The 70,620-nt window shown below is 36.2% G+C and overlaps 7 protein-coding genes and 1 long non-coding RNA gene across 9 annotated transcripts in view; all 8 read right to left on the bottom strand.

The window, feature by feature from the left end:
- LOC112796489 (cationic amino acid transporter 5-like) overlaps positions 1-1,115 on the bottom strand; it is a 2,017-nt gene extending 902 nt beyond the window's left edge. Inside the window, exon 1 of the mRNA XM_072235334.1 lies at positions 1-1,115. This exon is cut by the window's left edge and continues 902 nt beyond it. Coding sequence (XP_072091435.1) covers positions 1-966 — 966 coding nt within the window. The 5' untranslated portion in view covers positions 967-1,115.
- Positions 1,116-1,468: 353 nt separating this feature from the next.
- LOC112796490 (uncharacterized) lies at positions 1,469-3,773 on the bottom strand. Its single transcript, XM_025838954.3, has 8 exons — positions 3,325-3,773; positions 3,093-3,242; positions 2,759-2,935; positions 2,538-2,629; positions 2,382-2,446; positions 2,164-2,266; positions 1,855-1,965; positions 1,469-1,743 (listed from the first exon to the last, which is right to left on the bottom strand). Exons 1-8 carry the CDS (start codon positions 3,422-3,424, stop codon positions 1,624-1,626), a joined length of 918 nt encoding a protein of 305 aa, XP_025694739.1. The 5' UTR covers positions 3,425-3,773; the 3' UTR covers positions 1,469-1,623.
- A 4,244-nt stretch (positions 3,774-8,017) lies between these two features.
- On the bottom strand, positions 8,018-9,001 carry LOC140184071 (uncharacterized). Its single transcript, XM_072234356.1, has 2 exons — positions 8,660-9,001; positions 8,018-8,344 (listed from the first exon to the last, which is right to left on the bottom strand). The coding sequence occupies exons 1-2, from the start codon at positions 8,999-9,001 to the stop codon at positions 8,018-8,020; spliced, it is 669 nt and encodes a 222-aa protein (XP_072090457.1).
- Positions 9,002-10,781: 1,780 nt separating this feature from the next.
- Positions 10,782-12,602, bottom strand: LOC112794742 (uncharacterized). The gene has a single exon (XM_025836726.1). The coding sequence runs from the start codon at positions 12,600-12,602 to the stop codon at positions 10,782-10,784; it is 1,821 nt and encodes a 606-aa protein (XP_025692511.1).
- Positions 12,603-30,729: 18,127 nt separating this feature from the next.
- Positions 30,730-34,496, bottom strand: LOC112796486 (uncharacterized). Its single transcript, XM_025838952.3, has 8 exons — positions 34,014-34,496; positions 33,772-33,921; positions 33,040-33,216; positions 32,447-32,535; positions 32,300-32,364; positions 32,061-32,163; positions 31,305-31,415; positions 30,730-31,096 (listed from the first exon to the last, which is right to left on the bottom strand). Exons 1-8 carry the CDS (start codon positions 34,177-34,179, stop codon positions 30,965-30,967), a joined length of 993 nt encoding a protein of 330 aa, XP_025694737.1. The 5' UTR covers positions 34,180-34,496; the 3' UTR covers positions 30,730-30,964.
- Positions 34,497-39,562: 5,066 nt separating this feature from the next.
- On the bottom strand, positions 39,563-41,713 carry LOC112796485 (uncharacterized). The gene is made up of 5 exons (XR_003199216.2): positions 41,535-41,713; positions 41,241-41,326; positions 40,992-41,086; positions 40,584-40,809; positions 39,563-40,105 (listed from the first exon to the last, which is right to left on the bottom strand). It is a non-coding gene; the product is annotated as an uncharacterized lncRNA (long non-coding RNA).
- A 2,010-nt stretch (positions 41,714-43,723) lies between these two features.
- LOC112796484 (protein PLASTID TRANSCRIPTIONALLY ACTIVE 14) lies at positions 43,724-49,357 on the bottom strand. 2 transcript variants are annotated; one of them, XM_025838949.2, is made up of 13 exons: positions 49,182-49,357; positions 48,951-49,106; positions 47,801-47,938; positions 47,512-47,637; positions 47,217-47,345; positions 46,716-46,805; positions 46,468-46,618; positions 46,031-46,140; positions 45,499-45,570; positions 45,140-45,245; positions 44,843-45,043; positions 44,212-44,254; positions 43,724-44,098 (listed from the first exon to the last, which is right to left on the bottom strand). In XM_025838949.2, exons 1-13 carry the CDS (start codon positions 49,233-49,235, stop codon positions 44,020-44,022), a joined length of 1,455 nt encoding a protein of 484 aa, XP_025694734.1. In that variant the 5' UTR covers positions 49,236-49,357; the 3' UTR covers positions 43,724-44,019. The 2 variants fall into 2 exon arrangements, with proteins under 2 accessions (XP_025694734.1, XP_025694735.1); XM_025838950.2 differs by having other exon boundaries at positions 44,843-45,040.
- Positions 49,358-55,303: 5,946 nt separating this feature from the next.
- LOC112796483 (transcription factor bHLH10) lies at positions 55,304-58,716 on the bottom strand. Its single transcript, XM_025838948.3, has 5 exons — positions 58,565-58,716; positions 57,146-58,123; positions 56,227-56,532; positions 56,025-56,108; positions 55,304-55,668 (listed from the first exon to the last, which is right to left on the bottom strand). The coding sequence occupies exons 2-5, from the start codon at positions 58,109-58,111 to the stop codon at positions 55,561-55,563; spliced, it is 1,464 nt and encodes a 487-aa protein (XP_025694733.1). The 5' UTR covers positions 58,112-58,123; positions 58,565-58,716; the 3' UTR covers positions 55,304-55,560.
- Positions 58,717-70,620: the final 11,904 nt, after the last annotated feature.

Raw genomic sequence — 70,620 nt, 5'->3', positions numbered from 1 at the left:
TTTGTAATTCTGCATCATGCTGAGTGTAAGAGCCATTAGGCAATATATCACTATGATAATCGACATTGATCCAATAAGCCCTATTGGTATATCGGTTGAAGGGTTCTTAGTTTCTTCAGCCATTGTTGCAACGCTATCAAACCCTGCATATGTAAAATAAACAATTGCAGCAGCTTGGAATATCCCCTTAGCACCAAAAGGCAGAAAAGGTGTCAAATTTGATGTATCTGCAATGAAAATTCCAGAAAAAATGACAAATATAATAACTAAAGTGTGGACTGCAGATGCTATCCAATTGAAGTATGAGGTCTTCCTTGTGCTGCTGATTGCAATTGCTGAAGTAATTGCTAAGACCACAACAACAATAGGATCAAGCAAGTTGTAACCGTCTTTGAGACCAGTCTTGATCCGCAGGGAGTTTTCTGGTTTATTCAAAAGGCTTGTGAAGTAAGAAGTCCAAGATCTCGAAACCGCGGCAGTTCCAACAATGCTTTCAAGAAGAATGTTCCCTGCAGCTATGAAGGCAGCAAAATCTCCCAACTCAATTCTCAGGTAAGCAAAAGAGCCGCCGGCTACCGGAACTTCGACCGCGAACTCTGTGTAGCAGAATACTGATAACATTGCTGAGAATCCTGAAACACCATAGGACAACACAATAGCTGGCCCAACAGTATCATGAGCTTCTTCTCCGGTTAGTACAAAGATTCCAGCACCAACCACAGTTCCAAAACCGAACCAGATTAGGTCCCACCAAGTGAGACAACGCTTCATGTCATTCTCACTTTGCCTCCTGAGTTCTGTAGTCTCAGCAGCAGCATCTGATCTGCTCATGAGGCGGTCCTTGAACCTGCACCATGTTTGTGACAGAGCAGAAGCATAGTTGTTCCAGCTTTGGAAGGACTCTTCTGGCAAGAAATCTTGCTTGCTCCATCTCCAATAGCTCTTTTGCGATAAAGGGTCAGCCATGCCCCTCGTGGAAGCTATTGAAAGAAATTGTTAATTTCAATTGCATGAAACTTTAGAGTGGCTTCACTATGAGGCCACCATTACATGATATGTAAGCAGCGAAAAGGATGGCTTGTGTGACAAGGAATCTGCATTTTTTTTCTATTCTTCACACGCTTTCTCCTGATTTGTTATGCAACTGAATTTTGTTGTTGTCCAATACAATTTTAAGACATCATTTTCACAGAATATGTCAAAATATTTTTGAACCATCTTGCACTTCTCTGTTATATTTTACTTTTGTTGTGAGAAGCCACACAATTTAAAAGATCTTTCGCCATACAAGAATAGGTGCAAGCGAAGTTATCCAAAGATCTTTCTTGAGCGAAGAGGACTGGCAAAGGAATGATTAATCAATCAATGAGATTATGTTGTAATAAGCTTTTTTGTTAAGAAAAAATTTAATGTTAAATGATAATAATACCTGTACCCACTCACTAGATAAATTAAGAGATTTCTCAAGTGGAAAAAAATGGACACAATTACCTTTTGCATATTATTTTAATAAAAATTCACTATAGTTATAGATGCATTATTACAACTATGTAAAGCAAAGTTCAGCAACTTGGTGGTTTCTCTTATTTTCACGATAGAAATAATGGAGATTCCACTAGAGTCTCAAGCAATAGCTTCACTGAAATGATTGACCTTGTCAAAGACATAAATAGGATCCCCCAATTTGATGACATTTCCAGAATGATCCTCCTGAATCCAAGTTAAAAACTGGCCAAAGTATACCTGCAGAAGCATTTAATAACATATCAATACCACTCATTCATTATAATACATAATAAGAGAGGACTAGGTTCATTAATAAGCTTCGTTAATATAATTTGATCAATGCCTCACCCTTTGTGCATGTGTTCCTTGTGGCCTCAAGAGTTTCCCAGACCTAATTTTCCTCAGGGTCTGAGCTGGTTCTTCTCCAACTTCCCCTGTATCTTGATTCACTTGAGGTATCTGAACCATCACAAACAGCATCAATACATTACTATAATCAGGTTTCTGAATAACAAACATGTGAATTATTATCTTATTTGACATCAAGATTGATATGTCTAACAAAATAAAAGATCAGAGACCGATTTGGCGAATAAATTTTGTTGAGGATTAAAGTATTCGACTAAAAATTCATTGGGAACTAATTCGAGGTATTACCTTACAACGATAGCACAACCTCACACTCTGAAACGAGTGCTTTCCTATCTTGATCTTTGTCCATAAATCCTCATCAAATGGTTCACAACCTTCAACAAAGATACTGCACCATTCATCAACACAAATCTTAGTTATTAAGAGATTAAACAATCCAGTTAGACCAAGCAGCAACAAATTTCAGGAGTTAAACTAGAAAAAGGCATGTTAAAAATCAGTACTTGGCTCTAAAACGATTTATAGGTATGGGTTCTGAAGCATGCTGGTTTACTACATCCAATGATCCCTGAAAGTTACATGTGACACAAAAACATTGATTAAAAGTTTCAATTGGAAATTGAATTTAGACTTCATTGAATTTGAAAACACTAGCTAACCTGAGATGCAATTAAGTATTGATAACCATCAGTAAAAAGGACCTTTTGTTCATTATGATAGTATTCCGGATCTGCGAGTCTAGCTTGTGACTCTGCATTAATTAAGTTGGAAAGTTATGGATAGGTTCATTATAATTTTGTTCCATAACAAACACATTTAGTTTGTTTATCTGTTTCTATTACCAAATAGGGCTTAAAGATACACAAACTCAATGGCCTACCGATATCGAAGCGAATCAAAGCACTGGTTTTTCCTAAATAATCTGAGAACCACTTTGCTGCTTCTGGTCCCTCATGCCAGGCAGATCCACTCCAATCCCATAGAGAAACACCATCTGCTACTTCATGTTCTTTACACAAACTAATTTTGAGAGGTTGCATCCCAGGTGCTTTCAACACTAACAAGTAACAATCGTATCCAAGACAGTAACACTTGATAATAAGTCATAATCAACATTTTAATTCAGCAATTCTTCATTCAAGTTAGAACTAATCACAGTAATTAAAACTTAAAAGGCCTAATTTCAAGAAACTGTAATTATTCTTAATTGTTACCAATAAAAGAATCCTTTGTAGGCTCCCAGCCTTCATCAAATGCCTCAGTTGGCATTTCAACTTCAACCAAAGCAAGCCTTGGCTCAACCCTTTGAGTGTATCCTCTCCCTCTTTCATTCACCACCAACCAATTTCGATCCCATCTAAATCCTATCAAATAATGTTACAATGTCATTATTGCTATATAGACTAGTACTTACTAGTACATATAACACGCATGTATTGGTTTTACCATAAGGACTAAGAGCAGCATGAGAAACTGAAACTCCACGGCATGATTTGACAGGGTACACGAAAATGGAAGTAACTTTAGCTGCTGATTCTGATGACATAGTTGTTCTTGTTCTTGTGCTTGTTTCTGTGTTCTTCTGAATGAAACTCCTTGATTGTGATAGATGCTAATTATATGCATCTCTAATGAGCTAACTATATCATTTATATAACTTAGCTTGCATTGGACTAGTATTTAATTTACTAATTCATATAAATAGGAGTTGAAATTTGAATTTTATTTTGTATATATACTATTATTAAAAATAACTAAATTTTAAATGAAATTTTAATTTATAATAAATTAATTTTTGGCTAGTTGAAAAATACCATAAAAAACTTAAAAACTACATTTATATTTTCGAAAAAGAAAAACAAAGTCTTTTAGTGAAAAATAATTTTATATGTTATACTCCTTTTTCATAAGAATCGTTAATTTATATGTTACACTCCTTCATTTAAGGTTAGGTTCATCGAGAATTTAATGTTAAAATATAATTTTAAGTCCAAATACATAAAATTATCAGTCAACCTAAAAAGAGTAGTAAAGGAAAATTATTTCAAGGAGCGTGTAATATACTACGTAGTTAATTTAGATAGAGAAAACTGTGATAAAGGTACGGTCAAGAAATGTGGATGCAGCCATGCAGGTACATTGCACTTGCACCACGTTTCATATGTCTAGAAATGTAAATTGACACTAGATAGAAGAAGATATTATGAAATGATGCCAAAGAATGGCAGAAAATGAGGAAGTAGGAGACAAATATTTCTAAATAGCAGCAGATAAATCGGACGGTGATTGTGACCTCACTGACCTGTGACAATCACAGATCAGACTGTATGTATTTCCAACGAAGTGAGATTCTTTTTCTCTTGTTTTTGCTATAAGGAAATCTTGGGCTTAATAAACATTTTTGTTTAGATTTTATCTTGTATTTGAATTCAGACTAATTTTTTTATTTTTTATTAAAAATATTGATCCACTTATATTGTCTGTTAAATAAATTAGTGTTTGATTGTGCGGTTACCGGACGGTTCGGGTGGAATATGTAGAACTGGGGACGCTTCGATCACGATCGCGTTTGGATCCGGTCTGTCGAGCTGCCGAGCTCTCGCTGTGGAAGGAGGGGGTGTCACCTGCAAAGACACTCCGACGCTCTAATCAGTTAGTGTGCAGGTGAGAAATGGGTTAGGTAGAATCTGTGACGTACCTTGGGGGAGGGATAGGACCCTCCCCTTATATACTATGTTAGATGTGGGTCCCACGAGGGCAAAACCCACCTTCTTCAAAGCTTCCCTGTACAGCTGTGGTGGCCAGCTGTCCCGGACGCGTGTGCGGGTCTAATATGGGCACATTGTCCGACCGTTCAGGTCGGGTGGTAGGTGGGTCGGGTCGGCCCAAGTCCCTTTTTGGGCCAGGCCGTAACAGTGCCCCCAACGCGCCAGCAATAGTCGCGTAGGCTGTTGGTGGCGTGTTATTTCTGTCTCCATGTGTTCTCGCTAGGTCGGCCGCCCGTGGAGGGGACGTGCCTTTTGTGCGTGTGCCTGTTTGTTGCTGGTGCTATCATTTATCGCATCGTTATTCGCATCGAGCATTAAATGCTCATAATGGGTTTAAAATCCTTCGTAGAAAGACTAATATGCCCTTCGACTTTCGCGCTCCTTTTGGTGGTGGTTTTAAACAGTTTGTGATGCTTCTGGTGTTCATTTGGTTTCTATCCCTTCGCTTTCGATTCAATCATTCCCATCTTCTCCCTCTGCAGTTCCAGGGCGGCGTTGTTGTCTTTCTTCCGAATTTTTGCTATCAGGACAGGTAATTTCTTTTGCCTTCTTTTTGCTTCTGCCATTACTTCCTTTTTGTGCATGCTGTATGTTTATCTTGCATGATGGCTGATCTTAGGTCCTAAGTAGGTGTGTTAGGGGGGGTTGCCATTCTAGAGTAACTTTGCTTGGGTCTTATCATTTTTAACCGTGTTTAGCCTTAGTTGCGGAATAGACTGAGTGTAGCTTCTGTATTCGCTCCGAGCACCCGACCTCTTAGACTGACTGAATGGTCCCCCCGTGTAGGTATGGCTCGCACCGCCTCCCGGGCTTCCCCTTCTCCCGCGGCGTACGACCCCTACGCCTGGGTTGTTTCTGATGTAAGGGACTCTCCCAATCAAATGGGCGAGGAGGAGCTTACCGAGTTCCGTCAAAACGAGTATCTATGCGGAGGAACCGACGAGGAGTCCAACTACGACGTCTTCGTCCCGGCTCCTCACGAGCGCTTGTACGAGCTCAACTTCCACGCTCCCCGAGTTGCCGATTGGATTAGGTTCTACAAATCCATGTTTACTCAAGGTGGGGTTTGCATTCCATTTTCCGCTTTCCAAATGGCGCTTCTTGGCCGGGTTTCTGTGGCACCGTCACAGCTGCATCCGAACAGTTAGGCTTCAATCCGCTGTTTCGAGATGGTTTGTGAATATCTCGAGCTGCCGGTGTCCGTAGATGTTTTTCTTTTCTTTTTCAACCTTACAAACCCTTCGAAGGAAGGGAAGCATAAGAAGGGGTTCATGTCCTTCCGGTCTGTCCAGGGTCGGAGGATTTTTGGCTTGTTTGAGGACTCCTATCACGGATTCAAAGATAAATATTTCAAGGTCCGCCCTGTCAAAGGTCGTCATCCTTTTTTGTTGTCGTTGGAGGGGGCACGCCTCATCCCGACCTATTGGAGCTTCGGGGCGGGGTCCAATGCCTTCGTTAAAGTATCCTACAAGGGCATGTCTGCGGTGGATAGGAAGATTGCTAATGTGTTACTGGCAATCTTCGGGAGGAATCACGTGAATCCTTACCTCCTCATGGGTGACCGAGAAGCCGGTCGGAGCTATATTTGTGAGAAGTCTTTACTTGCTTTGTCTTTAGTTTCTTGCTTTTCCCATTATTTCATTGTGACTAAAGGATTTCCTTTCCTCATTACAGTGGGAATGTCTGCCGAGATAACGGGTCTCCCCAACTTGTTCCAAACCTTCTTATGTGCAAGTGACGACGAGGCGGGCAATGAGAAGTTGGCTGCTCCCCCTGAGGACAAGAGCAAGGCCACTTCTGAGCAAGGGGCTGTGGCCGATGAGACCGGTACCTCGGCCCCGGGTGCCTTGGCTCAAAGTGACAGGGAAGTGCGCGTTTCCCCTTCCGCGAAGTGGTCGGCACTGGGGGTTCGACGTCCAACCCCGCTGCCGATGATGAGGTGGAGGAAGTACCCAGCCTCAAAAGGAAGAGGACGTCCAGCAGTCCCGAGGGGGTTCTCACTGTGATGGAGAAAAATTTTGACGCGGGAAATTTTATAGATTCTCAATTGATCCCCGGGACTGAGGAGCACTTCCATGAGTCATCTCTTGCCGGGCAAGCGAGGTGGATGTATCGTACCCTCTTGCACGGCGCGGTGATAGCTCGAAAAGCCGAGTTCGAGTTATCTGGGATGGAATCTCTTCGCAGGAGATTGGAGTCTGCTGGAAAGGCCAATAATGAGCTCAAACGTGAAGTTAAAACTCTCCGGGAGCAGCTGACCCAATCTAATGAAAAGCTTGACGCTGCCGAGAAGAAAGCATCTGCTGCTGAGAAGAAGGCCTCTACTGCTGAGAAGAAATTGGAAGAGTCGGACGCCACGGTTTCCCGTCTTGTTGAGCGGGAGATGACTTTGGAGAGTCAGGTTGGCGTGGCCCAAGGGCGGGCGGCCGCGTTGTAGAAGGAAAACCAAGCTGTCGAAGCTGAGCTCGCAGCGTTGAAAACCAAGTATAAAGACGTCGCCAAGCAGGGGAAGGGCGTGATCCTGGCAATCGAGGAGGCCCTTAAAGCTCAGGTCAAAATTGTTGCTCCTGATTTTGACACGTCGGCAATTGGAGTCTTCAAGGTGATCAAGGACGGAAAGATTGTTGACGTTCCTAAAAAATGATTCTTCTTGTTCTGTATAAAACTTTTGGTTGGCCGTTTTGTTTTGGCTTTGCTGAACAGTTGTTTTATTGGGTTGTTTGCTCGTTTTATCATAATTAATACTTTTTTATTCGTCTGGTTGTGTTGTCGTTCATATTCACCGTTATTGGCTTGTAGTTGCCGTTCGTGGAGCCAAGCTGTGGCTTTGTAGTGTAGCCATTTTCTATTGTGGTGATTGATGGGCTACCGGGATGATCAGTCCCGAGCCGCGCATCGTTGTCGAGTTGTGAGGAATTTGCTTGCGTACTGGGTTGTCCAGAAAAAGCGAGCAAAACAAAAGAAACAAAATTTACACAAGTATATCTTATTCGGTAATTGCATAAAAGGCCCGTAGGCCATAACGAAAAGTACAATTCCGTGAATTAAATACTTAGCTCGATTAGTCGGCATGTCGCCACATGTGCTAGGAGTAGAATCTCCTCAAGTTGTTCGCGTTCCACGTTCTTGGAACTTTTTTGCCATCGAGCCTTTCTAACTTGAAAACGCCTTTACCCATCACTTCTTTGATTCTATAACGGTCTTCCCAGTTTGCCGCCAGCTTGCCCACTCCTAGGGTCGGCAAGCCGATGTCGTTACGCCTTAGGACGAGATCGTTCGGTTCAAACTCTCTTTTGAGCACTTTGGTGTTGTAGCGTAAGGCCATTCTTTGCTTCAGCGCTGTTTCCGTCAAGTGGGCCATTTCTCTGGCTTCATCTATCAGGTCCTTCTCCACGGCTTCCCCCCACTCCTTTCAAAAGTAGTCGCGGGCTCGGTTCCCCGATTTCCACGGGTATTACCGCATCTAACCCATATGTCAGTCGGAAAGGGGTCTCCTTGGTGGAGGACTGTTCGGTTGTTCGGTAAGACCAGAGGACCGAGGCAAGCTCGTCAGCCCAAGCACCTTTTTTATTATCCAGTCGCTTCTTAAGTCCTAACAAGATAATCTTGTTCGCGGACTCCACCTGTCCGTTTGTTTGGGAGTGCTCTACCGAGGAGAACTTCTGTCTTATACCCAAGCCGGTGAGGAACTCCGTGAACTACTTGTCGGTAAATTGTGTGCCGTTGTCCGAGATAATGATCTCCGGGATCCCGAACCACGTTATCACCTGCCTCCACATGAATTTCTTGCAATTGGATGAGGATATGCTGGCCAGCGGCTCGGCTTCTATCCATTTGGTGTAGTAGTCAATGGCGACTATGAGGTATTTGACTTGTCCAGGACCAACTGGGAAGGGCCCCAAGAGATCGACTCCCCATTGTGAGAATGGTCGGGAAGACGTTAGCAGGCTTAGCTCGGAGGCCGGTGCTCAGTGGAAATTGGCGTTTTCTTAACACTTGGCGCATTTTCTGACGAATTCTCTGGAGTCTGCCATCATTGATGGCCAATAGTACCCAGCTTGGATTAACTTCCTTGCTAAGGCTTTGCCCCCTATGTGATGTCCACAGCAACCCTCATGGACTTCCCTGAGGACGTAGTTCGTCTGGTCGGGGTGTAGGCATTTCAGTAGGGGCTGGTTGAGTCCTTTCTTGAATAGCTGTCCCTGGATGATCGCGTACTTGGCCGCTTCCCTTCTCAGTTTCGTGGCATCCTTTTCGTCGACAAAAAGTTTGTCGTTTTCTAAGAAGCTGGTGATGGGGTCCATCCATGAGGGGCCTAGCCTTGATAGGTGCAGAGTGACCGCCGGCTCCCTCATCATACCTTGGATGAGAGATCGGTTACCCTATCCCGGCTTGGTGCTGGCCAGTTTTGATAGGAGATCTGCCCATGTGTTCCTTTCTCTGGGCACGTGGTGGATCGTAACCTCTTCAAACTTTTGGCTCAAATCCTTGACCTTTTCCAAGTACTTTTGTAATAATGAGTCTCTGGCTTAATAGCTCACGTTTACTTAGGAGGTGACGACTTGTGAATCGCTGCATATTTCCAACCTCGTTGCTCCGACTACCATTGCTAGGGCTAAGCCCCCTATGAGGGCTTCGTATTCTGCTTGGTTGTTCGAGACGGAAAATTCAAACTTGATCGACTGCTCGTATACGACCCCAGCTGGGCTTTCCAGAATCATCCCGACGCCCCCAGACGTCTGGTTGGAGGCTCCGTCCACGTGGAGCTTCCACTGTGTGCTCGTTTCTTCGGTTGGATCTCCCGTTACTTCTACTAGAAAATCTGCCATTGCTTGCGCCTTGATTGCTTGCCGGGGTTTGTATCGTATGTCGTATTGGGAAAGTTCAATGGACCAAGTCATCATCCTTCCCGCCAAATCGGGTTTTTGAAGTACTTGTCGGATTCCCTGGTCCGTTCTTACGACAACCTGGTGACCTTGGAAGTATTGCTTTAACCTCCGTGAAGAGGTCAAGAGTGCCAGAGCTAGCTTTTCCAGTTTGCTGTACCTTAGTTCTGCCCCTTGTAGGGCTCTGCTCACGAAATAGACTGGTTGTTGAGCCCTCCCTTCTTCTCGCACTAGAACCGCGGCCAGGGCTTCTCCTGTTATGGCGAGGTATAGATATAATGGCTCCCCGTCCTTTGGCTTTCCGAGCACGGTCGCCAGGATTTCCTTGAAGTGTCTAAAGGCTTCCTCGCATGCGGGCGTCCATTCGAATGTTATCCCTTTCTTCATGAGGTTAATAAAGGGCAGGGCCTTTGTTGCCGAAGCTCCGAGAAAACGGGATAACGAGGTCAGTCGCCCTGCCAATCTCTAGACGTCCTTGATACAACCTGGGCTCTTCATCTGGAGTATCGCTTGGCATTTCTCCGGGTTGGCTTCTACCCCTCTTTGGGTTATCATGAATCCTAGGAACTTTCCAGCCTCCATGGCAAAGGCACACTTGAGGGGGTTGAGCTTCATGCCGTGTTGTCAGAGAGACATGAATACATTTGCCAGGTCATTCAGGAGGTCGTCGGGTCGCGTTGTTTTCGCGAGGATGTCGTCTATATAGACTTCCACTGTTTTGCCTATGAGGTCGTGGAATATCTTGTTCATCGGCCTTTGGTATGTTGCCCCTGCGTTTTTTAGGCCGAATGGCATCACCTTATAATAGAAGGTTCCCCCCAGCGTTATAAATGTTGTTTTGTCCTCGTCGGGATAGTGCGTCGGGATAGTGCATCGGTATCTGATTGTAGCTGAAGTAGGCGTCCATGAAGCTCAGACAACGGTAGCCCGCCGCAGCGTCGACGAGTGTGTCTATGTTGGGCAGGGGGAAACAATCTTTAGGGCATGCCTTGTTAAGGTCGGAGTAGTCTACGCACATTCTCCATTGGCCGCTGTGCTTCTTTACTAGAACTACATTCGAGAGCCATGTCGAGTAGTCTAGTTCTCGTATGAAACCTGCTTCTAGGAGGTTGGCCGTCTGCTTGGCCACCTCCTCTGCCCTCTCCCGTGACATCTTTCTCCTCTGTTGGGCTACCGGGCATGCTTCCGGCTTGACGGCCAGGTGGTGTGACATAATTTCGGGGTCTATGCCCGGCATGTCGGCCGGTGTCTAGGCAAACAAATCCCTATTGGCCCTGATCATTTCAACCAAGGGCTCCTTCAATTCATGTGGGAGATTCCTGTTGACGAACATGAATTTTTCCTCCGTGTCGCCGACCATGAATTTTTCCAGGTCCCCCTCTGGTTCCGGTCTGGGTTTGTCGTCTACTCTGGCGTCCAGGTCAGCTAGGAACACCCCGGACGCCTCTTTGGATTTCTTCCTTAGGGAGAGGCTGGCGTTGTCACAAGCGACTGCCATCTCAAGGTCTCCTCTTATGGACCCTATAGATCCGTCATCAGTAACAAACTTCATGACTAGCAGCTTTGTGTTGATTATCGCTTCAACATCGTTAATCGTTTTCCTTCCCAAGATGATGTTGTAGGCGGTGGAATCTCGGAGGACCACGAACTCTGCCATCGCCGATCTTCGGCCTTGAGCCTGTCCCACTGAGACCGGCAGGGATATTACTCCATCAAGTTTGATGAAGTGGTCGCCCAAACCAATGACCCCGTGCTGGTGAGTTGACAGGTCGGCGTCCCTTAACTCCAGTGCGTCAAACACGTTGCGGAACATGATATTCGAGTCTTCCCCCATGTCGACAAGGATTCGTTTGACGAGACCGGTTCCCACTCTGGCCGTGATGACCATGGGTGGGTTTTCAGGGGCCTCGTCAAACCACTGGTCTTCCGGGTCGAAAGAAATGGAAGGGGGCTTCTTAGAACTTCGCACCAGCGAGGAGGAGACCGCCAAGACCTTAGCATCTTTTTTGTGCGCCGATCGCGACCTTGGTGCGGCGTTTTTGGCCGTCACTACGTTTATCACGGTGAGGCCATGATCTCTGTCTTCTGGCTCTTGTCGCCGCTTTCCCGATCGGGTTTTGCCTTCTTCGTCTTGGTCATGATGACGCCTCCTCGGCTCCCTTATAAGATGGGAGAATTCTGTTAGCTTACCCTCCCTTATCGCTTGTTCTAGTGCATCTTTCAGGTCAAAACAGTCCTGTGTTTGGTGACCATAGCCCTTGTGATAGTCACAATAGAAGTTCTTGTTTCCCCCCATACGGTCCTTGAGTGGTCGGGGCTTCGGCAGGATTCCTTTCTCGGTAATTTGCTGATAAACTTCCATGATGGGAAGAGTGAGTGGAGTGTAGTTGGTGAATTTCCCGACCTGGGGGAATGGCCTGGGTGCCTTGCTCGGCGCTCCTTCCCTGGCTTGTTCTTTTTGTCTTTCTCCATTACCTTGTTGCCTAGGTTGGTTGTAGCCGGAGTGCCATTTATTGGCAGCCACGACATGGCTGACTTCCTCGTCATTTATGTACTCCTTGGCTACCGTTTGGATCTCGTGCATCGTCCAAACTGGTTTCATGGTAAGGTGCTTTCGAAAGTTCTTGTTAAGGAGGCCGTTCGTCAGACAAAGGCTGGCCACCGAATCAGTTAGGCCGTCAATTTCCAAGCATTCGTCGTTGAACCGGTCCAGGTATTTTCTGGTCGGCTCTCCCTGTCTCTGGGTTATCCCCAGAAGGTTGATCGGGAGCTTTGCCTTTGCCATTCGTGTTGCAAATTGGGCTAGGAAGGCACGGCTGATGTCCGAAAACCCATAGATAGACCCCTGCGGGAGGCCGTTAAACCATCTGATCGCGGGTCTTGCCAGGGTCACCGGGAAGGCTCGGCACCTCACCTCGTCCCCTACTCCCTCCAGATTCATCCTTGCTTCGAAGGCTGTGAGGTGTTCCAAAGGGTCTTGGGTTCCATCGTACCTCATGTCCTTTGGTTTGTCGAAGTGCTTCGGCAACCGGACTTCGAGGATGGATCGATGGAATGGGGTGGCGCCCATTATCACGAGTCGCCATGTCCTCTCGGACCTCTCTTTTCCGTCTTCGCAATCTTATCTCGTGTAGCGCGTTTCCTTGCCTCAGGAGTAGATGATTGTGTCATTTCGTCTTCTCGGGATGGGTGACTCTTCTCGAGTGCTCTCCGCTTCCGTTCGGGATGCGGAGGCGTGTCGTAGATGACTTCGGTGGGAGTCTCTCTCTCGGCTTTCAGAAGATGGGGAGTAGTTAGGATCGGTGGTTCGTCGGTCGTGCTCCTGGTCGGCTAGCTGCCGTTCCAGGTTCTGGACCCTGTGACGTAGCTCCTGCATTATTCTGGCGCTGTCGCTGCCAGTTCCTCCGAAGGGTCGCGTCCTTGTGTGTGGTTCAGTGCGTTGACGGGGGGACCTTCGCCGTCCTCTTGGCGAGGCGACGGAGGCTGCCCCCTCTGCTCTGGCTCCTCGGCCTTGGTCTCCGGCGCCCGACACGACATCCATTTAGGCGTCCCCACAAACGGCGCCAATGTTCGGTTGTGCGGTTACCGGACGGTTCGGGTGGAATATGTAGAACTGGGGACGCTTCGATCACGATCGCGCTTGGATCCGGTCTGCCGAGCTGCCGAGCTCTCGCTGTGGAAGGAGGGGGTGTCACTTGCAAAGACACTCCGATGCTCTAGTCAGTTAGTGTGCAGGTGAGAAATGGGTTAGGTAGAATCTGTGACGTACCTTGGGAGAGGGGTAAGACCCTCCCCTTATATACTATGTCAGATGTGGGTCCCACGAGGGCAGAACCCACCTTCTTCGAAGCTTTTCTGTACAGCTGTCCCGGACGCGTGTGCGGGTCTAATATGGGCGCATTGTCCGACCGTTCAGGTCGGGTGGTCGGTGGGTCGGGTCGGCCCAAGTCCCTTTTTGGGCCAGACTGTAACAATTAGCATATCAGTATTAACGGGAACTAACATATTTATTGATTCATTTTATTTATCACATTTGTATAAAAATAATAAAATAAAATTAGTTGAAATATCAAATGACTTACAATTATATTAAGAAAATTTAGGTTCAAATCTTGAAACTTGTAAAAGATATATATTTTTATGGATTATATATAATAAGTAGGGATGTGCATGGTCGGGTGAAATTGGGTTTGATGTGACTCAGACCCGATCTGAAATATATACCGGGTCTATTTGTTAGACCCGAACTCGGTCCTAAACCTGATGAAACCTATACACTTTCGGGCCACAATTATACCAAGTAAAAATCGGGTAAAAACCGGGCCATTAACATTATATTACCTTGATACCTTCTTGTAAGTTAGCATGCAAAAATATCCAAATTTTCAAGACTCTAACCATTATTTGACATGGTAAAATTCACTTAGAAAAATATAATAAGAACCAACTCTTTTCTAAAATTAAAGCATAACCATAATCAATACTAATATTGCCTAATAACACCAAATATTTAAATCAATACAAATAACACAATATTATGCATTAGTCTAAAGTCTTATGCATTTTAAACATAAAACATTAACTTATAGTCTTATGTATAATGATAATAACAATAAATATTAAAGTTTACAATACTTAAATTCCACATAATAATAGCCATTATCCATCACTAATAACACAAAATATTAATGGTGTATGATGACCGGGCCACCAGGCCAATTTCGGGTGACCCGAGCTATGGCCCGGACCCGACTCGAAATAATAACCAGGTCTATTTTTGAGACCCTTACCCGACCCTAAACCCGATGAAATTACACCAAATTAGCCCCTAAAGTGTTCGGGACCGGACGGGGCCGGGCCATGCACACCCCTAATAATAAGGTCTTGTAAAAAAATTGTAAACTAATTTTTTTAATATCTTCATTTTATATACTAATATATCAATATGCACTAATGTATTTATTAAAAAAAATTGTTCACCAACCCTTTTTATATCTTTAATATGTAGTATATATAACGATCCAACTTTCAATATGTTATGGTCGTATAAAAAATAAGGCGTTATTAACCCGTTTTTCTTTATTATCTATTTAATATTGATCCTTTACGTCGATATCGAGTTTCAGTTTTTAAGAAAATGCCAAAAATTTTTGTTTTTATTAATTAAAAATTATATATCAAAGATCACCAAGTAATAATAATCACATAATTATTAATAGTAACAAATCCTATACAAATAACTTCAATTTAAAACTCGAATACAATACTTATCCCTCTAGAAAAAATAAAACTAAAGCAACAAAGGCGAGGGAACTCAATAAAAGCAACAGGAATCATAAATAAAATTTAAAGGATCACCCGCAGCTTCATATTGAGTCTCCAAACCTGTGTCACTGAAAAGGAAAAAATTTTGGGGTGAGAACAAACCACACATTCTGGTGCACGAAATTGTGATCTCAATGGCGCCAACAACTTGGTACGCACAATTGTATTCTCAAGTCTTTTTCACAACTTCCCACAACTAACCAGCAAGTGCACTGGGTCGTCCAAGTAATAAACCTTACGTGAGTAAGGGTCGATCCCACGGAGATTGTCGGCTTGAAGCAAGCTTTGGTCATCTTGTAAATCTCAGTCAGGCAGATTCAAATGGTTATGGAGTTTTGATAATTAAAAGATGAATAAACATAAAATAAAGATAGATATACTTATGTAATTCATTGGTGGGAATTTCAGATAAGCGTATGGAGATGCGTTATTTCTTCTGAATCTCTACTTTCCTACTGTCTTCATTCAATCATTCATACTTCTTTCCATGGCAAGCTATATGTAAGGAGGATCACCGTTGTCAATGGCTAATGTCCATCCTCTAAGTGAAAATGGTCCAGCTACGGGTTACGTAGGGCTAATCATCTGTCGGTTCTCACTTGTGTCGGAATAAGATCCAATGATCCTTTTGCGTTTGTCACTACGCCCAACAGTCATGAGTTTAAAACTCGTCACAGTCATCCCATCCCAGATCCTACTCGGAATACCACAGACAAGGTTTAGACTTTCAGGATCTTAAGAATGCTGCCAATTGATTCTAGTTTATACCACGAAGACTCTGATCTCACGGAATGGAAGACTCTGTTGTCAGGAGATGCAACCATGCGTCGTGAACCAAGAATCCAAGAAATATACATTCAAGCTTGTTTTCATGTAGAACGGAGTGGTTGTCAGGCACGCGTTCATAGGTTGAGAATGGTGATGAGCGTTATATAATCATCACATTCATCATGTTCTTGGGTACGAATGAATATCTTAGAATAAGAATAAGCGTAAATTGAATAGAAGAACAATAGTACTTTTCATTAATACTCGAGGAACAGCAGAGCTCCACACCTTAAACTATGGTGTGTAGAAACTCCACCGTTGAAAATACATAAGTGATGGAGGTCCAGGCATGGCCGAATGGCCAGCCCCAATGTCTAAGGACTAAAAATGATCCAAAGATGTTCCCAAAAGATGTGAATACAATAGTAAAAAGTCCTATTTATAATAAGCTAGTTACTAGGGTTTACAGAGATAAGTAAATGATGCAGAAATCCACTTCCGGGCCCACTTGGTGTGTGCTTGGGCTGAGCATTGAAGCTTTCATGTGTAGAGACTTTTCTTGGAGTTAAACACCAGTTTGCAGCCTATTTTTGGCGTTTAACTCTAGCTTGTAACCTGTTTTTGGCGTTTAACGCCAGAATAGGACAGGAAGTTGGCGTTTGAACGCCAGTGTGCGTCGTCAAAACTCGGGCAAAGTATAGACTATTATATATTTCTGGAAAGCCCTAGATGTCTACTTTTCAACGCAATTGAGAGCGCGCCATTTGGAATTTTATAGCTCCAAAAAATCCATTTCGAGTGCAAGGAGGTCAGAATCCAACAGCATCTGCAGTCCTTTTTCAGCCTCTGAATCAGATTTTTGCTCAGGTCCCTCAATTTCAGCCAGAAAATACATGAAATCACAGAAAAACACATAAACTCATAGTAAAATCCATAAATGTGAATTTTTCTTAAAAACTAATAAAAATATACTAAAAAGTAGCTAGATTCTACTAAAAACTATCTAAAAACAATGCCAAAAAGCATATAAATTATCCGCTCATCACAACACCAAACTTAAATTGTTGCTTGTCCCCAAGCAACTGAAAATCAAATAGGATAAAAAGAAGAGAACATACAATGAATCTCACAATATCAATGAAATTTAGTCCCAATTAGATGAACGGGGCTAGTAGCTTTTTGCTTCTGAACAGTTTTGACATCTGACTTTATCCTTTGAAATTCAGAATGATTGGCATCTATAGGAACTCGGAATTTTAGATAGTGTTGATTCTCCTAGTTCAGTACGTTGATTCTTGAACACAGCTACTTTATGAGTCTTGGTCGTGGCCCTAAGCACTTTGTTTTCCAGTATTACCACCGGATACATAAATGCCACAGACACATAACTGGGTGAACCTTTTCAGATTGTGACTCAGCCTTGCTAAAGTCCCCAGTTAGAGGTGTCCAAAGCTCTTAAGCACACTCTTTTTGCTTTGGATCACGACTTTAACTACTCAGTCTCAAGCTTTTCACTTGGACCTTCATTCCACAAGCACATGGTTAGGAACAGCTTGATTTAGCCGCTTAGGTCAGGATTTTATTCCTTGGGTCCTCCTATCCACTGATGCTCAAAGCCTTGGATCCTTTTTACCCTTGCCTTTTGGTTTAAAGGGCTATTGGCTTTTTCTGCTTGCTTTTTCTTTTTCTTTCTCTCTCTTTTTTTCGCCATTTTTTTCGCTAATTTTTTTCTTTTTCACTGCTTTTTCTTGTTTTAAGAATCAATTTCATGATTTTTTCAGATTATCAATAACATTTCTCTTTCTTCATCATTCTTTCAAGAGCCAAAAATTTTAACATTCATAAACTTCACTATAAAAAATATGCACTGTTCAAGCATTCATTCAGAAAACAAAAAGTATTGCCACCACATCAAAATAATTAAACTAATTTCAAGATAAAATTTGAAATCCAAGTACTTCTTGTTCTTTTGTAATTAGGCACATTTTTCATTTAAGAGAGGTGAAGGATTCATGGTGTTATTCATAAATTTAAGATATAGACACTAGACACTAATGATCATATAATGAAGACACAAACATAGACAAACATAAAGCATCAAATTCGAAAAACAAAAAAATAAGAACAAGGAAATCAAAGAACGGGTCCACCTTAGTGATGGCGGCTAGTTCTTCCTCTTGAAGATCCTATGGAGTGCTTGAGCTCCTCAATGTCTCTTCCTTGCCTTTGTTGCTCCATCCTTAGTGCTTTTGGTGCTCCTATCCTTAGTTGCTCCCAATAGTTGTGTGGAGGAAAATGTATCCCTTAAGGCATCTCAAGGATTTCTTGATGAGGGAATTCCCCATGCTCTTGTTGAGGTCCATGAGTGGGCTCTCTTGTTTGCTCCATCCTCTTTTTGGTGATGGGCTCGTCCTCTTCAATGAGGATGTCTTCCTCTATGATAATTCCAGCTGAATTGCATAGGGATCACCTTTTTCTTGGCCACAGCTTCATAGAAGTGGTCTTGATGGACCTTTGAGATGAATCTCTCCATCTCCCATGTGGAAGCTTTTGCCTTTCCTTTCCTCTTTCTAGAGGTCTCTCCGGCCTTAGGTGCCATAAATGGTTATAAAAAAATAAAAAGCAATGCTTTTACCACACCAAACTTAAAAGGTTTGCTCGTCCTCGAGAAAAAGAAGAAAGAAAGAAGGGGAAGAAGAAGAAAATAGAGGAGATGGAGGGTGGTAGTGAATTCGGCCAAGGGGGAATAAGGTAATTGTGATGTGTGAAAATGAAGGAGGGATGAGGGGTTTATATAGGAGTGGGGGATGGTTGGGTGCGTGTATTTTGGGTTAGGTTTGGGAGGGAAAGGATTTTGAATTTTGGAGGTAGGTGGGATTTTTGGAGAAGAGATATGGAGGTGATTAGTGAGGGGTATTTAGGGTAGAGAGTGTTATGAAAAGGTGAGAGAGAGAGAGAGAGAGAATGAGTTGAGGTTGGTGGGGATCCTGTGGGGTCCACAGATCCTGAGGGGTCAAGGACTTCTCATCCCTGCTCCATTTAGGCGTGCAAAAATGCCCTTAGAGTGCAATTCTGCCGTTTAACACCAGACTGCTGCCTGTTTCTGGCGTTAAACGCCAGCTTTTATATCTTTTCTGGCGTTTAACGCCAAGCTGTAGCCTATTTCTGGTGTTAAACGCCAGTCTGGTGCCCATTTCTGGCGTTAAACGCCCAGAATGGTGCCATACTGGGCATTTAACGCCCATCCTGCTACCCTTACTGGCGTTTAAACGCCAGTAAGTTCTTCCTCCAGGGTGTGCTGTTTGTAATGCTATTTTTTTATTTTGCCTTGATTTTTGTAGTTGTTTTTGTGATTCCACATGATCATCAACCTAAAGGAATCATAAAATAACATAGATAAATAAAATTGGGTTGCCTCCCAATAAGCGCTTCTTTAATATCAATAGCTTGACATTGGGCTCTCATGGAGCCTCACAAATATTCAAAGCATGGTTGGGGCCTCCCAACACCAAATTTAGAGTTTGAATGTGAGGGTTTTGTTTGACTTTGTATTAAAAGAAGTTTTTCATGCTTCTTCTCCATATGTACAGAAGGAGAACCTTGAGTCTTGAATACAAGGTAGTCCTCATTCAATTGAAGGACCAACTCTCCTCTGTCAACATCAATCACAGCTCTTGCTGTGGCAAGGAAAGGTCTACCAAGGATGATGGATTCATCCTCATCTTTCCCAGTGTCTAGGATTATGAAATCAGCAGGGATGTAAAGGCCTTCAACCTTCACTAGCATGTCCTATACTAGTCCATAAGCCTATTTCATTGATTTGTCTGCCATCTCTATTGAGATTCTTACAGCTTGAACCTCAAAGATTCCCAGTTTCTCCATTACAGAGAGTGGCATGAGATTTATGCCTGACCTCAGGTCACACAAAGCCTTCTCAAAGGTCATGGTGCCTATGGTACAAGGTATTAAGAACCTTCCGGGATCCTCTTTCGTTTGAGGTAATGTCTGCCTAATCAAGTTATTCAGTTCATTGGTGAGCAAGGGGGGTTCATCCACCCAAGTCTCATTACCAAAAAACTTGGCATTCAGCTTCATGATTGCTCCAAGGTACTTAGCAACTTGCTCTTCAGTAATATCTTCATCCTCTTCAGAGGAGGAATAGTCATCAGAGCTCATGAATGACAGAAGTAGGTTCAATAAAATCTCTATGGTCTCTAGATGAGCCTCAGATTCCTTAGATTCCTCAATTGGGAACTCTTTTTTATCCAGAGGACGTCCCATGAGGTCTTCCTCACTGGGATTCACGTCCTCCTCCTCCTCTCTAGGTTCGGCCACACCAAGTAAGGTTATGGCCTTACACTCTCTTTTTGGATTCTCTTCTGTATTGCTTGGGAGAGTACTAGGAGGAGTTTCTCTTTTACTCAACTGGCCCACTTGTGCCTCCAAGTTTCTGATGGAGGACATTGTTTCATTCATGAAACTAAGAGTGGCCTTAGATAGATCAGAGACTATATTTGCTAAGCTAGATGGGTTCTACTCAGAATTCTTTGTCTGTTACTGAGAGGATGATGGAAAAGGCTTGCCATTGCTAAACCTGTTTCTTCCACCATTATTATTGTTAAAGTCTTATTGAGGATTTTGTTGATCCTTCCATGAGAAATTTGGATGAGTAATATACCGAAACCAAATTCACAAATATTAAATCAAGCACACACAAGCAAGTTACCAAGACAAATAGCACAATCACAAAGAAACAAGATAAGCAACACAATCAAATGCAAAAGCACAAACAAGAATGATGCATGTCTAACCCTAGTGCAGATAATGAGCTCATCTGTCAGTTATTAACCCACTCCCGACATTACCCGGCAACCTCTGTCTGGATAAGGCTTTCCTGTTGGCAATACCCATTACAAGCAACCTTTGTCTTGCAGAGCGGCATTTATTAGCCGTTATACGCCCAACACACTCACGGTAAGCAACTTCTGTCTTACAGGAGCACAACACATCCACTATAAGCAACCTTTGTCTTACAAGAGTATAACACACTCTCTGTAAGCAACATTTGTCTTATAGGAGCACATTTTAACTGTGTATATCTCGATATCTCTGTAAACAACATTTGTCTTATAGATAGTATTATAGCTAAGTATCTCAGGAAAGCATTTTCGATAGTCACACCACCAACTATCTGAAATGCAACAGGTGTACATACAATAGATGATCATACCACAAAGTTCAAATCTTTATTCTCATTCTCATTATCATCATTAGTTTCACATTCTTATGTAGTATCTTTTTCTTTCTCTGTTCAATCATACTGTACAAACATTACTGCTTTCACTTTTGCAACATCTTAATTCAAACAAACTTTAAAACTATTTTGCAATTTAATTTAATTCTCTTTCAAAAGATTTAAGAAAATCATTTGTTTTAAGTTCACTAAATACTTTTCAAAACATAATCCTCTCATTAAAAGCAATCAAATAAAACTCTTTTTCAATATTTATCAACTTTCCAAAGACTCAAAAATCACCTCTCTTTATCATTAAAATTCAAATATTATAAATTCACCAAAACTCCTCAAAAGATAATCCTTTATTTCAAGCCCAAAACATAACTCTTTTCATATTGAATCGAACTTAAAACATAATTCCTTTCTTAAATAATTCAAACTCGAAACATAAAGCTTTTCTTGGTAAATCGAATTCAAAATATTATAATGATTTTCTTAACTAAATAAAACTCAAATAATATAATTTTCTAAATCCAAATCTTCTAAAATAATATTTCAAATAAAACCTCAAATTTTATAAAATTTCGTCAACAACTCCTCTAAAACTCGAACTTAACTATCTTTATGGGTTCCCTTTTTCTCAATCCATCCACCTTTTCTCAACAAATATCAAATAAAATGTTCTCATTCAATCAAAAAATTCACAATTCGCAATTTCCACATAATCTATCAATCCAACTTCCATCTCATGAATTCATTACTAATTTTCACAAATTACAGAAATCCATTAACAGTTTTCAAAATCAATTCCGGTTAATCATAAATCAACAATAACAGCTATTATAACACCATCAAGCAAATCAGTCACAATCACAATCGCAATCCAAATTCAATTCCTCAATTATCAAAACGTCAGATTTTTAATAATTAACTCATTATATTTTAATTTAATAAGTAATATCAAATAAATCTCTATTCATAGCCATATTTCAACTAACTTCAACCCGTCAAAAATCCATTTCACAGCCATTCCAATATATTAAATAGATAATAAAGAAAAGTAGGTTAGTAATATCTTATTTTTAATACGATCATAATGTATTAGAAATTGGATCGTTACAGTATAAATTAATATATCACTACAATTGAAATGATAAATTATTTATAACTTAAACTAAAAAATTTGAGTTTAAGACCTTTAATTTAATTGTTAACGAAAAGAATTGATGGACAGCAAAAAGTGGCAAAAAAAAAACAAGTTTAATGTGGCATAGTCGAGGAAATTTCAATAGGTTAGTAGTCTTGCTAGAATTGCCGTAATTAGAAACAACGATATGAAATAGAGAACTATAAAATCAATAAAATAAATAGAACTCAAACTTAATTAAATTGAGTGTTTTAAGGAAAGTTACAAGAACATCTAATTAAAAAAATTTAATTATTTTACATATTCTTATAGTTTTATTAAATTTTTAATTAAATTTTATATTTTTTTAATCGAATCTCTATATATAATTTTTTTTAATTTAATTTCTATCTTGACAAAAATATTTAAAATAACAAAATATTCTATTAAAAAATAAATATTCTCATAATTGAGTTAGAATACCTAATTGAGGATACTCCCATATTTTTAAAATGCCTAAAAAAATCCTTGACATTTTCTCCCAAAGCCAAAGAACCCTAGCCAGCCCTAAGTTCTTCGTCAAAGTTCCGTCTAGCCACGTTTTTCTTCCGTCACATTGTGGTGTCGTCGTTCATGGCGTGATCTTCGTCCATCGCTTGGTGGTCGTCGTCGATGGGTGCTCTACTCATCTGCTATTAGTGGACCGATTGCCTCGCCTCGCCGCGCCTCCGTCTCACCCGTTGTTAGGGATTTTTTTGTATCATTAATTTGGTACTGTTTTATCACTTTATGTTTTATTACAAAGTTCGAAGTCTTGCTGTGTAGCTGGCTGTAACATTACAATTTAGTACATTTTGGTATGATTTTTAGATAATGGGTTTTGAGTTTTAGATTAGATTATGATTGGTTCTGAGGGGTTTCAGCTGCTTTGTTTTTATTGTCTTTTTAATATATATGTTTCTTTTTATAGTTCTTGCTTCTTAGTTCTTTGTTATGCATAGTAGCTTTTTCATTTAAATTTAAGTCATACTTTAACATTTTTAGGTCTGAGGTTTGAATTTGAATTTTCTGCTAATCTAGAGCCAAGCTGAATCAAAATACCGTAAGTTTCTTTGTTTGTGTCTTACAACCGGAATTGTGTTTGCTTGGTGGTTTTTTTTTTTGCGTGATTCTGTAATTTATTTAGCCGAGATTAGCTATTTCGTGTTGCCATTTATTTTATAAATGTTTCCCTTTTAACCTAGGCAGTAATTCTATAAATTCTTATGTTAAGAAAATACATTTATTACCATATGTTTTTTTCTATGATTTTTGCTTGGTTCGTAAAGTGGAAATATGTAAGTAAGTTTTTATTGCTATTGTTGCTCTTTTCATGCCATCTTGTATATAGGGCTTTCTCTTTGTGTTCCATATTCTAATATATTTTTTTATGCTGTAGGTAAAGCTCCATTAGGTGTAGAGAAACTCCTTTGGTTTAATTACTCTGCAGGTTTATGTAGTTTCACTAAATTTTTAATTAGATTGCTATATTTTTTTTTTCAATTAGGTCGTTATACTATTTAATTTTTTCAATTAAGTCTCTACTGATGTTAAACGTCTAAAAAACGTTAGTAAAGTGTGAATTTACTTATTTATCCATATCTTACACTTATAATTTCCATCATCCACCACTTCCCCCTACCTCGTCTACCATCTCCTCACCCTCTTCCTCTGTCACTAGTCACCACCCTCCTTCTACCAACAAATTCTCTTTATACCGTAGCAAAACGTTTTTCATAATCAACATAAATCCAGAACTAGCAAGATCAAAAACAGAATTTTTGGCATAACACAATCAATTCATTACAAGCAAAATAATTATAAGCAAAACACATAATCAGAATTCATAATCAAAATTTTTTAGCATAATTAAATTAAGCAAAAGCGGAACAGCAGAATGAAGCAAAAGTAGAATGAAACAGAAGCAAAAACAAAAGTAAATTGAAGTAGACCAGATGCCAAATCTGAGGTGAGCAACAAACATCAACAACGTATGGGAAGGGAGCAACTTGTCGGCAACAACATTCTTATCCAAGAAAAATCAACAAGATTTTAACAATTCTGATCCATAATTAACAATTCAATTATACAAATTCCAAATTCCAGAACCATGATAAATTCAAATCACAAGTCAACAAAAATTCCAGATTCTGATTTAGGAACCACCTAACTTAATGCAAAAACGAGCTCTGAACTCCGGCGATCGTACGTGTGGGGAACAAAATTGGCTGAGGAAGACGATGACGTCCATGTTACTTGATATTTATTCTGTTAGTTAGAATTTGTTAATACAGGTTGTTATTTCTCTTTGTATAGAAAGTTATTAGTAGTGGGTTTTATTGCACATGCTTAATTGTATAGTTTGTTAGTGCAGCAAAGCAATTCTGTTAGAAGTAGTGTTTATATAAATAGTAAACTGTAGCATTGTATTATTTGAGTCTCATTATTATACAAGTTTAATTCTCAATTTCTTCTTAGTTTCTCTGTCCTAGTTCTTTTCCATGCTCATATACAATTTTCACATGGTGCGGTGAGTGTGGATGGAGAAACATGGAGATTCTAATTGAAGGATGAGAAACTTGCTCTCTGATTCACAATTCATTAGCATGATTGGAGAAGGATGATGAGTCCAGCTTCACAGTTGAAGTGCTTGTTCGCGGTTCTTTGCTCCGTGAATCTATTTTTCCCTTTTCTTCGTTCGATTTGAACGCCCTTTTTTCATGCAATTTCTTCTCCTTCTCTTCACACCTCTCTAAAATCTCAGCTCCTCTTCTTCATCTATTTCCTTTCTTCTTCTCTCTTGAAATCATACCGTAGAGTTTGATGAGAGCTCTGTTATCTCACTGTATTCTCGTTAAGGAGAGATAACAAGTTTTTTTATCAACGAGATCAAGAGAGAAAGGTTACAAATGCTTCTGTCATCTTCCCAGTGATGGAAGGAAAATCGAATCCAAGTGATGGATCCACAGGAGGTGGTCCTACGATGGACATGAAATAATTTGCAGTGTTCTTTAGTCAAGTGGCACAGATCCAGAGCCATATCAGCAAGACAAATCCGAATCAAGATCTTTCAAGCCCTTATTACATACTTCCTTTTGAAAATCCAGGTATACCTATTACCGATGTGATTCTTACCAATTCAAATTACAGTGCATGGAGCAAAGCTATGATTAATGCTCTTACATCCAAAAATAAAATTAATTTTGTTGATGGCACCATCCTAATACCTAAGAGAATTTATCCTAATTAGCTGCTTGGATTAACCTTTTCCTTAGTCCAGACATTTATCAGAGTGTTCTTCGGAACAATATAGGCTACGAATTATGGAATGACCTTAAGCATCGTTATTATCAGAGTGATATGTTTTGAGTAGCTAAATTGAATGAGGAAGTTTATGCACTAAAGCAAAGGGACTTGTTTGTTACTGCTTATTTTGCCAAACTGAAAAATCTTTGGAAAGAGATTGATGATTTTAGAACTATACTTGGCTGTGATTGTGTTAAATGTGAATGTGGCTTAGGCATTGTTAGGCAACACAGGAAAGAGGACAGAGTCACCAAGTTTTTGTGTGGTCTTGGAGAGCAATATTCCACTGTTAAGTCACAAGTCATGCTGATGGATGATTTGCCTAGTGCGAACAAATTTTTGTCAATGATCACTCAGCAAGAAAGGCAGCTCTTCAACTTTGATAATGCCTTAGGCACTAAGATTTTGGTAGCCTCTTCTCAACTTGATAGCAAAGGTAGAGCTCAGTCTAAAAAGGGGCAAAATCGTATAAAATTGCAATGCAATCATTGTGGACAATCAAGACACATTGTATATAATTGCTATAAGAAGCATGGCTATCCACCTAACTTCAAACCCCGATTTGAGAAAAGGTCTCATATCCTCAATTATATGACTGCAGCAGACACTCCTAAAGATAAAAATGATGATCTCAATGTTCCACGATTGGTTAGAAGTGAACCAACCATTAATGAATTTACTCCAGAGCAATGAGAAGCTTTTTTAGCCTTGCTCAACAACAAAATGTGCCTTATTCTCATATTGTCAATCAAATCTCAGCCAAAGCCAATCACTCTCCTTATACAGGTAGAATGGTAAATATTTTACAATTTGATTCTCATGTCAAAGCTCTAAATATTTCAACTAATAAACATAAGCCATGAGTACTTGACACTGGAGCTACTGACCATGTATTATATACCCTGGCTGATTTCCAAAATTACTTCAAAATTGATCTAATCATTGTCAAATTACCTAATGGAGCACTCACTACTAGCTGCATCATGGGTGCCATTATGTTTTCTGACAATCTTTTCCTCATTAATGCATTGTTATTCCTACTTTCAACTTTAAACTCATATTAGTTTCAAAACTTACTGCATCTTTACATTGCAAAATAAGTTTTACTGACAAGGCTTGTGAGATATAGAATCTGCACGCTTTGAACATGATTGGTGCAGCTAGCAATGTTGATTGTTTGTACATTCTACATAAAGAAGTTAAAGTTATCCTTCACATCACAGCAACTTCTCGCAGTCATTTTTCACAATCTTTGTGGCATGTTAGATTAGGACATCCATCTCATGATAGGCTTGTTGCATTATAAAATAATTTTGAGTTTATTGACTGTACAAAACATACAAAACCATGTCATTCTTGCCATCTTGGCAAACAAAAGTAATTACCTTTTTATGTTAGTTCTAGTACTGTAGCCAATGTACTTGATCTCGTTCATGTTAATATTTGGGGACCTGTTTCTATTCCCTCCTTTACTGGAAAACGTTATTTTCTTACTACAGTGGATGATTGTTCTCGATTTGTTTGGATTTTATTTATGAAAACTAAAGTCGAGACTTCTTCATTAGTTAAAGATTTTGTCATTTTTGCTAAAACCCAATTTAATGCAGTAGTTAAAACAATTCGCACGGATAATGGACCTGAGTTTTAAATAACTACCTTTTACAACTCTAATGGCATATCTTATCAAAGAACTTGTGTGGAAACTCCACAACAGAATGGCGTTGTTGAGCACAAGCATAAACACATTCTCGTTGTGGCTAGAACGCTGTTGTTTCATTCACATTTGCCAGGATCTTTTTGGAACTACAGTGTTGGACACACGGTTTATTAATTAATCGATTGCCAACACCTTTTTTGCAAGATAAATCTCCATATCAAGTTCTTTATAAGACTCTGCCAAATCTTTCTCTTCTCAGAGTCTTTGGTTGTTTGGCATATGCTAGCAGCCTTGCAAGACAACGAGGCAAGCTGGATCCAAGAGCAAGAAAGCGTTTGCATCTTGGATTCAAGGAGGGCACAAAGGGATACCTGCTCTTTGATTTGCAAACTCGAAAGATTTTTCTATCTAGGGATGTCCAATTTCATGAGAATTGTTTTTCTTATTGTCACTCCAATAATTCCAATGATAACAAATTTTCAAATTCTTCTAATTTATCTCATGTTGCATCTCATCCCTTTGATTATGAATTTTTGGAAGGGACTCAGATCCAGGTTTTAAACACTGATGATGCAACATCTCAACCAAGCTTGCATCACCCAAAAATCAGCCATCAACATGATAATGCTTTATCTGAGTTAAATGAAACTGAAAAAATTCTCTCATATCCTGAAATTCATGATCATTTGGAACCCACATCTGCATCACATGAAAAGTTTTCAACTCATAATTTTGCTGCTCTACCTGAATTCTCCATTATGCCTGAAGTTGCTAATGTGAAGAAATCAACTAGGCAAACTAAACCATCTGCATACTTGCGGGACTATGAGTGTCAAACCATCAACACTGTTTCACCCTCATCGCAGTTCACTGTTCAAAAGTATCCTCTCTCCAATGCCTTGTCTTATACTAGGCTTTCTCCTATGCATCTTTTATTTTCTGTTGTTATTTATAATTTAGAGCCTAAAACCTATAAGGATACAATCATTCAAACTTGTTGGCAAAAGGCAATAAAAGCTGAACTAACTTTCTTGGAAGAAAACAAGACATGGAAGCTAACTTCTTCACCAATTGGAAAGAGAGCAATTGGTTATAAATGGATATTTCATACCAAATACCACCCGGATGGCACAGTGGAGAGGTACAAGGCAAGACTTGTTGCCAAAGGATTCACACAAGTGACTGGTATTAACTATCGAGACACCTTCAGTCGTGTAGTAAAGCTAGGAACTTTGATAGTGGTGTTGGCTGTTGAAGCAGTGAAAGGGTGGAACCTTAAACAAATTGATGTCAACACGGCATTTTTGTATGTGAACTCGATGAGGAGGTCTATATGAAGGTGCCTCCAGGTTTAGAAGCCTCACCAGTTCAAGTTTGCAAGCTTGAAAAGTTCTTGTATGGATTAAAACAAGCTAGTAGATAATGAAATTACAAGCTCAAATTGGTTATGCTTGAGCTGAAATTCACTCAAATGTAAATCGGATTGCAACCTCTTCACCAAGACTACATCACTTGGATTCACAATAATTCTAGTGTATGTGAATGACTTAGTATTGGCAGATGATGACCTAAATGAAATTAACTTAGTTAAATATGTTCTTCATGAGAGATTTCGGATTAAAGACATGGGAGATTTGAAGTAATTCCTTGGTCTAGAAGTGACAAGATCCAAGACGGGAATTGCTTTGTACCAGAGAAAATATGTCCATGATTTACTCAAGACAACAGGATTTGAAGGGTGCAAACTTGCCACTACTCCTATTGATTATGGAGCAAAACTCAGTAAAATTACTGGAAAATTGCTCACTGATTCTAGTCAGTAAAGAAGATTTGGCAAGCTTTTATATCTATCAAATACTAGACCTGATGTAAGCTATGACATTGGGAAGCTGAGCCAGTTTTTGGATTGCGCTACTACTAAGCATTTGAAGGCAGCACATAGAGTGCTACATTATATAAAGCGTTCTCCTGCTGCAGGCCTCTTCTTCTCTATAGATTCTGATTTACAACTTACTGGTTTCTCTAAATTTGATTGGGCTGGTTGCGTTGAATCTCGAAGATCCATCTCGGCATATTATTTTTACTTAGTACCATCATTGGTTACTTGGAAGAGTAAGAAACAACTAACAGTTGCAAACTCCTCTTTAGAAGCAAAGTATAAAGCTTTAGCTCTGGCCACCCGAGAAGCTTAATAGCTGAGCTATATTCTTCAAGATCTTGGTGTTCCAATCACAAAGCCTATTAATCTGTATTGTGATAGCAATTCATCTATTTACATTGCCATTAATCCAGTGTTTCATGAACGTACAAAGCATATTGAAGCCGATTGCCATATAATCCGTGACAAATTGCAAGAAAAAATGATTTATCTCCTTCCCATTTCCTCTAATAATCAAGCTACCGACATTCTCACCAAATCTCTTTCTCTTGGGCCTTTCAATGCAGGTTACTCTAAGTTTAGATTGTTAGACCTCTTCTCTCCCAATAGTCCAAGCTTACAGGAGGGTGTTACTTGATATTTATTTGTTAGTTAGAACTTGTTAATACAACTTGTTATTTCACTTTGTATAGAAAGTTGTTAGTAGTGGGTTTTATTGCACATGCTGAGTTATATAGTTTGTTAGTGCAGCAAAGCAATTCTGTTAGACGTAGTGCTTGTATACATAGCAAACTATAGCATTGTATTCTTTGAGTCTCATCATTATACAAGTTCAATTTTCAATTCCTTCTTGGTTTATTTGTTGTTGTTCTTCTCCATGCTCATATGCAATTTCACACTCCACAGCGGCAGAATCACCTAACGCAATGATGGCGCACAACGCACGGCTAGAAACGGCACTAAGGATGGGGCCGTCGTGAAAGGGAAGGTGGAGACGAAGGTGCGCAAGATGGCTAGTGTGTTTGGCGATAACAAGCGGAGAGAGAGAGAGAGAGAGAGAGAGAGAGAGAGAGAGAGAGAGAGACGCCCTTACGATGGCTGTTCCTCCATCTTCGTTATTGAACTACTGCTAGCTTCTCATACTCATCGCCGCTGGTCCACTGCTTGCATCCGCTTTCCATAAATTTTCTTTTTTTCGTTAGTTCTGATCAGATTTGCGAAGGGGGTGATAGTGGGAATGCGAGAATGAGAGGTGATAACGGGGATGAGAGAGGAAGGGCAAAACACAGTGAGGGCTAGGGAGGGTGAGGGGTTTTTAGTGGAAATCCAACAGCAGAGCTCAACAAAAATGCAGCAAGGATTTAGAGTTTCTGAATCGAAAAAATGATTTGAGTATTTTTAGAATTTAAAAAATATTAAAGTATTTTAGATTAGATTTTTTATCTTTAATTTTAGAATATTTATTTTTTATTAAAATATTCCGTTATCTCAGACTTTTTTTAGATGGCAAGAACTTAATTGAAAAAAATTAAACAATATAAAAATTCAATTAAAAAAAATATAAAAATTTAATTAAAAATTTGATAAAATTATAAAAACCTGCAAAATAATTAAACTAATTCTTTTTATTAGTAGTTTCTTTTCTTTAACTATCAAATTAGAAGATAGAAGAGCATGGGTAAAATTAGAAGTTGAAGATGCAAGAAAACAAAAAGAAATAATAAAAATAAATTTAATCATAAGTTAAAACTTTGCTGATATTTGTTATTGAATTGTCTCACCAAATATTCCATCTGTCTTTTTTTCGGGGTAAATACAACAAAAGTATGTAACAAAAAGAGAAATTAATACAACAGAAAAATATTGAATAATTTTTTTTCCTTCTAACCTTCGTATTGATGAATTTATTTTTTTTTTAATATAACACATAATAATTGCATATGCGTTACAATTATTGTTAACAAAGTTGGGCAGACAGAGTGATCTCTTTGTTTTCATCATTGAAAGTTGAAACTAGTACTAATACTAATACCAAAATTAACCAAAACTATATAGAACGAGTGCAGATTACATATATAGTTCAAGGGTTCAAGGATTCAAGCAGCTGCTTCAGCAGCAGAAGTGACCTTCTTCATGACATAAACAGGATCCCCAACATTAAGGACATTGCCATTCCTTTTTGCATAACAATCTCTCCAGTTCCAAACCATGTTCTGACCAAAGTATGTCTGCACAATGCAGTTCGATTGTCATTTTAACATCCCTCGCCTTCGGCAAAAAGATTATTCGTTCCAGAGAAATAATATTTGTACTCTTTTTTTTCCTGGGATGTCAAATTGACTTGTTTGTCTCTACCGTTGGCTTGGTGTCCAAAGAAAGGATGATCTCAAATAACATAACTCTTCATTGAAAGCTTTATATGACTGAATGGCTTACCTTGTTTTGGTCTTTTCCCTTTGGTCTCAAGACTTTGCCAGACCTAATTTTCATCAGTGTTTGGTTTGGTTCTGGTTCAGAAATTGCGGTCACTTGATTGATTGAAGGTACCTAACCATCACAAACATAACCAGTCAGCATTCATGTTAAATAGACAACCACAATCCATGCAAGAAAGTTTTTCTTCCTTTTTCTTCTTTTTAATCGAAATTAGTAACATAACTTGAAAAGTTTGAATGTAGGTATTGATGTGTCCCCATATGTTTTCCAATAATTACAGATCATCATAGCTGAGTAGATCAATATCAATAAAACAAAGGGTAAATTACACTGATGTCCCCTAAGGTTAGGGTTGGTGTAAAATTATATAATAACCTCCAGTGATATTTAAGTTATATGACACTCAATACCTCTCTGGATTTTATAAAATGTGACACTAGCCTTCCTTAGAAATACGACACTGACATCGAAGGTCAATATAAGCATGGGAAATCATTGGTTTCCGTGTTTAATATCATCTAACCTAAGGATAGAAAACCCATGTGCTGATATGAATGATCAATTGTAGTTGGAGAAAAGGTTTGTATGTTGAGGTCTCATAAAGTCATGATTGGTATAGAGTAGTGTAAGATCATGACAACAACCATACCATACATGTCAAGACAAAATTGTTAGCACAAAGTTACAAGTTTTTTTTTAGCATATTGGCCTAATATGTATGATACATAAAGGAAAGTGCAAAACAGAGCTTTTCACCTTACAACGAGAGCATAGCTTCACACCAAGAAACGAGAAACTGCTTATCTTGATCTCTGTCCACAAGTCCTCGGAAAATGGTTCACAACCCTCAACAAGGATACTACACCACAAACCACCCGAATCTTGGTTATGACTTATGTGATTAATCGTCCATTTAATCCGGCAACAACTCTTATAAAACAAAGATAATTGTATCATTACATAAATAAATAAACAGTAAATAGAAAAATTGATACTTGGGTCTAAACCGATTAATAGGCACAGGATCCTCAAGATGCTGGTTAACTGCATCCAATGATTCCTGAAAGTCACAATTAACAAGTACACTGATTAAAGATTCAGCAGATTAGTGAATTCAGACTTCATTGTCAACTCCCACAAACCTGAGATGCAAGTAAGAATGGAAAACAATCAGAAAACATGATCTGATGACCCTTAGCGTAATCAGGATCCACTGGTCTAACTTGTGAATCTGTATTTGGAAAATTTAAAAGAGGGACATAATTTAGCTTGGAATATAACACTGGAATCTTTGGAAAATCATTTTTGTCAACGTGAACAATGTTTTGAATTGCATTAAGGAATTCATTGATGACTGTTGTACATTATACTACATAATATTAAATATATTTATCATAACAAAAATAACAATAAGATGCATAAAACAAAATTTATGTGAAGAGCTTCACTCCTATTTCAAACATAACACAACCTCATCAGCCCCAAAAATCTTTGAGAAACAATTTTGTTCCTTCTACAGAGTGATGATATAACAGGAATTTTGTCTTGCCATGCTTAAAAGTTATGAGATTTAATTTGACATGTACTCATGTTTGTGAACCAATTCATTTGTTTGCAAAGCAGCTTTAAAATGTAATAATCATTTACAATTCAGTATATCTCTAACATAACAAAATCTACAAACATTCATGTTCTCGTAATATCATTATTTGAGGTTGCATAAATTCAGAGTTACCATTATTGAACCGGACTAGTCGACTCGGTTTCCCTAAATAATCTGAGAACCACTGAGATGCTTCGGCTCCCTCGTCCCAGGCAGATCCATTCCATTCCCATACAGAGACACCATCTGCTACTTCATGTGGCTTACTCAAACAAATATTGAGAGGTTGCATTCCAGGTGCTTTCAACACTGTAATATCAAGTATATTCATTGACCAAAGCCATAATAATCACCAAGAATACGCAAACCGAAAGCTCAGCAACATTTCAACTTCTGCTACTTCTTTTCTTTTTTTGAAATCAATCAAAGAGAAATAAAGTTTTAACACCAAATTCAGAACAAAACTCAGAAACTCAAATGACAAATCAACTCCACTTGATATCAATTTAAAAGGAAAAAAACTAATCAAGCAAATAGCCAAATACATAGTGAGTACTTTAGGAAACTCTAATGCCCCTTGTGCTATACAACTCTAAATCCTTCTAGTGGTTTCTAACAAAAAGTTGGCAGAAACGTTTGAAGCCTCTTGTCTCTAGAATCAATTTTGGGAGAAGCAAAAGCTTTTTACTTTATTTTCAAAATCACTCTTAGAAGAACTATCAAACATAAAACCACTTTGATTCAAAATCAATTCTATCAGAACTAATTCTACCTGAATCAATTTTCCACTATCAAAATTGAAGAACTACAAAACCTAGGAATTATTAATACTATGGATTAAGGAAAATGTATAAGCAATCTTACCCATAAAGGAATCTTTCTTAATATCAAAACCTTCATCAAATGCCTCAGTTGGAAGTTCAACCTCAACCAAAGCAAGCTTTGGCTCAACTCTTTGTGTGTATGCCCTGCCTCTGGAATTCACCACCAACCAATTCCGATCCCATTTAAATCCTGTCATAATAAAGTTTCGATTTTTTTCAAAAAGGATAACATAAATTAGTACTAATACGTTATATGTATATCTTAGTGTGTGTGAATCGTACCAGTAGGAGTGAGTGGAGCCTTGGAAACAGAAATCCCACGGCATGATTTGATAGGGTAGATGAAAATGGAAGAAATTTTCGCTGTTGGTTCTGACTGTGATGGTGATGATGATTCTTGTTCTTCAAGGCCCTTTGATGTTCTTGTGAACCTTGACCATAGGTCCATAGCTGATAAATTCAACACGAGTGTGCGAATGAATTAAGATTTAAGATACTGACACTCGAGTGATTTATTTATTTAAAGGAGACGTGATTTGATTGTAATCTGAGCAGAGTCAAATGAAGCTGATAGATTAATGTGGATTTGCGAATATCCACATTGCAACACGTTTCAAGAATTTTAAATATGAAAATGGTGAATTCTCTCGGACTAATTTTAAAAGTCTTGAATTTAAATGTGATTCTTAATTTAATTTTTAAAGTTTTAATTTTTTTTTTTAGTTTTTAAATTTTACAAATGTGATTTATATTAATTTTTTGGTCGATAAAAAAAGAGTTGACATGAATAATTAATATCATGCTAGAATTTAATAAAATGATATTATTTTAATTTTTGTGCTTAAATAACCCAAAAATAATGTCGGATCACTTATTTTAGAAGGAAAAATTTTAATAAATATCACTTACGATATTATTTTTTAGACTATTTGAGTGCCAAAATAAAAACGATATCGTTTTACAGGTTCAACGTGGCATACGACCGTCTACATCAGTGTTCTATTAACATTCATGTATTAAAAATTATCTCAAGAATTAACATGAGACATTCACAAAGTTTAGAGACTAAATAGAACTAATTAAAATTTCAGGGACTAAATGAGTTTTGTGTGCAAGTTGAAAAACCAAATTGAGTATTATCTCATTTTTTAATAGAAGTCAGATACTCAAATATTACAATTTTTTAGTATTTTTTTTAAAATTGTAAAAAGTAATAAATCATAGGCGAATGTCAAAATATCATTCCAAATTAATCCGTTACTTGAATGAAATAGACTCATAGAAAAATGCGTAATCCTCATATATATCATCTATGCAGAAGACAGTCATATATAGAATAGATATCCTTAGTGTATTGAACCGAATAGGATTGATGATAGCAATGGTGATTCATAAGTATTTATTGTTCACTGTATTAAAATTAATGTATTTACATTTTTTAGTTAATATTATGAATTAATGTATTTGAATTTTCATGTTAATGTTATGAATTAATGTATTTGAACTTATTTTATAACTTCATGAAGTAATGTAACTGAAAATTTTCGTTAAGTTTATAACCAAATATGACTAAACACAAATTTTTAATAAAAAGTACTTTTATTATTAATACAAGAATTCGATATAATAAATTTATACAAAAATTATTCAACACCTTCTTACTTTTTTTAGCCATTCATTTCATCTTCTCATTCATCAACTTACTAAATTTCAATGGAGTAGACTTACCAACACCTACCTCTCTTTCTGTCGCACCCGACCACCTGTCTCTCCTGGAGCATACGCACCAAAGTCATACTCGTCAACATCCTCCTCTTGTGCCATGTTCAAATCAAGACCACTCGGCTTGTCTGGTAGTATATTGACACGAGCTCTGTCGATTAAGAAGTGTGAAGGTATGCTACCACCCCTTCGAAAATAAATGGACATATGATCTAAGGTGTGGTCAAAAGTAGTATGCCTTTGATGAGAGGCACTATCAACTAATGCCCGATGTGGTTGAAACAATTCATGTTGTTGCTCGTGGTAGCTGTGCTATGATGGTTCTAGTTGTTGTGATGGTTCTGGTTGGTAATAAAAAAAAATAGCTGAAACACTACATAATATTATGATGGTCTAGTTGTTGTTGTTGTTGGTAGGGTGGATAATGCTGGTAATAAGAAAACAGTTGAAAGACTGGATAAAGTTGTAATTGTTGCTGAGGTGGGTGTTGTGGTTATTGCGGAAGTAGGTGTTGTGGTTGTTGCTGAGGTGGTTGCTGAAGAACTCCCTCCGACAATCTCAGCCATATCCCGAAGGCATCCAAGTACGAAGTCCAGTAATCAACAGATGGTCTAAAGTCGGCGATTGAAAGGGGATGCTGTTCTCGCACCGACTATTGCGGCGATTGTGCCAAACTTCTATCCATCCCGCATGTAACCTGCTTCAGTCATGGATTTGCACTCCACGAAGAGTGATGCAATGGTCATCCACTCTAATGACTTTTGCAGGATCAGGGGCGGGTTGTGCATATCCAAACTAGCGCATTAATTAGTTCGCAGGGTGCCATTCGACACACTCAAATGACAACAAGCATTCATAGTATCTAACCCTATTTCATTTTTGTGGCCTTCGCCCCTTCGTTGTATGTTATACCATACATTAATCAACCCAACGTCCATTTAGCAAGAATTATATATGTTTTGAGTTACTGGAGCCAGAACTGATATTCTGGTTCTGTCGGCTAGGCATCACCGTTAACTGAGGAGAGGCCGAATGCTAACCTGATTTGACTTCAGCAGAGAAATTTGTAGTTGAACTTCTGCTGTTAACGAAACTGTGACTGGTAGAAGCTGGTTTACCATCCCCATTTTTCAGCTGCCTTCAAATTAGGTGCAGCGGATTAGGTAAGATCACCCCCTCCAGTAGTTTATTTTTACCCGTTCAAGCTCAACCTTTGGTTGTCATCAAGTTATGTCCGATTAAATTTTTTTGTTAATCCAGATTAGTTTAATTTCGATGATAGTATATGCCTTTTCAACAGTTCTCTATTTAGGGTGTTGGGTTGCTATTCTGAAATTTGGAAATTAAGTCACATTATCCAGTTCTATGTTGTGGCTAGGTTTGGGGCATTGAAATTAAAACCTTATGCTGGAGTCGTAAACAATTGGGTTAGTTTAAATGGGTTTGGTTTCGGTAATTTTACATGCAACTTAGGTTAGCTTCCTGTAGTTGCTGCCATTGGTTCTGTTTATTCACATTTTTTGTCACCAACTTGGATTTTGGCAGGGGTAAAATTATGTCTACAAACGAGGATGATGTTAAGAATGATTCTGATAATGATTTGGGTGGTGATTTCGATTATCAATCGAATGCAGAAGATGATGCTGAAGATGACAATGTGGATTCGCTGGATTCTACTAGCAAGAGTGAATAAGATTGTGGTGTAAAAAGAATAGCGGATTTAATGGTGGAGGATATTTGGAACCTGGAGTTTAGGACAGAGGATGAGACTTTCCAATTTTATAACGCTTATGCTTGTTGGCATGGATTTGTAATGAGGAAGGACGACATCGTTAGGGATAACAAAGGTAGAATCATTTACAGGCAACTTATTTGCAATAAGGAGGGCTGGAGGAATATGAGGTATCTTGATCTGGATGATAGATCAAGGGAGGCAAGGTCACTCACGCGAACCAAGTGTCCAGCTCGGCTTAGGGTAAAGCATGACTACGGCTGTGGAAGATGGAAGGTATCATGTTTTGTGGAATCTCACAACCACGATCTAACCCCCTCCCCCTTCCCCCGCCCCCAATTTGTGTATCTCACTCCGGCTAATCGTCATCTCACTGTTACTGATGAAGTCCAAGTGAAAAATCTTCATAATTTTGGTGTCAAGACGTGCTATATTATGGGATATATTGCGTTCCAAAAGGGTGGATATCGTCATGCTGACTTCACACACAAAGATTTGTACAACCACATTGATCGTTATCGTAGATCAAAAGTAAAAAATAGGGATGCCAATGCGGCGATAAATCATTTGATTGGCAAGTTAAACAACGATCCACTGTTCTTTGGAAAGTATACTTTCACTAGTGACAAAGGGCTCGAGCATATTTTTTGGGCAGATGGGCAATCAATTGTCGACTATCACTGCTTTGGAGATATTGTTGCCTTTGATTCAATGTACAAGAAGAATAAATACAACAAACCTTCGTGGGCAGACTATTATCTTTGGCTCCGGCCTACTATCCGACGAAACCACAGACACGTATAAGTGGTTGTTGAAAACATTTGTTGAATCGACGGGTGAAAAAAATCCTAAAGCAGTAATAACTGATAGAGACCTTGCCATGCGAGATGCAATCAAGAATGTACTTCCTAATGTGACCCATCGGTTATGCGGATGGCATCTTCAGAGAAATGCATGTGAAAATATAAAGAATCTTAGTTTCCTACGGGATTTTAAGGGTCTTATATACGACAACAACGACCACAGAGATTCTGACGGAAATGGGCAGCCATTTGGATAAGCACAACCTTGTTGGGAGTACCTGGATGGAAAAGACGTACGAAACTCGTGCGATATGGTCCCATTGTTTCCTACGGAATAAGTTTTTTCGGGTACATAAGAACGACGTCACAGTGTGAAGGTATAAACTCTCTCATCAGATTTTATGTTAATCGCAAGAATACCCTCATTGACTTCATGCATAACCTGGATAGGGCCTTAAAAAAGTATAGACACAATGAATTAATAGCTGACTTTAAGTGTCAGTGCTTTAAGCCAATGATGAGTACCTTGTTGGAGGTATATGAAAGATATGCATATTAAAATTCCAGAAAAAGTTGGGCTTAACCGGTTTCAAACCACTTGCTACATTAAGCCACTTGCTAAATTTTCTACTCATGTACATTAATTTTTTTTGTAGCTGGCCCAATTTGCTTGCTAGTCCACTTTACTTTTAGAGAGACTTGAACTACCAAAAATTAAATGTTTTTCCAGGTTAGTTCACCGAGCTTAATCCTAAGCATGTCAGAAAGACTAAATAATCCCTTAAATAAAATAACTTACACTGGAAAAAAAAATATCGAATACCAACTCCTCTACTATCTTACACCTTAATTCCTAACAAGAACTCAATGGGGATCATGATGAATCGATACGGTCGACATAATTTATCTTAATATGCATACAAAATTCGACCTATACCTTACTATGTAACACGATTCCACCAAAAATGACGACATATAAACGGGCATTTAAGAAACTACTTGAAATAAGTTAGAAGACAAATTTACATGATGGCCACAGGTGTCATGACAACAATTGTAGATACCACTACTGTGTTGGACAATGACCCAACCTAACCCTTACATGGTAAGACCTGCAATAAGCCATATACTCATTGAAGTTACTATATAAGAAGAAAAACAAATCGCTGACATGTTTGGTGATATACTAGAGTAATGAAGACCCCATTCGGGTGTCAATTATCTATTATGGTGGCTGGATGATTTGTCATGGGAGTCACCAAATAATCTGTCTATTTTGTCATTCCTTTCTCCTTGCTACTCTTACAGAATTGCCAAACATTGAGTTATTACATGATTGCAATGTTAAGCATTCATGTCAATAAAAATAAAATGTTGTTATTTTCTGATTTTTGGACGAGTTACTACAACATATTAGCCTTTATATGCTATTGAAATTACTAAGGAACTTGGATAACTAATTCACAACTCACAAAAATATATACCATAAGACATATATGTATCTATAGGTAAAACAAGAATACGTCACTACATACATAATCAAATTCTAACCATCTTACCCATATCAAAGAAAGTTTATGTTACGAAACGGCATCACCAATTTTTCTTTTAAAATTTTCAATCAATTTTGTGTTTACATTCTAAAAGAAAAATTCACAAACTATCATAGATAACGTAATTACCTAGAATTATCTCCAAAAAAACAATCATCATTGATCTTTTGTAGCCCTGCAGTAATTTAATAACGATGTCATGCTATTGTCTTTGACAAACAGAACAAAGAAGGAAATTATTCTTAAGTTTCTAAACCTATTAGAGGTGCTTGTGGTTCTGGTTTTGATCTAATCATTAGATTTTATTGATGAAGCCTCCTTCTCTCTTGCAGTTGCTTTTCTATTCTTCTTCTTCTTCAACTCTGCTTCTCTAGTCTTTTTGTTCAGCAACTTCTCTAGGTTTACTATTCTTTCCTCTACATGAGCAATCAAGTTATCTAGTCCCGAATGCTCTTCAACATCATTTGGCTTGCCGTCACCCAATCCCTTTATTGGCTCCACTGCTCTGACCCTTACAATGTGGTCATCAACCCAGATAAAGAATTTGCAATGTAGTTGTGTCACCTAAATCGAATAAAACACAATGAATATATGGTGGTACAAAACACTCCAATTCAATTTACTCCACATATATCACTGTAATTAATCCCTAAACTCAAAATCTAAAAAATCCTTTCTAATTTTTAAAACATTTTTTATATCAGTTCAAGTTCCATGTCAAAATCAATTTATTAATTTAGGTAGATCTATTTCTAATAAATCAACTTTTTTTTTCAATTCTCAATCATTCTTCAAAATTAACCAGCTCTAATATCAAATCATATACAAAATCAACCCAATTCAACAGCAAACCGCTTATGAAATCAAATCATTTTCATATCCAATTGTCATGCCATTCCTAATAATTCAAAATCACATCCACAACAACTTGAGCCAGAAAAATCACCAAAATCTAGAGTCTAAACCTCCATTTCAAAAATTCAAAATTTGACCCAATTTTAGCATAAAATTAGTACGCATACATGAAGAATTGCGTGCTTACCTTTAACAATGGGCATCCAAAAAATAGCCTATTCGAGTGGATGTTTGTTTTCGACATGTAACAGATGGCATATTTTCCACAGAAGCATTTTGGGGCCACACCATCTTTTACATCCCCAGGTTGCAGCGAACATGAGGTTGCATATCCAGCTTTGAGTTCCTGTTGTCCGTCGTCTCCACCTCTGCTTCGTCTCGTGTTTGAGGAGCATGCATCACTGGCCATCAATCTAATTAACATTTAACACCACCATGAACAACTATGTTCAACTACTGCATTCGAAATTGAAACAATCTTCTTTCATGAACAGTAATTACAGAAAGTGAGTAACAGAACAAATAACATAAGATTGTTAGTGAAATTTGAAAAAATACAAACGCCTGAGCTAGAAGAAGAAACAGTAGGCCTTACAAGGATTTTTGGATAGGGTTTCAGATTCCGGTCGCCGGTTCCTGGCCGGAGAATGGACAAGTTACGGTCTTCGAGGAATTCAAAAAAACTTAACCCTGCCAGTGAGTCACAAAAAAAAAAGCAACGCATGAGCTACAAGAAGAACTAGTGGGCAGGATATTCAAGGTTTTTCGGATGAACTTATCCCTGCCGGTGAGTCACCAAAAAATAAAAAATGCATTATATAAAAGAAAAAGCAGTGGGCCTTACAAGGGTGTTTCGAGAGAGTTTTACAGTGGATCACCGCTAAAAGAAGAAGTAGTAGGCAGCGTCTTCGGTTTCGGATCAGCTTAACCCTGTCGGTGAGTCACCAAAACATACAGACACATGGGGTAGAAGAATTAGGAATAAAACTTCTTAATTTTGAAATATTTGCAAAATTTAACTATTTGTATATTGCACTTGGAATACATATATGTTATGTAGTATAATGTAAATAACATAGAATATAATACAATGTAAAAACATTTAATGAAACGATTAATGAAGTTTAAAAAACTTTACTTAATCAATGACTGTGATGGTGACACTTAAGCAAAGATAAATCATCCACAAAATTACTATAGAATTGAAAGAAATCACTATAAACTAATTTTTACAATATTTCTGCCTCTCTCCCTATTTTTTCTTTCTTTCGTTCTCTCCCTTATTTTTTTTCCTTGAGAATTTTGGTAAATGTATGCAAGGAAAGCAACTTCGTTAAGCCAAATTTAAAGGGGTCAGGTATTCATCCATCTCCTGTTTTTGAGTTATACTTGTCTCCTGCATGTAAGTAGGTTGAAAAAGCAATCAACACGTATTGCTCTCGGTGTGTCACGTGGCCAAAGCTGTCAAGAATTTCTGAAAATGTACAATATCAGGGGCGTGTGTTGTTCTGGTGACGCTACACATGTTTAAAGCTGCTAAGAATTTCTGAGAGAGCAACTCTCATGCGTGTTGCTCTGGTGACGTCACACATGTTCAAACCTGCTAGGAATCTCTGCTCCTTACCTGTTGTGCAATACTATTATTTTTTTCATATAAAAAATAATTTTAGCGAGATTTTGAGGTTCAACCAAAAATAATCTAAATCCGATTGTCTGCATGATAGTAACTTAATAGAAATAAATTGTCTATGAAAATAAGAACATGAGAAAATTATTTAAGTGTAATAAATTTTGTGTAAAAAGGCTAGTTATTTTTAATATAATATTCTAAGTGTTCTATTATATAAAAATAACAAATCTGATATCTCACACACACTCATACAAAAATATTTAAAAAAAAAATTGTTTAAATAAAAATATTCTATTTTTCAATTTTAAATCACCAAAAAATTTAATTTTGCAATCACTAGTTACAAGATTAGAAACATTTTTTCTTACCTCAATCTCACAACCACAACAAAATTGAGAAAGAAATTTGTATAATTGTAGCTTAATAAAAATAAATTTTTGTCTAAAAAGATGAGTACATACAAAATTAACAAGTAAAGATTTTGTGAGAAAAAGTTAGTTATTTTTTAATATAATATTTCAAATGATCTATTATATAAAAATATATATCTGACATCTCACTCACACTCATAAAGATAAAAAAAAATTATTTAAATAAAAAATATTCTATTTTCTAATTTTAAATAATTATAAAAAGAATTATGTTTCTGTACATTATTCTTCAATTTAACATGATATACCAACAAAATTAAGAAAAAATCAATTTTAAACTCAGTAAAATTAAAAATTTTTCTTACCTCAATTTCATAGCCACAGCAAAATTGAAGAAGAATATTTGCATAATAGTAGCTTAATAGAGACAAACTTTTGTCTATAAATATGAGTACTACGATTAAAGATTAATACTTTCAGATTTTGTTTGAAAAAACTTATTTATTTTTTAATATAATATTTCAAGTACATTTCTATATAAAAATACACAAATTTAATATCTCATTCTGTCATTCATATTCATACTCATAAAGATAGAAAAAAGGAAAAAAAAAAGCATCCATAATTTAAATAAAAAAATACTCTATTTCCATTTTAAATAATTGTAAAATGAGTTACATCTTTATGCATTACTCCTCAATTACACTTTTGTTATAAGAATGAGTACATGAAAAATTAAGGAGTAAAGATTAATATTTTTAAATTTTGTGCCGAAAAACTATATTTTTTAAAATAATATTTCAAAGTACTACACAAGTCAAATATCTCCCCCATACTCAGACAGAAAGACTGAGAAATAAAAATAGGTCTTTAAGATGAATTCTTAAAAGATGGATCTTAGTGATGACAGTAAGAAAAAGTGCCCTTCATTCTTCATACACATTCATGCTAGACTTGTAGTTGGCGGAAGGTTTATTTTTATCATATAAGAACATATTTTTCTATACATATATATTTTTCTTATGCATATCTTGTTATATATCTTGAAGAGAAGGTAGAAAGATTGGGAATTAACGATACTCTTGAATATATAAATGGTGTTTGATTAACATTTTTCGACTTTTAATTTACTTAAATAAATTTCTCTGTGTTTTTAAGAATATATGATTTTGGCAGAGCAGAGCTGCTATAGTGCTCTATGTTCCTTCTGTGGTTGTTGTCTTATTATCTGGGTTTCCTTCCCTCGTAGTTGAGACAATAATACACACTTTTCTTCCTATATTTCTCTCTGGTCTCTTACATAATGCAAAACTGTTTACAATTACAGGCCCAAACAAATTATAAATAGTATAAAATTAAATCTAAAAATTATACAAGAAACAATTTCTTAATCTTCTTTTCTGATGTCCTTAAAGCTTGATCAAGAAACAGAAAATGGTTTTTGTGTTTTTTTTGGGGGGGGGGGGGGGGGGGGGGCGCAAATGACTAGAAATCTAGAATAGATACAACTGAACTGACCCTGCAATCAAGGGTAACAACAACATTTTATGATGATGCAGGCTTACACAACTCTGCTACAAAATTTTTATGGCTAGTGCTAGTATACAGTTAGTATATTGGGATCAGAAAAGTATCTTATCTTGATAGATCTCCAATGCTTGGATAACCTTCTCAATGAACAATTTCCGGTGCAATCTATACCTGCATGCGTAGGATTCGCAATGAACTATTAATAGAAGCTTAATGGTTTAAGATTTTCCAAAATAAAATTTAAAAAGCTTATGAAACTGCTAGCTCATGGAAATTAGGCATACTTAATTGCAGCTTCGAGCGTCCTCGGAGCGTTCGACAAGGAATCTGTGGTGATCACAGGAAAGTGAAGCATTAGCTTTTATAATCAAAGCAAATTCCAATGAAAGACAAACATTGTTCAAGTTAGACCACAATTTCAAAAGGTTGAGTCCATCCTAGATGATAGGACCAAAATATTATCCTAGACCTTTTACACCATGTGCAAATTGGCTCCTAGAGCTATCCCAAAAATGTATATTGACCTAATTGGTAATTTTTCCATCAATTATTAACAAAAATAACAAAATTCTAGAGTATCAAAGTTGTATATCTGGAAAAGTTCAGGAGGACAAAGTTAACGAGGGTATAAACACACTTATTTTTGGCCAAAATGCAGGTTTACAAAAGTTAAAGGGGTCGATTTGTCATTTTTTTTACAATTAGGGGCTAAAATGCTGCGAAAGTAACTTGAATCTTGCTGGTAGCGTATAGAAGACCAACTGATCTAGCTATCTATTATTTCTTTTTGGTCAACCAGAATGTCCCAAAAAAAATATTTTCAAGCCAACATAATTGTAAACTATTATGTAGCCAACTCCACCTAGTGGTAAATTATTTTTGTTTCTAATGTCAGGATATGAACATCTAACTTACCAAGCAATTTCTCGTCTTGCTTAGAGGTTGTAGCGTATTGAGCAAGCATCTGTCGACATTCTTGTTGCAACTCCTTTACTGCCATTCTTTCTGCACTAGGGATTGGAGGCACATCCTTGTCCGACCAAGTTGGCAATGTTCGTGCTGCAGCTACAACAGCTCCATCAACAAAAGTATCGCCATTGATTGCTAGACATTCTGCTATTAATTTCAAGTGGCATCTTCATTAGCACCAGTGTGACTAGAGGAAAGCTAAAAAAAAGCACAATATAGAAAGGAAATTCATATTGCTCATACTGTTATGGTAATATTCTTCGGGAAGGCCAGATATATTGAAGACGGACAAAAAGGAATCCAGATGAATCTTTGCATTGCCTGAGAATTTGATCACATCCCAAGGATTCTGCAAATGTAAGTTACTATAAGGACTACACTTGCACAATTCAATGGATCTAAATGCCAAACACAAGTTTTAAGTTTATAAGAATTTTTCTTACAAGTTTTCAGATCACAGATTTTTACTTCAGTTAGTTATACCATTAGGGATGCAATATAGGCCTTCTGTGTGTAATTTTTCACCCTTTTTATTACATGGAATTTTTACTAACAAATGTAGAACATTAATTTGGTCAAATATTTCAAGGAAAAAAAATTACCACCGGTGATGAAAATCCATATCTTTGCATTAGGATCTCATTCTTCTGTCCGCTCATGTAATTAATTGTCATCTGTAACAAATTTTTTGGTTTCAACGCCACAATCAGGATCTCCAATGTAAAGATGAAATAAGACAAACAATAAAATGGGAAGGCAAGGAAACTTTCAGCTTCCCAACTTTCAAGCATGTAAACCAATCTAATAAAAAAATTAACCAAATAGTGCAAACATATGAACAATAAGACTCCAGCTCGAGCAATCTAATTGCGCTTAGACCATAAAATTGGAAGAGTACAACACATATCACTCTTGTCTATGCTTTTATATACTTCACAGAAAATGGAGTATAGATTCATTTAGCATGCATGCAATCTATCAAGCTATATTTCTCCAAGACTTATGCACACGTTTTACCCTTTTGCTATCTTGCAAAAGCAAGGCCACGATTAAAAAATCAGCACTATGATATGTTCAATATAATAAGCAAGGAGTCAATAAAAGCACAGTTTATAGAAGTGTCACATAGTTTACCTCATCTCCCCTTTTAATTTGCTCGCCAGCATTTATAAGAACTTCAAGCATCCTGTCCTTAAAACGCCAATGCAGAAAGCAATTCGGCTCAAAGGAATGGTTCAGCATATCTGAAAAGACAAAGATTTAAAAGTTAGAAAATCTATACACCTAAAGTTTAAAAAAAAAAGCTCGGTGCTGTTGTTTTCCCGCTATATTCCCCCACTCCAACTCAAACTTTACCATTTATGTTCAGAGTTTGGCGCTTCTTCCTGCAGTGCAGAAAATATACATTGCATGCATAATCAGGTTTTAAAAATTGTTCAATAGGTTTAATATTAACTTGGAAAATAGATTTCTGAAAAATTTACGAAAACATGGAAGATTTGCTTGATTATATTAAGAGTGCAAAATAGGCAACATATTTACTCAGACTAACTAAAGAGATATGCTCATACCAGCATAAGGAATAAGCATATTTGCATCTTGAGTTAATGCACCAATTCTCGTCTGCATGTTAATACATCGTGACTGTGCAATACCCACTGCCCACAAGAACCTTCGAGGATCACGAGCAAGACGCTTTATTTTAAGGGGTGCAGAATTGTGCTGAACAATGTTGACACCAAATATGTTCAGAACACAGTAACAACTTTCATGTGTAATGGAAAACTAACAAAATCAAGAAACACAACTTGATATTTACCCAGTTCATTTCCCAGAATTCTTGGGCTCGATATTGCTGGTTTCTCATAGTAGAAGCAAGATCGGGATCTTGAAGCTCTGAAAGTTCATCCTGTGGGAGAGAAGTAAAGTTGTTTGTAAAAAACTATGGTAAGTTTTAGGCATAGCTATTAGTGATCATACACAAGGTTATAGTAGTTTATTATACAGAAAATTCTTAAAACAATGACCAATTCATTAGAGCTTATATGTATTTTGTGGCTCAACCAAAAATTAAACAAGTCATCCCTGAGGGACAAACAAATTTTTGTATGGGCCAAATAAAGATCTTAAGGGAAGAAAATGCAAGTTAAGATATTGTTGAAAGAGAAAAAATGAAACACCCCACAAGGGAAAATTGGAATATCTATTACATCAATGATATCGATTTGAGGTCAAGAGTCTATAACTCAGCATTTCATAGCCTCAACCATCTCATACAAGTTTAGTGATTCAAAATCTGTTTTGTTTACACTTTACACACCTCTGAAGCTAGAAGTAAGCTGGTACACTCATCTGCACTTGGTAAGAAGTCACCATACAACTGCCAAAAGTTGTCTTCGCAATCAAATGCATATAGGAGGAGGCAAGCTAACCTTAAGTCCCAATCTGTCTGCCACAAAGATTTTATGCAATTACAATAAGCATGATAACCAGAAAACAATTCCTTTTAAGTTTCTAAGTTGGTATAAACATTGTAACAACAACAGGTGACAAATTCGTAAAATATATACAGTTATAACTTATTATGAAATAATGAATTTAGAGAAAATAATTACCTCTGGATCTGTAGAGTTGATAATATCAAATATTGGATGACCTATAGGAATTATATCTGGGAAAAACATCCATGGGAGTTTCTTGCTTATGGTTAACATCAATTCAAGAGGAATTTCCATTATAACCTGCTCAAATAAACCATTATAGAAAACTAACATGGAAACTGGCTAAGAATATAATCTTAAAGTTTCTATACGTAAAATATTTTCACATGTGCCACACTGAGAGCGGTCATAACTCACAAGGGCTTTTACATCAACTGCATCCATGCTCAAAAAAGCTACTCACCCTTGCTCGCCGGAGAGGTTCCACATCTTTGGAAGCATACACACCAAATCCATCCCGCCCTTCCTTAAACTCAACTCCGTAAGCTCTCATGCTTCGGACATAACCGATCTTGTAGAAATCAGGATCTGCAGGCTCCAACTACAAGAACGAACCAATACATTAATTAATTAACTTACAACAGAATATCCCATCAAACCTGAAGACCCTTTTAAGAATTCATCCAAAGGCATATTGTTCAATAAAGAAGATTCTCAAAATCAAAACCAAGGTCTACTCTATTTGTTTGCTGTTTAAAATCATAAAATATCTACACTATTTGTTATACTTCTATGAATATCAAAGCAGATCAAATTATAGAAACTGTAAACCCTCCATTCGAAGTCTCACATTTATAAGCTAATTTAGGCTTGGTTTGGCAAAGTTTTTATCTTTCGAAAGTACTTTATCAAATCTGGCATTTGAAAGATGGCTTTCTAAAAGTTGTAGCATTTGTGTTTGGTAAATCAAACTAAAAATGGCTTTCAATAAGTAGTAACAATTGTGTTCGGTAAAATAACTTCTAAAATTTAAAAAGAACATAATAGACATAAATATTAAAGTAAATTTAGATATTTATTAATATATGAGAGTATATTAGGCTTTTTAATTTTGATAAGCAAAAGCCAACTTTACCAAACTACTCCTTAGGTACTTTCAAAAGCACTCCTAACTTTTAACTGCTGCAGGCAGAAGTACATAATCTTTTTTATTTATCAGACAGAAAATGAGGTGCTTGTAGTTTTCAAAAGTACAAACACCTCATCAAGAGGCTTTACCAAACCAAGCCTTAGCATGCTGCTAGCTTAACAACGAACATCAAGTATCGTTCCACTAAAAGGAACCAATCATATTGGACCATGCCACAAAGTGAGCTATCAACTACCTAACACAATCCTCCTTTTTCGTTATAATCAAAACTTGGACCAAGTAAAGAATTGCAATAATCAGCACATCATAGACCCAGATAGTGCTTCTAACTGTTGGATCAATCACTTACCACACTAAGCAATGAGTATGAATTATAGCTGTTGGATCAATCACTTACCACAGTAAGCAATTAAGGATGTTAAAGCTATCAAATCCTAAGGATTATTCAAGTAAAATGAAATACCTCAGAGGCCGAGTCATGCTGTTTTGGAGTCTGAAACAATGGAAATGTGGGTGCATCAACCGAAGCTCTAATGGGCCGAGCTTTGTTTTCAGAATGAGAGGCGCCAAATGAAGAACAAGGGGGTCGCCACAAGAATCCATGGCTAGGTCCTTTTAACTGTTAAGCATGGAAAAACCAAGTTCAGAAAGGAGAACACAACATACAGAGTCACAAAAAGAGAAAGAAAAGAACCTGGGTGTTGGAGAAAAAGAACTGCGTTGGCTGGTGAAGAAGGGGAGAAGCCATGTGATTGGAGGGAAGAGAAGAGAATAGAGTAGAAAACAACGTTATCCGTAGCTCTAGTTTGAATAGTGAACTGAGGAACAATCACAATAAAAATCATAAATTTTAAAGAAAATTTTCAATACACTTGAACAAAAATTAAATTGTGATATAAATTAATATTTTAGTTATTATTTTTATATGAATATATTTTACGTAAATAAAAATATAATAGTATTTGAAATTTGAAAATCAATATTGTAATTACAAGATAATTTTTTTAGTGGTAAAGATTAAGATATTAGTATAATATAATAAGATGTTTGGAAAGTTTTAAAAGTAATTTTTTTGAGTTTTTGACTTATAAAAAGTAGTAGTATTAATATTCGGTGCAATTTTCAAAATCAAATTGCAACTTTTTAAAAAGTTATTTAAAAACTTATAGAGAAATTAAAAAATGACTTTTCTCATAATACTACTATTTTTTATCATATTTTTATAAAATAAATATTTTTAAAATTAAAAATTCAAATACAAAATAACTTATTTATAAACTACTTTTAATATAATTATTTATTATTTAAATTATTTTTTTAAAATAGCTTAATTAAGCTATTTTTGTAAATTAGAGCTAAATTTATACTACTTGTAGAATTTTGATTTTCCACCGGTTGATTATTAATTTACTTTTAATAGTTACATAAGTATAGGATAGTCATGCTGGTGAATAGGGGTTTTTATTTAAATAAACAAAATAAATCTAATAATTACTAAAATAAATATTTTAAAAAATAATTATTGATTTAAATACATCAGCCTAAGGCATGTTAGATGTATTGTTGTTATCTCGTTTGCACTGTAAACGAGATAAAGTCGTACCGCGCCTATAAATATAACTGTTTACAGCATCTCTTTGGGTCTTAATTTGATTTAATCAAACTCTTTCTCTCCTCTTTCAACTCTTTCTTACCATATTTGAGTCTGATACAGTGATGGCACGCCAGGCGGAGAACGACGGAGACATCAATAGACTGAACGAGACGTTGCATTACGCTGGGGCGGCCGACTTCGAGGTTAGTTGCGTACTGTTTGGTTAATCTAAGTATGTGGACATTGTTAGGGTAGACCCGTAGTAACAAGCATTGAGTAAAATGCCTTAGGGATTGGTTTGTAGGATAAATTTAGAATAGTATTTGCTTGTGTAAGATTGTTATGATTTAATTAGGATTTGCTATGTGTAGACTAGAAACATGGAATTATATTCTTAAGTAGAAGTACTTCTATGTTCTTAAGTATACTATAGAAATTTTTTATTACCTCTATATAAGTAAAAATACTTTTTTTATTCCACATAGGCCTCGCCTTCTATTGCCCCGGCGAGTCAGCCATACCCTTCCTCCACCGGAAGCCATTGTCCTGTATCTACCTGAGGCCTGATTCGGCGACACGGTGCCCCTCAAAGACTTCACTTTTGACAATTCCCTGATTTCATCACTCGTGGAGCGATGGCGGTCGGAGACGCACACGTTTCATCTCCCGTGGGGTGAGGTCACTATCACCCTGCAGCGTTAATGAGGTATCTCTTGCTCTCGGCTAACTTGAACCGAATCATGAAATTCGTAGCCATGTGTTTAATGCAGTAAGCATGGAAGGCTCTTAGGGGATGTCATCCACTAGCATCGGAGATAACCAGCAGGCCGTCTTGTGGGGTGACGTGGTGTCTCAGATTAGTTAGGAAGAACGACCATGACTCGGTGCTCTCGGACTCCACAATGGCAAAAGTAATAGGCAGGATGTTGCTATTTCCATCTTACACCACCGCAATAAGCAACACTCCACCGTACCTACCATACAGATGCATACCATCTACAGAGACAAAGGGCTTGCAATACTTGAAGCCTCTACACATGAAGAAAAATCCCAAAATACCTTATCGAACATACTGCAGTCGCGTACCAGGAGGTGTCCATCGTAGAACGGTTTGACGCGTAGGTCACAAATGGTACCAGGAAAAGAGCTCTGCAGTGCCTGACTGCCTGAAGTAGCTTTGGAACCTTATTGTACGACTCTTCCCAATCCCCGTATATATGTGCAATTGCCTTCTGCTTGGCAATCCACACCTTTCTGTCGGATGGCTTGAAGTAATAGCTTGTTTGGACTGCACCTTGCAAAACCAAAATGCTTACAGAGAGGTTGGACTGAATCAACGGCAAGATGACCCTGCAGATCAGACTGCTGTCTAACTGACGATGGTCTTGAGACATGGTAGATGCTAGACAACTGTGTACTCCACCAACCCTCCAAACCTCCCTGAACACAACAACACAGTATTGCTTTAACCATGCCGTACACCTACTTAATATATCAACAGAAATACTGAACAATGCAAGTAAATTTAAAGCTTACCAGTATCCGAGGTTCTGTCGAAGAGCCACACGGAGGCTCCATTGACACCCATTCTCAGCTTGACGGCACTGCACATGGTGCTTTAACTAGTCTGATTCGATTACTCGATACTCGACACTCCTCCGAATACTGTAGTTCTTCATACCCTGAAGCACTGCCTCTCGGCTTCTAAACTTGTGGCCGATCCGAAACTCCACACCGCCCTCTAGGTTGTAATCTCTTCACCTGTGTCAGGAAATGGAGTCCTCTCATGCATGGCATCCAGATCCAGACTGTGATAGTGAGATGGCACTATCAATAGTGCTAGAATTGGGTGAGATGGAGGCAGAACATGGTGCGCTACAGCCTGAGTAGGTGTCTCCAAAACACAATCATCCTCATCCCCGCTATCGGACAAGTCACTATCTGCACTGTCCGCCATGTAATCCTCGTCCGGCTCCTCCTCGCCCTCCTCTGCCTCATCCACTGGAATGGCAACATGAATGGGCGGTAGTGCGAGGGGTCGGTCGTCCTGTACATACGTTGAGTGTACGGAACTCCTACCACCACTGTGTCCCACATCTGCGGAAAGCTCCATTACCTGCTCCACCATGATCCTCCCATGGATGTCGAACATCAGTCGCATATGCTCGTCCCCTAGAAGTCGGAATAGTCGAAACCGGAAGACTCTGTTACCCATTGGTGCCAGCAACCTATACGCCACCCTTCTAATTTTTCTCGTTTGTGTACCACCGAACTTGCTCAATATCAAACTCTTCAAATCCGACAACATCTCCACACGCTGGGTGCGAAACAATATCGGATCCTCACACTCAAATGTGATCTCGTTGTCGCCATTTCTCATACGACAATTGGGATAAACAAGCACAACTATGTATGGACTATTACTGGCCATTAATGCCTTATCTTTGTGAGAAATATGAGACACAAAAAGGATGGGAAAAGTTTGTGAAGAATACCAAAGGTTACACATCTTTTTATAGCTATTAGGATTGTCTTCTATATATCTTGTTTACAGTGTAAACGAGATAGACACGTTTCAGTTGACGTGTCATATCTCGTTTACACTGTAAACAAGATATGACTAGAAAATCCAAAGCGGTAAATTTTTTTAAAATTATTTATTTTGGTAATTATTACTTTTATTTTATTTATTTAAATAAAAAATCCTGGTAAATAGGTTGTTCCTTAGTAAAAGGTCTTTGATTTTAAATTTCTCATCTAAAGAATAATAGATTTTTGTTTTTAACTAAGATGAATACTTAAATATAATTAGATAAAAAAATATTTTACTTATATATTTTTTTGAGAAACTCTTGAGTGCCAATAATTTTTAGTATTTTTTATCATTTGACTAGTACAAATATTAAATTATATTTGATGGTAATCAGTGGCTAAGAGAAGGGGGATTGAATCTTAGCCCCTCTTTTCTAAGTATTAATTGCTGCTTTTTCAAAGAAATTTTAGGAGATATTTCTGCTTTTGTCTAATAACAAGTCAAGAGACATTTTCTTTTTATTTTGTAACTGGTTAGGAGATATTTCTTATTTTTATCTCCTTCGCAACAGAAACAGAATAAGAGTATAAGAGAAAGAGAGAATCACACCCAGAAGTATCCTGGTTCAGCTGCTAAGTGCAATGTAGCCTACATCCAGTCTCCATTACAATTGTGACAGAATTTCACTATAATCATCAGATTACATACACCAATTCTTCCCTAAGAACTACCCATTTCTATCTGGGATAAATCCAGATTCTATCCCCAAATTTGAACTTGACTTGGACACCTACCAAGCTTTCAACTGCAAAGTGCTAACCCAACTTGTAAGGAAATCCTCACAGGATCATGAAATACAACAAACAGATGTACAAAGGAACTCTTAGACATCTATGGCTTTTTCTTTAATTTTGCTCTGTCTGTCTTTTTCCTCTCACTGACTTTTTCTTACAAACCTCACTCTGTTTGCCTTTTACCATGAGACTCAGATAGACAAAACTAAAGAAAAGAATACAAAATAAAACACATTGAAGGAGAAGAACTCTATTAGTTTAAGGTAGCTATGAGAACTTTGTGCTTACTCTCTTTGTCTTAACCCTTGACCGTTCACCCTTATTATAGAAGGGAAGCTTCCAAGGTTGAAATCGGTTCAACCAAGCCACCAACATCTTCTCCAACAAACAACCGGTTCGGACAGAGAGAACAGAGAGGAAAAAACGAAACAAAACCAACATGCAAGTACCTCTCTCAACCCTTCTCATCAAGTTCCTTCACTCTGAGCCTTTGATCTTGACTTTGGCTCCAAGAAAGAACACTGACCCTTGATGAACCTCTGATCCTTGACAGCTCCTTCTTTTTCATATTTGCTTCTTCCTCTTCGTAGCTCCAATAGCTACCTTTTCTCTTAGATGAACAAAAATGGAAATGAGTTTTAGCCACAAAGATCTTTCTCTCTGACCGAGATAGATCCTTTCTACTCTTGGCATGAAGATCTTGAAGCTTCTTCTTGAAATCTTGCCTTCAATAGCAAAGATCTTAGCCACACTATGCTTCAGATCTTCCTTTTGTAAAGGCCATCATCAAGCTAGTCTTTTCCTTTTTTATAGCTTCATTGTTTTTTCTGTACTTCTCTTTTCTTTGATAACTTGTTCACTCTTCTTTTTTGAGTGAAGTGACAAGCCGAAATAACAAAGAGAGAGAAGAGAGAAAAGAAACAGAGCATTTAATGTAAAATTAAATGAAATTGAAATGTAGACTTCGATTATCTATGTGAGTATTTAATTAAATTAAAATTTGTGTTTCAGTAATGAATGCATACATTCAATTTAATTAAATTTTGAATTTCACTATCTCATAAAAGAGGGTAACCAAAGAGTGCATCAACAAATTGGACCCATTTTTTTTTTTTTGGTCAAGTGGATTGGACAACCCTCAATCCTAAGCATTACATCCATACATATCACCGTATGGCTTTCTTGGACCACTTTCTTCATCATTTTGATTTACTAAAATGGGCCTGAAATTTGGGCTTATCTCCAATTCAAACCTCAGCAACTTGAGTGATGTAATTCTGCATAAAGCCAATTGTTTCATTTATCAAGTTGGACTTATATTTCTTTTTTGGCCCAAAATTAATTCTGCACACTAACAAACATATTAGCCAAACAATTGGAAGCAAATATTGAAATAATAATTTTCTAATTAATATTTAATAATGTTTGATCATCACAATGATTCAAATTTTTTAAACTCATCAATATTCAATAAATAAATTTTACTAATTTATATGTACAAATTTTAAAAAATATAAGTACAAACTGTATTGATATTTATGTATATAAATTCTAGTAAATATAAGTATAAATTATATGTTTTTTATGTGTAAAATTTTTATACATATAGGTACAAATTATTACTGATTAAAACTAATAGTATTTGTTAGTTATATATATAACATTACTCAATTTTTTTTTGGCTTTCGTTATATTAATGTTGGATTTGGAAAATTTCTATGATATTCACGGAAGCAGTTCTCCCAATTCTTTTTTCTTTTGTCGCTTTTGTACTTGTATCTATATAAGACTCGAACTTGATCCTAATTATAGAATTACTTCCTAGTAAAAATTATTTGAATACCAGTAATAATAGCTGCAATATAAAAAGTAAAAAAAAAATGCAGTATGTCTGATTCTGTGCAGACAAGCTAATCAAATGCATTCATGTTCTTGTTCAATCATAGCCACCTACTTCATTATAGTTCATAATTAAAGAAGTTCGATTGTGAACCATAAGTCATAAACTGTTTAACTAGTAAATTTCACTAAGTTCTTAATTCTTTGTATCTAGCATCCATATAAACTTTATTAGCTATCTATTATTTTTTCCATAAATGTCATTATCTATATTAATAAAAACCCCTAATCTTTTATTCAATCAGCCGCAACTCTAATAGCTGCTATTGTGTGGAACAGCTGCTGCTGCATACTGAGTGTCCATAACCTCAATCACCCTGTTGGCAATGGCACTTGCATAGACTGAAGAACCTTCAATTATCTGTCTTAGTGAAAACAATTCAACACTTGAATATACAAACCAGTGGTGATAATTGATAATTGTATTCATGCATGAAAGTTTTGTAATTTAAGAGAGTAAACTACTATTTCTATGCATAAAATATTTAATATTGATAAAACTAACTTTGTATTCATGAATGATAAGTAAACTAATATTTCTAGCTATGATAGTTCAGAATGTTAACAAATCTACTCATGAATGAAATTAATGTTTTGTTACTTTCGTCACACAACATCATCTTTCCTGGATACAAAGCTAGTTTCGTTCATTCATGGGTACAAACAGCAAGTTACTCAAATTCAGGGTTAATTTTTGTTGTCATATGAAATACCAACCTTGCTATTGAACAAGAAACTGCAATATTCTCCAACATGGCCACCAGCAACATGGTGAAGATCCAACTGAAGTTCATCCAGGACCTGTTATGTATAGGATGGAATAGTTATAGGAATTGAATGTTCTAGAATATGTGAGGTGTCAAAAGTTAGTATATTAGTGTAGTTCTTTGATTTAGCTTAATTTTTTCCATAATAGAACCTTGGGGACAAAAAGCATGCAATTGATCTTCTTCCTCTGAACCATCTTGATTATAACTTCATCATCGATTATTCGGACATCAACCTCGCTGTCTTTCGATTTCCTCTGAAGCCATGAGGTTCTTATGGACCCATCACCATAAGGTTTTATGTTACAGCTCTCTGAAGCATCATTTTCATCTTTGTGTCTCTTGAACCTCTCCCTCCCAATCCTTTTCTTCTCCACCAGTGACTTGAGCTCATTGACTGTTCTAATCAGTTCTCTTATGTAATCAATTGCATCTCCCACCACAGATGCTCTATCTACCTATCAATGTTATTTTCATAACACAACAGATAGGAATCCAAAAGTGTAATCAAAAGTTAAACCAAACACAACTTGATTTAGCCACAAAAGATATATAGCATTTAATTTCAATGCAATGACTCCATGATACTGCTGGAAAATTTTTGTATTTTGTATATTTGGTTCTATTTGTTAGACATCTAGTTTCTATGAATGACACTATAAACCAACAGAATTTTTTAAGAAAAATGCCAAATTATAATGAGTATCATGATAACTACATACCATGATTTTGTTTGACCTTTATATTCTGAAAATGTAGGCCTATGTTCACACATTCAAATTTTAGTTTGAGTGGTATTAAACAGTTTCTATATTGTATTAGATTGGGTCCTAATTAAGGCAAAATGAAAAATCACTCTGTATCCATTACATTTCATTCAATATAAATCAGAGAATTTCAATTGGTTATAGATTGAACATTGCCTATAGCTAGAAGTAAGTGGCAATCACTATCATTTCTTCTTTTTTCTTTCTCTCAAACTTTATTGGCTTAAGTATATAGAAATTAATCTCAGATATATATGATTAACAAAATCACTAGATGCTGCATTAGTATTAGTAACATAGGTACCTTGGTGGGGCTTGGGATCAAACTTCTCAAGATTTGGTATTTGTCATTCAATTGCTCTCTTCTTTGTTTATCAATTGGCATGGTACCTTGTCCTCTCCTCCCTCTGCCACCAACAGAACAAGATCTGGCTCTGTTGAACTCCATCACTCCAATGTCAACCTGGCTTCCATCTCCATCTTGATAACAAGCTCCATTTCCCTCCATTTCATCCCCTCCACCAAAGAGGAATCCGCTCCTCGAATCAGTCAGCCTAGTGTAGCCATGCGGGAGAGACGGAAACAACTCTCCAACTCCAAAGGCTGGATTCAAATGAAGTGAAGTGTCATAGTCTGATCCCACAGGAAGGTCACCAAGGAACCCCATGGAATGTTGAAAGTTTGGTGTATTATTCTGAATTGGGTTTGTGATGCAAGGGATTTGATTCGGATTCAAATGAAGCTGAAGAAGATCTGATGAATGGTAACTTTGACTACAATTTTGTGCCTCACATAGCTGAAATTGTTGGTGATCATGTGCTTGCTGATTTTCATTGTGGTTAGAAAATCCAAGATCAAGCAATTCATGAATGGTAGAGTCCCAATTGGATTTCTCATAGTGAAATGCATCATCATGATCAATCACAATCTCTTGCACCAAGGGCGTAGTAGTACCCTTGTTGCTGTAGGAATTGCCGATGTTCAAACTCAGATTCTGTGTGTTTTCTATGTCCATAGATATCGAAGATGTTCCATTCTCAAAGGATGAGACACCTTCTGTTGTTTGTGGTGGTGGATTGTGGTTTTGGTGATAGAACTCATCCAAAGAGAGATTGAGATTCTCTTCATTGCTGTTTTCGGTGTTTCCTTCATCTGCAGCTGCAACCATGTTTGTTGGTGATGGTGATGGGTCTGAACCTTCCGCCATTGTCTTGGTATCAAGGAAACTATTCTCCTCATGCTTTTTTTGCATGGCTCCAGAAGAACTCATAATATTTGTCTTCTGCATAATATGACACAAGTTAACTAAAACTCAAATGAAAAAACACATACCATGTGAGTGAACAACAAAATATTCTCAGAGGAAAATAATCAAACACATAATGAGCATATAGTAAATATTCACTGAATCATGTGTATAAGATTTATGCCTTGTTTATCTGAAGGTGGTTATGCAGTTCTAGCACAAACTTGTAGAATGTTTTGTCCTTCAATTAAGAACAAACAAAGCCAAGAAACTAGTAAGGTGTTATGTTTTGCTTCTTGTTTTTTTACCTCCTTCAGTGATCTTCTTAAACTAAAATAGCAAAATATATCTAATAAAATGTTATTTAATCTTGTGGTGATTCATTTACTACCAATTCAGTTAGATTATTCCCTTTGACCATAGAATTATTAACATGTTAACTATATTGGACAAAAAAATACATGACCAGAATCATACTTCAGAAAGAAGTTACTTGTGGTCCCCACTGGAGTTCATTTCCTGTTTTGTTTCCAAACCCATTTTCTGAAGGGAAATGTATCTCTCTTCTTTCATTTTTTTTTGTGGGAAAACTCTCTTCTTTCAGTTTGAGGTGTCAAGCATTATTACAGTTAGGGTTTAGTTAACATGTTTCTAATGGTACAAATTAAGATTGTTATTATTAGTAGTAGTAAAAAAGTTTAAATTTTTTATTTTAATAAATGCACAATATTTGTATTAGAAACTAAATTTTGCATATTTTTTTATAATAACATTTTTTATTAGTAATCTTAATTTATGTTTTTAGGGTACAAATTAACTTAATTCTTATGGTTATTATAGTTACTAACTTTAAAATACTCATTGAAAGCAATAAGGACTTACGTTATTGATTTACAATATTTGAGTTATTAAAAACTATAATACTTTATAGTCTATAGAGCTTAAAAACTATAAGGTATTAAGCATTATTATAGTTATTTGGCAAATATCCAGAGTGCAATGAAATTGATTTAGGAGAAACAACAACTAGAACATAAATCATAGGAATTCTTTCTTTGAAATTTTTTTTAGAGTAAATTGGCTCTTTGAAAATTTTGATTTTAAACTAATTAGTTTTTGAAAAAAATATCAATTTAATTTTTTACGATAATAAAAGTTAAAAATTTTCATTATGAATGAGAAGTGTGTGTAATTTAGCTCTATTGATTTTGTATGTGTTTTTATTTTGATATAGGAATCAGTAACTAGATCTCTCGATAATTTTGCAAGTTAATTGTTGAAATCTTTTTAATATCAAATTTAAGGGTCTGATTTTTTTTGTTATAATTTTTTTTTTAAATTTCACAAATGAGAGAATCCAATTTTCGTTCCTACCAAATCGAAAGGTCCGATTTTTGTTTCCAAAAAAAATTAGAGAATCTGATTTTTACATTTTTAAATCCAACACCTCCACGTTTGAGAATAACATTCTTACAATCCATGATCATGAAAAATACCACTCTCACCTCAATATAAAATATAATTTATGGAGATGGATATATTATATCTTTCTATCAATTCATGACGTAAAACTTAACAATGATTCTTATATGTACAGTTAACTATTGTGACGTGTCTATTTATAAAAGATTATTACAAAATTTTATCAGTTTTAATAGGATTCGTGATAAATAGAAAATCATTGATAAATATTATATGAAAATTTAAAAATAATAAATGTTTAACCATTTAAAACTATATCATTTTTATATTCACACGTGAAACACGTATTATTTATTGACTAATTATCCATTTTATTTTGTATTATCCATTAGCAAAAAATATATATCTACCATTTACTATCATAAAAAATTTATAATATTTTTTTAATAACTAATTAATCTTAAATTAAAATTTTCGAAAATCTAACTGTTATTTCACTCAATTTTTTATTAGTACAAAAGGTTAGAAGAGTTCGGGATTTTTTTTATCCCACTCAATAATAAGGTAGGAATTGAGAATAGAAGAAAAGATCCCAAACTAAACTCAGATGCAAAATATTTAATCACCGGAAAATTAAGATAATAAAATTAGTATTTTAATTTTGTACACATAATTATAACTATAAGTCTATAATTATATTATGATCACCATTTACTTTTATCTATCTTCTCTTTCTCATCCTATTAAAAAAAAAAAGGGGGGAAGAGGAGTTCATGAACTGCCTTTGACCTATGTGGTCCCCACCCATGCAAGGGATTCCCTTTCACGCGAAATGCAGGATTAAACTAACTAAACTAACCAATAAATGGAGTATCTTATATTTGCCTAACAATTTCATATTTATTTCATGTTTTCTTCTTCCTTTTTTTCTTACTTTTTTTTTAAAAGAGAAGAGAAAATTAATAAATATTCCTTAAAATTTAAAACTATATATTTAATTAGGAAAAATATTTTTCACATGAAATTATTTAATTTATTCAAAAATAAAATTTGGTTATGTTTTATGAGAAAAATAAGTCAAAATAAAAGAATTTTATAAACTAAATTATTACACACAAAATTGAAAAAAAAAAAACATTACTACGAAAAATGTTGAATGAACACCAAATATCAGTGAATACAGGTTAGCCTATATTCTATAGTTTTTTAATAAAATAGTGAAAATAATTAAAGATTTTATAGTAAAATAATCAAATTTGTCACCTGAATAATCAATTTTTTTATGATAACATAATCAAATTTTTATGAATAATATCTAAAATGGTCTTTAAATTTTCAAACGTGAACTAAAATAGCTACTCATTTTCATAAATACTCAAATTAGCCTCTCAAATTAAGTTGAGGATCTCCATCAATTGGTAATTCAACTTCATTATTACAATGCTTACTTTAGACTTTTAAGTGCCAACATAACATTCCAAAAGATAAAATGACGTAAGCACCACATGAATATCATCAATTAATTGACTGAACTGAATTTAGTCTCTACCTCAATATAAAAACCCAAGTCCAAAATGAGAAAATCACACTCATCTTGATCAGTATGTAACCAAAAATGAAGCACATATTACATAACAAAGATGTAAGCAAAACATTTGAAGGCCAAATATGTAGCAAATCATGGTGATAAATGTGAAATCAGCAATATATATAAAGATCTGTAGTATCATTTTCTACAATTTGATAAAACTACAACCAACAATAATACAGTAAGATGCCAGAACTAAATGAAGTCATCCAATAACATGTGACAAGTAACACTTCTACCAAATACCATTGTGATACACACATAACCGCCAAATATAATTGAAAGTAAAAATTAACAATGAACATGTTTTAAATAAATTACTAACCATCAAGACTTCCTAAAGGAGGAAAGAGAGAAATTGTTATAGCAGGAAAGAGAGAAATTACACCAAATGTAAGTAATAATGTAGTAGAAATATGGTTATTATTGCCAGTGTTAATAAATGAAGTGATTATTTATTTTGAAATCATATGCCTTTTTTTTTTTACAAAATTAACATGCAGGTAAAGATGAGATAATAGACCTATTGCCCCCTGACAAGAAGGTTAACATTAAAGAAAAATTACTCTAGCTCTAATTCTTCACAATTATTATTAATCTCACTTGAAAAGACTATAGAGAAATGTTAAAAGAAAGCAGTGAATAACTCGCCCATCATTACTCAAAAAGCAAAACAAGTACAAGAGTAGCAGTAGCAGTTAACAGAAACGGAAGAGAAGATGAAGACGAATGTGGTTTTTCATTTTGGAGTTTAGGATTTTATATTGGAGGGATGAAATTGAGCCTTGTAAAGGATTTAGTGTAGAGAATGGTTAGTTAGTTTGTGACTTACTCAATAAAACTGTTAAGGCAATTAAGAATCTAACAGATTTTTCATATTAGGCAAAGCTGTTAGTTACTCATATTATTAATGTATAAATAGGAGTGCAAGTCTTGTATCTAAAACACAATCAATAATATTGCTACTTGATTTATTTTATTTGTTCTCTCTCAATTTCTCTTCTTCATTTACTGTTCTTCATGTTCTTTAGATTCTTTTTCAAATCTTCACATGGTATCATGAGCCAAGGTTCTTTCAATATGAGCCATGGTAGTGACACCCACTTTTTCTTCTGATTCCAAGTATATTCTTCCAGTTATCATAGATTTGTTGCATGAAAATAACTATAGTACATGGCGCAAAACTATACTCATTACTGTACAGAGACAATCTTTAGGAGATTATTTTTCAAAAAAAAAATTTCATCTCAATTTGCTAAAAAAGGTGGAAAACCATCAATTATATGAATTTTTTAACCTCTATGTACCAAGAAACATATCTACTGTACTCAATTCTACTTCTATTTCTAGCAATGTTAATAAAACAGCACTCACTTAAAAAAATAGATGTTGATATAATTGCTCTATGGCATAAGAGACTGAGACAGCTCTAAAAATTGTTCAAACTATTCTCAATAAATGCAATATTCCTTCATTAATTCTAGTTCTTTATTACCTATATATATGTGAGTTTTGTTCAATGGCAAAAATGCATCAATTGCCATTTAATATTTCTACTTCTAGTCATACTAAATCTTTGCAATTAATGTATGTAGATATATGGGTCCATCACCAGTAAATTCAAGAAGCTATTCCACTAGGGAACCAACTAGGAGGGTAGCCAACTAGTTGAAAAAACAAGAGGACTGTTATAAGGTGAATTCTATGGTGTAGAATGTAATTTTTTTCTACACATATAGAACTTAGGTGGAAGCTTTTAAAAATGGATATCTGTTGTAATATTCTCTATGTCTAATCAAGTTTTGGAGCCTTTTGGTTTATCAATAGAATAGTTTGCAGTGTTTGTCTCTTTATATTAAATGTTAACTGAAATTAATTTTTGAATGAAAGTGTTAATTAAGTGAGTTATATTTTTTTATAACAGGCCAATTAAAAATTAGACCATACTTTAATTTGAGTCAAAATAATCATTTTATATTTTTTAATATACGGTATAACTGTTTACCAACAAAAAAAATATGGTATAACCCTTTTAGGTTTTTTAACATAAATAAATTAATAAAGACAAAAATAAATAAATAAATAAATTAATAGAGCATTATTTCCAAAAAAAAACAATGAAACTCAAATTAAATACCAACATACAATCTCGTTTTTTTTATTGATTTATGAAAAACATAAGTTTGGCCACACCAATTTTGGTACAAATTTGAGAAAATTATTTCAATTTAAATGAATAGTATGACCATACTTTTATTTCATTATATTTTAACCTTTATAATTATTATGCTTGCACACTAAATTTATATGTATAGTTGTTTTATAGAAAAATCAAATGTTGAAATATTTTATTTTAGTTTCTAAATGAATATTTTCTATCGTACGATTTTATTTTTTTTAAAAAAATCTAAAATAATATTTAAAAATTTAAAAAATTATAACATATATAATGTTTATAATATAAGAAAAAAATTGCAACAAAAAAAGTTTTATCTAAAAATAATGATTCATTTTCTAAAATCAAATTTTTATTTTTTTAATATTTTATTTTATTTTGTTTTTGATTAAAATAATCAAAAGTGACTATTAGTATTTTTTTTTCTCTTTCTTTAGTCAGGGACGATTGATAAAATTATAAATAATAAACTATAATAATTAATCAATTATAGTAATGAAAAGCGGGGATTTATTTAAGTCCAAACTTAAGTATGGTTTAAATTTTTAAATGGTTTGTTACAAAAAAAAATAATCCGCCTAATTAATTAACATTTGCATTCAAAAATTAATTTCAGTTGATACTTAATATAAAGAGACAAATCACTGTAAACTATCTTATTGATTAGCCAAGAAACTATAAAACTTGATTAGACATAAAAAATATAATAGATGTCTATTTTTAAAAGTTTCCATCTAAATTCTATTGATAAATTATTTTATTGATAAACCAAAAGACTGCAAGACTTGATTAGACATAGAGAACATTACAAAAGATGTCCATTTTTAAAAGTTTCCACCTAAGTTCTATGTGTGTAGAAAAAAGTTACATTCTACACCATAGAATTCACCCTGTTATAAAAAAGAAAAAACAACATTCTACTACCTTAATTTTTCGAATTTCAAAACTAAAAATACAAAGAATTGGTTTGAGTTGGCTTAAATTATAGTTGGCTCCCTAGACTTTTTCTTCAAGAAATGGTTTTCATTTTTATATTAGTTTTGTTGAGGCATTTAGCAAATATATTAGTATCTTTCTTTGGTCAATAAATCAGAAGCTTTTAAAGTCTTTAAACAATACAAATTGAGGATGGAGAAGTAAATAGGACACTCCATTTTAGCTCTACAATCTGAATATGGTGGGGAATTTACTTCTCAAGTTTTTACTGCATTTTTAACATTAGAAGGTATTATTCATAGAATATCATGCCCTTATTCATCAACAATAAGGCAATGTTGAGAAAAAGCATAGACATATTACTGAGGTTGGGATGAAGCCTTCACAGCAGCTGTACACCTTATTAGTAGGTTACCAACTGCTGTTTAAGACTTTAAAACACCTTTTGAGGTGCTTTTCCATAGAAAACTGATTATGTATTTCTCAAAGTGTTTGGGTGTGCATGTTACCCTTTATTAAGACCATACAATAGACATAAATTTAATTATAAATCTCATTTATGTCTCTTTTTGGGTTATGATAGTAACTATGATGCTTTGATAAAATGTGACACATGGAACTTGGTTGAACCACCTCCTGGAGTTGCAGTTATTGCTATAAAAAAGGATCCACAAGGCAAAATTATCAAATACAAAGCAAGACTTATAGGGAAAGGATTCCAGCAAAGAGAAAGGGTGGACTTTGATCAAACATTCAATCCAGTTATTAAACCTCAAAGAATAAGAATTATTCTATTAATTGCAGTCACACATGATTGGAAACTAAGGCAGTTTGATTTTGAGGGGAGATATAAAGAATAGTAGTATAGAGAATGGTTAATTAGCTTGTGATTTAGTCAATAAAACTGTTAAGGCAGTTAGGAATCAACAGAATTTTCATATTAGGCAAAGCTGTTAGTTACTCATTATTAACGTATAAATAGAAGTCAAAGTCTTGTATCTGAAACACAATCAATAATATTACTACTTGATGTATTCTTATTCATTCTCTCTCAACTTCTCTTCATTTACTGTTTTTTATATTCTTTAGATTCTTTTTTCAAATCTTCACAAGCCTATTAACCAATTTGAAATACCATTTGATTATATTCATATAGTGTCTACGTCATTTTATTTTTAGAATGCCATGTTGATACTTAATAATCCAAGTCAATATTAAAGTAATGGAAGTTGAGTTAACCCCAAAGGGATAATTGGAGATTCACAAAACTCACTTTAAGGGACTTATTTTGATATTTATAAAAGTAAAGGACTATTTTAATTTACGCTCGAAAATTTGGAGACAGTTTTAAATTAGGGATGACAAAAATATCTGCGTAGTGGATGATAAGAGATTTTAGCAGAAATCCACAAAATATATTCACTTATATATAAAAGCTATGTTATATTGTTTTGTTAGAAACTATTTTTATTTCATGTTTTTTAAATATGTATGTTGGAGATTGTATATATACGTGAATTATATTACATTATGTTTTAATATAATAAATTTGTTTGAATTGTATTAAGTTATGGTCGTGTTAATTTTTTTATTTTTAAAAATATATCTATAGGTATTTATAAATATCTATTTTTTCTGTGAGGAAAATTAAACAGAATATGTGACAGAAATAAAATAAAGACATAACATTTTCCTAAATAAATAAGAATGAAAAGATGAAGGAGAAAAATACTAATTTTATGAATTTTTGTTGCCATTTTTGGTTTAGACATTACTCCATTTAAAATATGTAAGGCTATTTAATTTGTAAATAAACATAGGACAACAAAAAAAGTACAAAAATACAAAATTATACCAGATAAATAAAATATAGACATAAACATTATATCTTAAAAGAAGTAAATACTAAATTGGTATCCGAAAGATTCTGGTGCTGACAAAATAGTACCTGACTTTTGTTATTGACAAAATAATCCTAATGCTGACACCACGTTTTGATGACATAGCAAAAACCCTTCCCCACCCTAATCTTTCCCCTCCAACGCACTTCCCCTTCCCCCTCCCCTCTTCCCCTTCCAAAATGCACTCTCCCCCTCCCCAACCCTAATCCTTCCCTCCCCCTTCCTAACCCTAATCCCCCCCTCCTCAATTCAAAATCTTCCCTTCTGAACTCTAATCTCTTTCCCTTGTCCCTTTGAACCCTAATCCCCTTCCTAATATACTGTCTCACACTCTCAACTCACTCTCCCCCAAAATGGCAGTGGAGCTCAACCTTTTTAGTCTTACAGTATCATCGACACCGCACTATCGCCATCTCGTCGTCGGGTCTTCTGCGTCCGCCAGTGTCATCTGTCTCCTTTGTCAACATTGCGTTGTCTGTCCGCCTTTACTGCTGTCGACTTCACTGCCTATATCTACTTGCTGCTCGCCCCCAGTCGCTGCCCTGCCTCCTCTGTCTGTGTTCGATCTTGACTCTGTCGTGTCGTGCCTCCTCTGTCTCTGGTGTTCTTCTTCTGGCCTTGTCTAAATCTGTTTCTTGCTTTGATAGTGTCTGTATTAAGCTTTATTTTATTTTATTTTGATTATTGTATATGAATTTGTTTGTTTTCTCTGAGTTTTATTGCTATTAATTTTTAAATGATAAATTAACCTAAAAATTTGGGACAATTCATAATTTGGGACAATTTTGTTCATGTTGAGGTTGTTGTTGCTATGAGTGGTGGTGTTGAGGAAGGGAGAGAAAATTGTGCATTAGAAAAGGAGGAGTGGTGGAGATTGTTGTTGCTGTTGTTATTGAGGTTGTTATTGCTGCGAGTGGTGGGGTTGAGGGAGAGAGGAGTAGTGTGCGTTGAAGAGAAAGAGTGGTGGAGGTTGTTATTGCTGTTGATGTTAAGGTTGCTGTTGATGCGAATGGTGGTGTTGAGGAAAAAAGGGAGAGTGTACATTGGGGAGACGATTGTGATGGGGCTGCGATGGGAGGGGGAAGTGTGCATTGGAGATGGGGCTGCGACGGGGAGGGAGAGGGAAGGGGAGGGAGTGTGTGTTGGGGAGGGGCTTTGGGGGTGGTTTGCCAAGTCACCAAAACACGGTGGCCACGTCAGCATTGTTCTTGCCAGAGATTTGATCCGGCGAGCTCGGGGTCACATTTGTAAAATTTTTAAATTTTTTAGGGACTATTTTGTCAATAACAAAAGTCAGATACCATTTTGTTAGCGTCAAAATATTTCGAGTACCGATTTGGTATTTACCTCTATCTTAAAATACTAAATTGATGTATCTTATGTTCTTCTTAATAAAAATATAAATATACTAATTTTTCTATCTTTGATTTTTATATAGGTAAACTACTAAAAATGCACTAGAATAATTTTATTGCTGACAAAAATGTATCCCGATTTTATTATTGACAAAAATATTTTTAAATAATTTAAAAATCAACAAAAATACTCATAAAAAATATTATTTTTTTTAAGTGGTAAATGACTTTTGTATTTAACAAACTACTTATGCATTTAATCCAAAATTTTATAGGAATATTTATATAACTATTTTAAAAATATACAAAAAAAGAGATAAAAATTTGATATCTATGTTTTTTTTTTAAATTATTATTGGTTGTTGATAAAAAAATCACAAAAAATGTATACTTAGTGAAAAGTTACCAAATTTTGAGAATAAAAATATCTCATTTTTCTAATCATACTTGCGAAAAAATAGCATCAAAATTCAATCTCTAAAACATTATTTGAGAATACATATTTAATGTTGGGCCTTTTTGGTACGTTTTAAAATTATTTGAGGACATTTTTGTCGATAACAAAATTTGAGTATATTTTTGTTAGCAATAAAATTATTCAAGTGCATTTTTAGTGGTTACTTTTTTTATATTTTATTCTAAGTGTCTTAATTATTCTTGATACTATCTTAGATAATGTCCTTTTAATTCACGTTACCTTGTCTTTGCCCTAAAACTTACTAGAATTAGAAGTCTAGACTTTAAAAGTCACCTAATTGGGTGTCTTAGAGTGATTCCAATGGCCAAATTTTTTAGGTCATTTTACTATGCTTGTTAGAGAGAAAAGAGAATCATACATTGGAGTAGAACTCAAAGTGAGGCTCTTTTCATCGATGACTAGAAAAGATAGTTGTGATTGAGAAACACTGGCACGGATAACGAGAGTATTCATTAGCAATATCAGAAAGACAACGTCTAACTATGCATGTCCTAGGAGAAAATAAAACGAACCCAACAAACTCAATTAGATAGAAATCAAGAATTTCTCGCCATAACCAGGATAGAATCGTAGCAAAATGACGGTGAAAAAAATATGGTGATAATTCCTAACAACGATAGCAGTTTGCATTGTGGCAACGCACATATCAAAGTCAGTCGATACAGTAATGACGAGGTATGGAAGCTGCGTCTGACAAACCCCATTTTGAGGGTTTATCTTGTGCTAATTTCAAAGGGTTTATCAATGATTTCACACATTTTCTGCATGAAAATATAAGGATTTGCATTCTTTTCCTAGTTTTGCCTCATAAAGGAAAACATGCTTATTTTGCACTAAATTAGACACATTTCTAATCTCTCCTTGATGCCATTCGATGCCGTGACTCGTGTGCTAAGTGGTTTCAGGACATAGACTAGGAATGGACAGGAAAAGATAAGGAAGAAGGGTGCAAGGAAAGGAAGCATGAGAATTGAAGCTTTGGGAATTTCTGCATGGGCGCGTGCGCGCACCTGACGCGCCCGCGCGGATGAGCGCAATGTGAAGCCGAAGCTAAGAGCCAAGCCACGAGCCGACTAGCGTAGCGGCTAAGCCAGAATCTTCATCGACGCGTACGCGTACACTCCGCTTCCGCGCATGCTCCAGAGCCGCATCAAGGGCGCGCACGCGTACCTTGCGCGTGCGCGCCGATGTTCGAAAATGATTTTTTTTAAAAGTCACGTGACTTAGGCGTGGAGTTGGTTGGAGATCCCAACTTTTGAGGAGTGCTTTGGCGGGAAAAGACTTAAGAGGACCAGGGGAGCAAGTGTGAAGGACACTTAGTTCATTTTTTGAGTTTTTGAGATATTTTGGAGTTAGTTACATTGTTAGAGAGAGAAACTCCAACTTCTCTCTAGATTCATCCACTTCTCTCAAGCTTCCACTAGGGTTCTTCCTCATCACAATTTTGGATTTTCATCCATTCTTTGGTGAGATCCATTACAACTTTCATTTCACTTTGTTCATGTAATAGATTTTCTCTCCCAATTCCAAATTGTAGTTATAATTGTTGACATTCCTTGGATCTAGGATTCAATTCTATGATTTTTGGATTCCATTGATATTTTGAGATTTTGATTCTCATTGTTGTTCCTTGATACTTGTTAGTTTCTAGTGTTGCAATATTTCTAATCTTACTTTTCTCTTCATTTCACTATGACTTTTCTTTTTGCTCATCACATGTTTGATAAAATGTCAATGTTAGCCATGGAGTAGAACTTTTATACTTGGCATGGGGTTTGATCATTGGAATGAATTGAATAGTTATATCAAGGGTTGATTTGGAGTTAGAGCTTGCCAATTGCCTTGGAGTACACTAAAACTAGATTCCCATGAGGTGAAGCTAGAACTTGTGACTCAAGTTAATTGTTTTCATTTGACTTTTCTCTATACTTAGGGGATGACTAAATGAAGTAAGTCCTAATTGTTGTCAACCTTAAGTAAACTATAATGATAAAGATTTCCAATGCCAACCCTAAGTCAAGCCCTTTTGATAATTGATTGTTTGTTTCTCATTACTTGCTAAATTCTTCCAAGAACTCAACAAGGCTTACTAAAACAATAAGATGCATACTTTGGCAATTCCAAGGGAGGACGACTCGGGAGATATATACTCTCGGATATAGATTGTAGTTTTGTTTGATGATGGATTTCGCGTTGGTTTAGACTATACTACGATTGATCACTTGATAAATTCTACACCAACAAAAATTCATTTGTCAAAATGGCGCCGTTGCCGGGGAATTTGCTTTGTGTGCCATGTTATTGTTTGGATTAAGCATGTATAGATGTACATAGTTGCATTCCATTGTGAATAGTTCAAGTAACTAACCCCTCATTCATTACAATGAATTCCATTTTCCCTTCATTGCATGACGCGTTCACAACCCAATCCGAGCTTAGTCCCTTTTGATCCGGAAATAGAACGAACTTTGCTTCATATTAGACAAGCTCGGAGGCGGCTTAAGTGTGGAAAAGGGGAAGAGGTTTTCACCACCTCAACCACCTTACTAGAAGTGAACATTGAACCGTCACTCAAAGAAGGCACCAATTCTACTCCCATTTGTCTCACTAATAATTCTTCTTTTGTTTTAGGTACTAATATCATGGATGCTCCGAGGAGAGTTACCATCAAGGAAGC

Source organism: Arachis hypogaea, chromosome 4 (genome assembly GCF_003086295.3).
Source record: "Arachis hypogaea cultivar Tifrunner chromosome 4, arahy.Tifrunner.gnm2.J5K5, whole genome shotgun sequence".
In the NCBI taxonomy this organism is placed as follows: domain Eukaryota; kingdom Viridiplantae; phylum Streptophyta; class Magnoliopsida; order Fabales; family Fabaceae; genus Arachis; species Arachis hypogaea.
Note: the sequence above shows the minus strand (reverse complement) of the source record. Positions and strands in the feature narration are given on the sequence as shown.

What these genes read in the sequence shown, in the direction of transcription:
- LOC112796490 (XM_025838954.3), bottom strand. Translation starts at nt 3,424, where the DNA reads ATGTCATCAGAATCAGCAGCTAAAGTTACTTCCATTTTCGTGTACCCT. An exon ending in ATAAATCGTTTTAGAGCCAA is followed by an intron (nt 2,267 to 2,381) that starts GTACTGATTTTT and finishes TGAATGGTGCAG; the next exon opens with TATCTTTGTTGAAGGTTGTG. An exon ending in AAGGAACACATGCACAAAGG is followed by an intron (nt 1,744 to 1,854) that starts GTGAGGCATTGA and finishes ATGCTTCTGCAG; the next exon opens with GTATACTTTGGCCAGTTTTT.
- LOC140184071 (XM_072234356.1), bottom strand. Translation starts at nt 9,001, where the DNA reads ATGAGGGAGCCGGCGGTCACTCTGCACCTATCAAGGCTAGGCCCCTCA. An exon ending in TGGCAGACTCCAGAGAATTC is followed by an intron (nt 8,345 to 8,659) that starts GTCAGAAAATGC and finishes ACCGACAAGTAG; the next exon opens with TTCACGGAGTTCCTCACCGG.
- LOC112794742 (XM_025836726.1), bottom strand. Translation starts at nt 12,602, where the DNA reads ATGGGCGCCACCCCATTCCATCGATCCATCCTCGAAGTCCGGTTGCCG.
- LOC112796486 (XM_025838952.3), bottom strand. Translation starts at nt 34,179, where the DNA reads ATGGACCTATGGTCAAGGTTCACAAGAACATCAAAGGGCCTTGAAGAA. An exon ending in GGCTCCACTCACTCCTACTG is followed by an intron (nt 33,922 to 34,013) that starts GTACGATTCACA and finishes TTATTATGACAG; the next exon opens with GATTTAAATGGGATCGGAAT. An exon ending in CATTCTTACTTGCATCTCAG is followed by an intron (nt 32,365 to 32,446) that starts GTTTGTGGGAGT and finishes TGTGACTTTCAG; the next exon opens with GAATCATTGGATGCAGTTAA.
- LOC112796484 (XM_025838949.2), bottom strand. Translation starts at nt 49,235, where the DNA reads ATGGCTTCTCCCCTTCTTCACCAGCCAACGCAGTTCTTTTTCTCCAAC. An exon ending in TCTTTTTCTCCAACACCCAG is followed by an intron (nt 49,107 to 49,181) that starts GTTCTTTTCTTT and finishes CATGCTTAACAG; the next exon opens with TTAAAAGGACCTAGCCATGG. An exon ending in CGAAGAATATTACCATAACA is followed by an intron (nt 45,044 to 45,139) that starts GTATGAGCAATA and finishes TGAAATTAATAG; the next exon opens with CAGAATGTCTAGCAATCAAT.
- LOC112796483 (XM_025838948.3), bottom strand. Translation starts at nt 58,111, where the DNA reads ATGAGTTCTTCTGGAGCCATGCAAAAAAAGCATGAGGAGAATAGTTTC. An exon ending in GCATGCTTTTTGTCCCCAAG is followed by an intron (nt 56,109 to 56,226) that starts GTTCTATTATGG and finishes TATACATAACAG; the next exon opens with GTCCTGGATGAACTTCAGTT. An exon ending in GTTTCTTGTTCAATAGCAAG is followed by an intron (nt 55,669 to 56,024) that starts GTTGGTATTTCA and finishes TCACTAAGACAG; the next exon opens with ATAATTGAAGGTTCTTCAGT.